At 34.2% G+C, this 72,089-nt stretch overlaps 3 protein-coding genes and 1 pseudogene across 4 annotated transcripts; 3 read left to right on the top strand and 1 right to left on the bottom strand.

The window, feature by feature from the left end:
• Positions 1-13,483: 13,483 nt before the first annotated feature.
• Positions 13,484-14,394, bottom strand: LOC115992383 (calcium-binding protein KRP1-like). The gene has a single exon (XM_031116567.1). It carries the CDS (start codon positions 14,124-14,126, stop codon positions 13,785-13,787), a length of 342 nt encoding a protein of 113 aa, XP_030972427.1. The 5' UTR covers positions 14,127-14,394; the 3' UTR covers positions 13,484-13,784.
• Positions 14,395-27,986: 13,592 nt separating this feature from the next.
• Positions 27,987-28,671, top strand: LOC115991244 (G-type lectin S-receptor-like serine/threonine-protein kinase At1g11300). The gene is made up of 3 exons (XM_031114970.1): positions 27,987-28,191; positions 28,389-28,497; positions 28,617-28,671. The coding sequence occupies exons 1-3, from the start codon at positions 27,987-27,989 to the stop codon at positions 28,669-28,671; spliced, it is 369 nt and encodes a 122-aa protein (XP_030970830.1).
• Positions 28,672-34,031: 5,360 nt separating this feature from the next.
• On the top strand, positions 34,032-38,263 carry LOC115991242 (annotated as a pseudogene).
• Positions 38,264-49,361: 11,098 nt separating this feature from the next.
• LOC115989643 (G-type lectin S-receptor-like serine/threonine-protein kinase At1g11330) lies at positions 49,362-52,810 on the top strand. Of its 2 annotated transcripts, XM_031113440.1 has the most exons (7): positions 49,362-50,731; positions 50,923-51,030; positions 51,113-51,306; positions 51,385-51,595; positions 51,870-52,107; positions 52,198-52,348; positions 52,444-52,810. In XM_031113440.1, the coding sequence occupies exons 1-7, from the start codon at positions 49,459-49,461 to the stop codon at positions 52,750-52,752; spliced, it is 2,484 nt and encodes an 827-aa protein (XP_030969300.1). In that variant the 5' UTR covers positions 49,362-49,458; the 3' UTR covers positions 52,753-52,810. The 2 variants fall into 2 exon arrangements, with proteins under 2 accessions (XP_030969300.1, XP_030969301.1); XM_031113441.1 differs by lacking the exon at positions 52,198-52,348 and having other exon boundaries at positions 52,444-52,533.
• The last annotated feature ends 19,279 nt before the right edge of the window (positions 52,811-72,089 follow it).

Below are 72,089 nucleotides of genomic sequence, written 5' to 3'. Positions count from 1 at the left end.
GGAAGATGATTTTTCTTCTTCATCTGATTCTTGTTATCAATCTGCTGATGATTCTTCTGATTCTCCTAATATCAAAATTGGTTGTAGAGATTCTTGTTGCAATGTTGTTAATACTCTCACCAAGACTGAAGAAGATGAAAAACTGTTAATTCAACTAATTCATCAAATTCAAAACCCTGAACTCCAGAAAGAATATTTGGATAAATTTAAGAAAAATTTGATAAGAAATGAAACTGGTAAGAAACCAAAATCTACTATAAGTTTTGAAGAAACTTTGGAAAGATTTAATAAAAAGAAATCTAAAGAATTAACTGTTACTGATCTCCATAATGAAATTCATATTGTTAAACAAGAGATGAATGAATTAAAACATGAATTTAAAAGCATGAAAAGTGATAACAATAATCTCAACCAAGAATTGACAATGTTAAAACTTGATAACGATCTTAATAAATCCAGTAACGAACAAAATGAGCACAGTGATGGAGATGAATCCAGTCAACAAGCTCTTCTTTCTGATAAAGGTACTCCTGATACTTTCACTGATCCCCAACTTGCTTTTGTTAATAAATTACTTCCTCCAAAATGGTTTACAAAAGTTAAAATTGTTGTTTCTTCTGATTATCATTTCAATGTTATTGCTATGATTGATTCCGGTGCAGATATGAACTGTATCCAAGAAGGATTAATTCCCTCAAAATATTTTGAGAAATCTACTGAAAGATTGGTTTCTGCTAATGGTTCTCAAATGAAAATTAAGTATGAATTGAATAATGCTCAGGTGTGCCATGATAATGTTTGTTTCAAGATTCCTTCTGTTCTTGTCAAAAACATGACTGATAAAGTGATTCTTGGTCTGCCATTTATTAACGCTTTGTATCTCTTTCTTGTTGAACATGATGGAATTACTACTGATCCGTTTGGACAGAAAGTAAAATTCAAATCTGCTTCAAAGTTTGAAATTGATATTGATAGTCTGACTTACAAAAAAGACTCTCCCATGAATGAACTTGTTAAAGAACTAATGATGAATTCTTACCAATATTTCTCTGATGATTTTAAAGGTAATTTTCACAATACCAAAATGTTAAATACTATTCATTATCCTAACATTATCGATGATTCTTTGCAGGAATCGGATAATGATGCGTGGATAAATACCATTAATAAGTGGGATAATAATAATAATATTCATATTTATACCACTAGTAAGTGGATCATTATGGAAAAGAAGAACAAGGGAAAGGCTCCTACACAGGACTTTTCTCAATGTGCAATGCATGAAGGCGCATCTTCTAGGGTAAAACCTAGTGGATCAACATCCCTTCAAGGAGATGTCCCGGCAACGGTGACATATTCCAATGGTGATATGTTAATTGCTTTACAAGAAGTTTTGTCAAAAAATTTGCAATTTCACAATGGAACCTGCTTAGAATTACCAAATTCTATTAAACTCATCCTTGATAACCTTCAATTTGCTTTTATTGGAAACCACCATGATCTTTTCCAAAACACTCTCAGAAACCTTGAAATCCATCTTGTTAACCTTATTGCTCAAAATGAAGCTTATGTGAGCCACCCAGCTAACCCTATTTCAGAAAATAATCTTGCTTTAGGAAATGACTTTGTTTCAAAAAATGAGGCTTTTCAAAGCCATCCTGTTAACCACCCAAATATCAAAGATGGACCCAATACTGGTCAACTCTTTGGCAAAGAGGACATCCATTCAATGGATAAAAAGACTATTATGGGCACTGATTACGCAAGATTGAGTCTTAAGACCCAATCTTTGTTGAAAAGTGTTATTGCCAACTTGCCAACAGACATACAATCTCGTATTCTGGAAAGCAAGGCTATGTTTAAGTCTTCTGACTTATGGTCCGGGCATTTCAAGATACTTGTTACAACTGTTATTCCTGATCCTGCTAATTCAGATGATGTTGGTGATATTCTTCAACAAGCTGATTGGAAAGAACACTTTGGGAGTAGTTTCAGAGTGTATGAAAAGAAACACCCATTTCCCGGCCTTCTGGTCAATTATGATGATGGTTCAGATGATGATAAGAGGGGTCCTAATTGGCTCTCTCAAATGTTTGAGTATGGCTTTATTAGACTCATAAGACTAACAAGCCATGACCAAACTAGCCAGCTCCCACAAATCATTCAGACTGCTATTAAACAATTTGAAAGTCCTTTTGTTTCGATCAGATGCTGGAGCACTTTGCCTCAATGGGAAAGAAATAACTGGATGAATGTCCAGCCCTCAAAACATCTGATTCTCATTAATGGATACACGCTCCAAGGGCAATGGTATGAAGGAGACTCTTATTTATCCTTCAAAAATCCTTGGGCTCTCGCAGACTGCTGGAGTAATTATTTTACGAATCAAATTCGTGAAGTTGCTCAAAATTTATGGAAGAATTATCACTTTATGGGGAATTCAGGTAGAATTTCTGTTTTTGGTCCAAGACCCTATGCTAATGCCATTCCTCATTTGCGGATAGCAGATCACTATAATCCAAGAAGTTTTCTCACTCCAGGAAAAACTCCAGAGTTTGAGCCACTTCTATACTGTGGATTTTGTAACCAATATGTTCTCTATCATGAGCATGAATGTAATGATGATCCTCCATGGGAACCTTACGATGACTACCCATCAGATGCTACTTCCACTGATTAATGAGTTTATTCCTGAGGTGGCTACTGTTAAAGAGACTGGTGATACTTTATTTGTCTGGCTTGCACAATAGCCAAGATAAAATATTGCTCTTCACAAATATGTTGCGGAAAATCCGGTACTGGTTCATAATACTCCGGATTTTGCGGAAGATTTTGATTCTCTTATTTGTCTAGCCTGCACAATGGCCAATGCTCCAATATTTACTACTGTTAGAAGCTGGTTTTCCACTATTATGATGCTTCCAAAAGATGTTCACGTGAAGACAACAAAATGCATGCCTATTACTTCTTTTTGTTAGTCTTTTTCTTATTGGCTTCTTTTGTCTCTAAAGGACTCCAATGATGAAGCCTTGTTCCTGCACTTATAGGGCACTACGGAGGATTCCCTAAATCCTCACAAGATTGGGTCAAAAAAGGAGAGATTCCAAATTTTACTATTCACCTGTCACTATTCATCTGTCACTATTCACTGGTACTGTTCATCCGTTACTGTTCATGACACTGTTCACTCCGAATTTTGCCTATTTAAGGGGGGTTGTCCCTTATGTTTTAAGGCTTCTCAAGCATAGTTAGAAGCATAGTTTTAGTTCTGATTTCTCTTCCCTTAGAACTAGCCTTCTTAGAGAGAGAACCCACTTGCTTCCACTACTACTTGCTTCCACTACTACTATTGTTCTACTACTACCTTGTTCATCCTTGCTTTGTAATCCTACAAACCTTGTAACTAGGACTAGTTCAAGCTTTGTAATTCACTACTACTACTGTAAGTGTTTATCCTACTTTCAATAAGAAGTATTTTCAGTTCTATGTTCATTACTTTACTTGTTGCTACCACCACCTTGGACGGATTACCGCCATACCAGATGGTTCTAAATTGCTTTCATTTATTTTGAACTATTATTTTGATCTATACTGCTTGGCTGGTTCTACCGCCTTATTATTGTTCTTACATTCAAGTTACTTACTTCCAACCTATTTCCATTTACAATATTACTGTGCTTCCACTCACACTCTTCAGCAGCGTGTCCCCTTCCCCCTTGATCTATACCATTCTCAAACATTTTGTTGGTACTCCATCCAATATTTCATCCCGTGTTTCTGATTATTTGAATAATTTGAGTTGCCCAACTATGTCTGATTACAGATGGTACCAAGATGTTTTTACTTCCAGGGTGATGCTCCGGAAAGATTGCCATAAACCTTATTGGAAAGAAAAGTTTATTGACGGTCTGCCTCCAATCTTTGCTCATAAGGTAAAACAAGAATTAATGGGTAAAAATGATTCTATTGATTATGATAATTTAACTTATGGTGATATTTTCAGTACTATTAAAAAACTTGGTATTAATATGTGCAATGATGAAAAATTGTTAAAACACCAATTAAAGAATAAAAGAAAAGCTAAATATGAAATGGGAAATTTCTGTGAACAATATGGTTTACCTCCTATTGCTCCTTCTAAGCAAAAAGGTAAAAAACATGATAAAAGCCATAAAAAATACAGAAATAACTTTGTTAAACCTAATGATTTCTATGCTAAAAAGAAAAATGTTTCTAAAAAATATGTTAAACAGAGATCGGGTAAAGGTAAATGCTTTAACTGTGGTAAACCTGGACACTTTAGCAAAGATTGTAAAGAAAAACCTGGTAAATTGAAAAACAAGTTCAACATGTTAAACATTGATGATAATGTGCAAGAAGAGTTATTCAAAATCCTCGAATCAAACAACACGTCTGATTCTTTGGAAGATGATTTTTCTTCTTCATCTGATTCTTGTTATCAATCTGCTGATGATTCTTCTGATTCTCCTAATATCAAAATTGGTTGTAGAGATTCTTGTTGCAATGTTGTTAATACTCTCACCAAGACTGAAGAAGATGAAAAACTGTTAATTCAACTAATTCATCAAATTCAAAACCCTGAACTCCAGAAAGAATATTTGGATAAATTTAAGAAAAATTTGATAAGAAATGAAACTGGTAAGAAACCAAAATCTACTATAAGTTTTGAAGAAACTTTGGAAAGATTTAATAAAAAGAAATCTAAAGAATTAACTGTTACTGATCTCCATAATGAAATTCATATTGTTAAACAAGAGATGAATGAATTAAAACATGAATTTAAAAGCATGAAAAGTGATAACAATAATCTCAACCAAGAATTGACAATGTTAAAACTTGATAACGATCTTAATAAATCCAGTAACGAACAAAATGAGCACAGTGATGGAGATGAATCCAGTCAACAAGCTCTTCTTTCTGATAAAGGTACTCCTGATACTTTCACTGATCCCCAACTTGCTTTTGTTAATAAATTACTTCCTCCAAAATGGTTTACAAAAGTTAAAATTGTTGTTTCTTCTGATTATCATTTCAATGTTATTGCTATGATTGATTCCGGTGCAGATATGAACTGTATCCAAGAAGGATTAATTCCCTCAAAATATTTTGAGAAATCTACTGAAAGATTGGTTTCTGCTAATGGTTCTCAAATGAAAATTAAGTATGAATTGAATAATGCTCAGGTGTGCCATGATAATGTTTGTTTCAAGATTCCTTCTGTTCTTGTCAAAAACATGACTGATAAAGTGATTCTTGGTCTGCCATTTATTAACGCTTTGTATCTCTTTCTTGTTGAACATGATGGAATTACTACTGATCCGTTTGGACAGAAAGTAAAATTCAAATCTGCTTCAAAGTTTGAAATTGATATTGATAGTCTGACTTACAAAAAAGACTCTCCCATGAATGAACTTGTTAAAGAACTAATGATGAATTCTTACCAATATTTCTCTGATGATTTTAAAGGTAATTTTCACAATACCAAAATGTTAAATACTATTCATTATCCTAACATTATCGATGATTCTTTGCAGGAATCGGATAATGATGCGTGGATAAATACCATTAATAAGTGGGATAATAATAATAATATTCATATTTATACCACTAGTAAGTGGATCATTATGGAAAAGAAGAACAAGGGAAAGGCTCCTACACAGGACTTTTCTCAATGTGCAATGCATGAAGGCGCATCTTCTAGGGTAAAACCTAGTGGATCAACATCCCTTCAAGGAGATGTCCCGGCAACGGTGACATATTCCAATGGTGATATGTTAATTGCTTTACAAGAAGTTTTGTCAAAAAATTTGCAATTTCACAATGGAACCTGCTTAGAATTACCAAATTCTATTAAACTCATCCTTGATAACCTTCAATTTGCTTTTATTGGAAACCACCATGATCTTTTCCAAAACACTCTCAGAAACCTTGAAATCCATCTTGTTAACCTTATTGCTCAAAATGAAGCTTATGTGAGCCACCCAGCTAACCCTATTTCAGAAAATAATCTTGCTTTAGGAAATGACTTTGTTTCAAAAAATGAGGCTTTTCAAAGCCATCCTGTTAACCACCCAAATATCAAAGATGGACCCAATACTGGTCAACTCTTTGGCAAAGAGGACATCCATTCAATGGATAAAAAGACTATTATGGGCACTGATTACGCAAGATTGAGTCTTAAGACCCAATCTTTGTTGAAAAGTGTTATTGCCAACTTGCCAACAGACATACAATCTCGTATTCTGGAAAGCAAGGCTATGTTTAAGTCTTCTGACTTATGGTCCGGGCATTTCAAGATACTTGTTACAACTGTTATTCCTGATCCTGCTAATTCAGATGATGTTGGTGATATTCTTCAACAAGCTGATTGGAAAGAACACTTTGGGAGTAGTTTCAGAGTGTATGAAAAGAAACACCCATTTCCCGGCCTTCTGGTCAATTATGATGATGGTTCAGATGATGATAAGAGGGGTCCTAATTGGCTCTCTCAAATGTTTGAGTATGGCTTTATTAGACTCATAAGACTAACAAGCCATGACCAAACTAGCCAGCTCCCACAAATCATTCAGACTGCTATTAAACAATTTGAAAGTCCTTTTGTTTCGATCAGATGCTGGAGCACTTTGCCTCAATGGGAAAGAAATAACTGGATGAATGTCCAGCCCTCAAAACATCTGATTCTCATTAATGGATACACGCTCCAAGGGCAATGGTATGAAGGAGACTCTTATTTATCCTTCAAAAATCCTTGGGCTCTCGCAGACTGCTGGAGTAATTATTTTACGAATCAAATTCGTGAAGTTGCTCAAAATTTATGGAAGAATTATCACTTTATGGGGAATTCAGGTAGAATTTCTGTTTTTGGTCCAAGACCCTATGCTAATGCCATTCCTCATTTGCGGATAGCAGATCACTATAATCCAAGAAGTTTTCTCACTCCAGGAAAAACTCCAGAGTTTGAGCCACTTCTATACTGTGGATTTTGTAACCAATATGTTCTCTATCATGAGCATGAATGTAATGATGATCCTCCATGGGAACCTTACGATGACTACCCATCAGATGCTACTTCCACTGATTAATGAGTTTATTCCTGAGGTGGCTACTGTTAAAGAGACTGGTGATACTTTATTTGTCTGGCTTGCACAATAGCCAAGATAAAATATTGCTCTTCACAAATATGTTGCGGAAAATCCGGTACTGGTTCATAATACTCCGGATTTTGCGGAAGATTTTGATTCTCTTATTTGTCTAGCCTGCACAATGGCCAATGCTCCAATATTTACTACTGTTAGAAGCTGGTTTTCCACTATTATGATGCTTCCAAAAGATGTTCACGTGAAGACAACAAAATGCATGCCTATTACTTCTTTTTGTTAGTCTTTTTCTTATTGGCTTCTTTTGTCTCTAAAGGACTCCAATGATGAAGCCTTGTTCCTGCACTTATAGGGCACTACGGAGGATTCCCTAAATCCTCACAAGATTGGGTCAAAAAAGGAGAGATTCCAAATTTTACTATTCACCTGTCACTATTCATCTGTCACTATTCACTGGTACTGTTCATCCGTTACTGTTCATGACACTGTTCACTCCGAATTTTGCCTATTTAAGGGGGGTTGTCCCTTATGTTTTAAGGCTTCTCAAGCATAGTTAGAAGCATAGTTTTAGTTCTGATTTCTCTTCCCTTAGAACTAGCCTTCTTAGAGAGAGAACCCACTTGCTTCCACTACTACTTGCTTCCACTACTACTATTGTTCTACTACTACCTTGTTCATCCTTGCTTTGTAATCCTACAAACCTTGTAACTAGGACTAGTTCAAGCTTTGTAATTCACTACTACTACTGTAAGTGTTTATCCTACTTTCAATAAGAAGTATTTTCAGTTCTATGTTCATTACTTTACTTGTTGCTACCACCACCTTGGACGGATTACCGCCATACCGGATGGTTCTAAATTGCTTTCATTTATTTTGAACTATTATTTTGATCTATACTGCTTGGCTGGTTCTACCGCCTTATTATTGTTCTTACATTCAAGTTACTTACTTCCAACCTATTTCCATTTACAATATTACTGTGCTTCCACTCACACTCTTCAGCAGCGTGTCCCCTTCCCCCTTTAATATATATATATATATATATACCACACACATTCTTGCCATTGGTTGTAATAACATGGCTTTTATAATTTTTGTTGCACTTCTACTTGCTTTAGAAAATTGTGATCCATCATCAATAAATACACTTCTTCCTGGAAATAATATTTTCTCAAAAGATTGTCTTACTAAAGTTTGTCTTTGTTAGAAAAAATAAAAGAACTCAAATTGGATGCTAGTAGATCTGTATCAAAACTTACTATAAATATATGTATATACTTTCCTGCCATTGGTTGTAACAGTAACATGGCTTTAGAAATAATATTAATATTACACTCCTTCCAATAGCATTTTTGAAATAATATTTTCTCAAAACATTGTCTTATCTATGTCCATCTTTTTTATAACAAAGTACTCAAATTGGATGATATATCTGTATCGAGCTTTTCTATGATATGAGACTAGCTAGATTCAAACGGCTGTGATCAATTGACAGCCTTTTGAATTTGGCATTGTTTTAAATTTCAACCTAGTAAATGTGGTCTGGCCTTAAAACCTTTGGGCTAGCCTTGGATTCGATTCATGCTATGAATATAGACAGGATGATACCGCAAGCTTGTGGTATGGAAAAACACATGAATGCTTTTTATTTTGTTTTGTTTCATTTTGTTTTTTTGTTTTGTTTTGTTTTGTTTTTTTTAATTTTATTATAGCATGAGTAGACAGTTTAATTATGCTATATTAATTTCTCCATTCCTTAATCTTTCATCTATTTAGGACTTCCACGAGTTTGTGTATATCTAACAAGCTCTCCATCACGTGGGAATTATTGTCTCTATTTAGGCCACAAATAAGTTCTATGTACTAGCTCCCCTTGCCTATGGAGTTATAAATTTTTTTCACCATAAGTCATCGGTCTTCCTTGGCTTCTAACACACCTTCCAAGAACAATGTGTCAACCCTGAACGCTCAATTAATTAATATCAATTAATTAGCATTTATTTTCTTTATAATTTTATTGTTATAATAAGTGAGGATGAAAGATTTGAACTCTAATTCTCAACATAAAAATGTTCGGATTATGCTATTAAATTAGAGGACTCTTGATTCGATTAAAGCGGAGGGTATGGGAATATGTATTTTTGCAGTCTCAACCCCTACACTCCCTGAACTCTTTACTACATGACCATAAAAGACTGATGAAAATGTTTTAACGAAAGTTAAGGCATTAAAAGGGATGGTAGAAATGATACATTTAAGTCCTTTCCTTATGCCCATCAAAAAAAAAAAAAAAAAAGTCCTTTCCTTATGTATGCACTAGTTTTATTTTCTTTTAAATTTAAGTCCTTTTTTTGCCTTAATTTGTAATATCTTTATTTATCAAAAAGAAAAAAAGTTGATGACAGAGGCCACGTGCAGGTAAAGGTTAATTGTGATGTTGCGCTTGGCAAGGACTGAGTCTGCATAGCTGCTGTTTTCTGACATTCCAAATTTCCAATTGTAAAATGTAATTTTGTTAGAGCATTTACAGCCGGTTTTACTATCTCATCTTATTTTACCATCCTAAGAAGTTACTTTATTAATTATACCATACCCTTTTACAATACACCTAACATCTCAAAACTCTATTTTCCTCTTCTACTCATTAAAATAATATATCTTCGTAATAAAATATATTTTTTCTTTTTTTGATTTTTTTCAATTTTCTCCCCCGCATCCCTTCCAGAATCCTCCATTACTTTACTTTTCACCTTCTTCCAGCCTCCTCCTCCAATCCATCATCCATATCAACCCAACTCCTGCACACAACTCCTCCATCATCCATATCAACCCAGATCGGCGAAACAGAAAAGAAAAGAAAAGAAAAGAAAAAAAAAAAAACCATCACGCCTATCACAACGCCACAGCCACCACAACGCCGATCACATATACCAGCAAAACCAAAAAAAAAAAACCAAAAAAAACAAAAAACAAACAAACAAAAAACCATTAACACCCACGCCGATCACAATGCCACAACCACCACAACGCCATAGCCACCACAGCTCCACCGATCTCGCCACCCACCAATCTCTGCCACGCCACAGCCATCACAACACCGATCACATATACCAGCAAACCCAGAAAAAAGAAAAAACAAAACAAAAAACCATTAACACCCACGCTGATCACAACGCCACAGCCACCACAACTCCACTGATCTCGCCACCCACCAATCTCCGCCACGCTACAGCCACCACAATGCCAATCACATATACTAGCAAACCCAGAAGAAGAAGAAAAAAAAAAAAAAAAAACCTACGCCCACGGAACCACCGTCATCAAAACCCACGATCTCCACCGTTGTCAAAACCCACACCTCCAAAGAAACCCACTAGCCTAGCCTCGTCTGAATCACTATTGGACCCATAGGAGCTCCGATTCAAACCCATTGGAGCCATGCTAACCCATCCGATTTCACCGTTAAGGAAGCCACGGGGTCTTGGGTCTGAAGAGAGCAGAGAGTAGATGAGAAAGAGAGAAGGAAGAGAGAGAAAAGAATAGAAATAATGAGAGAGGAGAGAGAAATTTCCGGTTAAAAATGAGGAGAGATGATTAAAAAATTAATTTTTTTTATACTATTCAGCTACAGTACCATCTTACATTTAAGATGGTACTGTAGCTGTATGCCAAAAAAAAATTTAACATTTCCCATATGGCTTTCCAATTACTGAACACATTTTCGGCTTAAATGCCAAATGTACCTTATATTTGGCATTTGGCCCTTCAGCTGCGGATGCTCTTACTGCCTGGGCTTAGTGTAAAATGTGTAATATCCCAATTTCCAGTCCTTCGGCTGTTGAGGCTAGATAAGGCCGTTCAAGGTTCAAGCAGCTCTCATTTTAGCTTGGGCTAAGGGTCTAGACCACTAATTAATATTGGAGGTGACAAGACAAGTGCATATTTAATGGATGCATCATTGGCCGATAGAGACATTGTTTAAAAATGGTAGAGTAAACTGTAAATGGAAGTGGAAGGAATTACCAAAGAAGTAAGTTCGTGTTTAAATAAGCTTGTCCCACATGGAAAAATAACCAAGCTTTTGTGGTGTGTGTCTATATATATATATTATGATAAGTAAAATTTTAGGTATATAAAGTAACACAAAGTCACAAACACCATTAACAAATAAAATAATTGATTGAATTTATGAAGATGTGACTCTAAATACATGCGGGTGACACTTAAATGGATTATGTTTTTTGATTTGGAAATTACAAATGTTTAAAGATATTGACTATAAGTTAAGGGTCATAAATATATTCACTTTATTTTTGTTTTCCTTCATCATTTTTAGTCAAGTCCAATACATTTTTTTTTTTCCACGTAAGAAATTACTTTTGTTTCCCTTCATCATTTTTAGCCAAGCACAATCTTGTAAGAAAATCTCATCGCACAAAACTTCATAATTATTATCTATAGTTGGTGTTTTTGATATATCCTAATAGTGAATTGGTTGTAAGCAGAGAAAAATTATCAATACATACCTAAAATTTGTATTATTTTTATGATTATTGATTCTTGCTCACATGTTATTGATTTATTTTTTGATAGGTATTAGTGGAGGAAAGGGTAGATGTAGGGGTTACCATTCCTGTTCATCAGATTCGTGCTAAGTTGAGCTATGAGTATTATGTTATATGGGTTAACATGAATCCAACCCGTTTAGTAAACGGGTAAGGATTTCTTAACCCTAACACGATTTGTTTATTAAACGAGTATCCCGACACAACATGTTTAACCCAGCATAGCTACTGTTTTATGATATTCCAATTGTAAATGATAAGTTGGTAACTGCCTAGGCCAATCCTTTGGTTGTTGGGGCCTGGGGTTAGCTAAGGCAAGCATATTTTATTTTGTCAACTCAAATACAATCTTGTAAGAAATTCTCTTTGCATGAAACTTTATAATTACTATTTCTAGTTGGTTGTTTTGTTATATCCTGAGAGTGAATTGCTTCTAAGCTGATAGCTAATACCTTTTGACAACAATTATCACCTTAAAGAAAGTATTTTTAACATGCCTAGAAGTCGTATTATTTTATTTATTTATTTTTTTTGAACATTCATTCATGCTCACACATTATTAATTTATTTATTTATGCCTACATTACTGATTTTTGAGTCTGTAAACCACTATCCCTCACTCATGTGAAGCAACCTTTAAAGGCAAGCCCAGGCTAGCTAGAATCACACTCATTGAGTTTTTTGTTGGGCCCAAGCCTGCATGGTTGATGTTGCCTAGAAAAACAACGAAATCTAGCCCATCAAAGTTTTGGACTTAATGGAGAGCCCATAATGACCTAAAATGAGTTTTAGCCCAAACCCCCCTCTAATTTGAGAAACTCTGAAATCACCAAAAGACATATACGACATATTATCAATACGAATCGTTTTTCTTTCAAGCACTTGTTGTACCAAGCCCTTTCTCTTTTGATGAATTTTAAAAAGGCACTGCCATCTTCTTCAGATTTATGAGTAATGAGATTTCTATCTTTGAAAGAAGTATTTAATTTTCAGGAACACTGTCGTTTATTTAATTTGTCACTTGTTCATGACAAAGACAAAAAGTTAGTATATTTGTTTTTTTAAAAAAACAGTTTGCTTTGTTTGCTTTTAATTAATTAATTTATTTTAAATTAAAAAAAAAAATCTGAGATTAAAAGAAAAGCAAAAGACAAAAAGCAAAAGTGATTTTTGCCAAATTTACACAGGTCAATTTCTCATTTATAACTTAAGCATTTGGCCTGGCACCAACTTTGCTGACGTTTGGAACAACTTGGTCACCATGCATGTTATGTGGGTTATCATTTCCATAGTACAATTTAAGTAACATTTTATATCTATAATAAAAGACATGGTGGTTTGATTTATGGCTTCCCAAATCACTTTAAGAGACGAATTGCTCAAACCATTGTACGTTTGAGAAACTTTATTAACACAACAAAATATATCTTACGGTATTTTTGTTTTTAATTTTTATAGATGATCATAATTTAATATTATTTTATTTTAACTTACAAAAGATTGTCACTTCAACTATTATGAAAATATTGTAATAATTTATTATGTTCTTAACATAACTCTTATGTATTTACCAGCGTTTATGGGCTATTGGTTGTCAAATTATTCACTTAAAAAGGTGAGATAAAATTTGGTTTAAAATTATTTGTTTAAAGTTAGTAATGTCAAACCTTTAAGCAAATAAGTTAGCCAAAAAGACTTATGCCATATTTATATGATGATCATAGGGTCACAGTTGACGTAACGTGCTAATCAAGTTTTCAAACCAGAATTTAAATAGATAGACCAATATATAAAGCTACATTGGAGAGAAAAATAATTTTATTGAATTGACAGAATGGCCATCAAAAAGAGAAAGATATTCATTAGAAGAACACACATGGAGACCACATTTTTTGTTCTTTTTTTGAGGAAAGAAGAAGAGGGGTGGGTTTCAAAGCTAGAGATTCTACATTTCACTAACAATAGCTTCCTCAATACAAAACAACCCAACCCGACCAGGACAACAATAAGAAAAGACAAGATGCCCTAGAACAAGTACAACAAATCAACAATAACTAATTAAATTCTTGGTGCAATTCTTCAAAGGAAACGAATAAAATATTTAAAATTCACTAACAATGGCTTCCTCCAATAATTCGCTTGAGCTTTCCATCAATCCAGGGCTCAACCTAAACATGAGAGTACAAAATTCCATCTCATTCAAAGCCCCGTCCCCATCCAAATCTCCTTCTCTAAGCATACACATTAGCTCCTCATCACTCATGCCTTGCAATCCCAACAAAGCTGAGTTCCTCTTCAAGCTCTGAAATGTGATCACACCCTTCTCTTCATCCATCAACAACCGAAACCCATTGTCTAGCTCCTTCATAAACCCTTCAGCTCCCAATTTCTCCACCATGGCTGGAAAGAAATCTTCAAACACAACCCCATTTCGTGACCCCATTGATGATCAAGCTAGTATACACGTAAAAAAAATCAAAGACCCTTTTGTGTACAATACGTTTTTGATTGCTTGAAGCTTGGTTTGTATGGAAAGGTTACTAGGTTGGGGGTCAATATATATACATAGGGGATCAATGAAAGAATTCAAGAAGAAGATCTAAAAAGAATTAAAAAGGAAATTGAAAGGAAGTGTTGGAGGAAAGAGGTCGCTGAGGATGACAACAAAGGTACAGATAAGACTGAGTTTTTGTTTCGTGAAAAGAGGTTATATTACCGGCATTTTGCTCTGTATAAATCTCCTTCCTCGAAGTTGCATGGAAAGGTACCTGTTGGTCATGGCAAGCATTTTCCTACAAAATATATATATAACACATTAATGTAACTTGGTTTGGGGATGTCTTTTTTTACAAAAGTGCCATCCTACCCCCAACCAAAAAAAAAAAAAAAAAAACGGATAAACTTTTTTTAATTGTATTATTTTTGAGTCAGCAGCAAATGTCTAATCAGAAGCCACTCATTGGGGTTTGGACACGTAATTTGAATTTTTTTTAAAAGCCGAGTTAGAACACACAATGAAGTTTTAGGGTCTGTATGGATCTTATTTATTAAAATTGAGAACTTATTAATGAAAACACTATAATAAGATAATTTTAAATGTGTGAATAGTACCATGAGATCTAAATTTACTTAAAAATTTATATTTTGCTAAGTTTGGTGATCCATGAACAATGTCGTGGGATCCACTATTTTTAGCAAAAAGTACAAAATTTTCATCCCAACGCTTCGCAAACGCATGGCAAACGCATGCTTAATATGACAAGGAACAATAATGCCAATTATTAGGAAAAGAAAAAGTAATCTTACCTGGTCTTCCCATAATTTTAGATACACGGAATGGATTGGCATGATTTATAACAATAATTATAAGAAAGAGATATTCTGTTGAAAAAAAAGGTTTCATACTGTTAAACCTTACCTCAATTTTTTTAAACTAATTGTTTGTTTTGGTTTTCTTAATTTAGAAGGAAAATACATTTGTTTTTCTAATCAAAGAAGTAATTAAGTTTTTTTTTGGTCTATAAAAAGGATAAGTATTGCTTTTAAGGATTCAGCAACTTTGACTCAAGTTGATGTTCACTTGGATGAGAAATAATGTAGTAGATTCTTTTGATAATGATAATTTGATGGTTGCTTGCAAAAATTTGAACTTTAGAGGTTTGTGTTGGTTGGCTGTTAGATATACTCGAAAATATTAATAAAATTGCACGGCTATTAACTGACAATCTTGTATTTAGACTTTAACAAAATTAGAAATTCATGATATTTTTTACACTAAAAAATCTTTGATTGTGCAAATTGGGATTTGGGCTAGTCTTCTTTTTATTGTAAGATTTAAAAAGCATATAGTTCATATTATTTATTATTAATAATATCAAACATATAGCATAATATAGGAATAATAAGGGTGCATTTGTATAAGCTATTACAAAATAGTGTTTTGAGTTTAAAATAATGTTTGTAAATATTTTATGAAAAGTTTTTATTGTGAAATGGTGTTTGGGATTTTACAAACACACTTCTCTTAGGTCCCCAAATTGCCTAACCAAACATAATCTAATAAAATCTTAATTCCAAAATTAAATTCTACTTTGCAAGTCATGCCTTCCTTTGATAACGACAAAAACTCTGGCAGGGTCTATTTCTCTGCGAGTAATGCCTCCCTTTGATAACGACAAAAACTAACGGTCTAAAATAACCTGATCTCAAAGCCAGCAAATTCCAAGGGGGGTGTTGATTGTTGAAAACTTGGAAATCATGCATGCATAAAAATCAGGAATTAATAGACGCATGGTCATAGTCATAATCATAGGCATATTTACCCAAAACAAAAATACACTTATATTTCATTTTCATCATCGATAGCTTTAAATGCTTTAGTGTCCATTTACTTAATGAATGCTGATCAAAGGGTACGGGCAACATGGGTATTTTGATTTGGTTAGGAGCCTACCGCGATGTTTCGATGAAGATGGGGATTGTTCAGGAGCTATTAAATTTAGCACCCCCCGATTTCCAATGACCCATGACACATGTATCTATACGAATATATGGACCTACTATTTGGTCCATCCAAGTGTAACTTTTTGCTTGTGATGGGTTTCTCTTTTTTTTTTGGCCAAATTGTGACAGGTCAATTCAAATCCACATTATTCATCTGCTTGATAAATTTCAAATTGAGGTAGTCAATTCAATGTACCACCACCAAGGTAAGTGACAATGGGATAATGCTCATTTCAGCTTTGGAGGAAGTCACATAGAAACTAGAAAGTGGGGGAGGAAGGGGAGGTCTTGGCCCCCTAAAATTTTAAAATTTTCATAATATAGAGTATTTTTTGAACTTTTTATAGGTTGTGGCCAAAAATTTTCGTCGGTTCTCTCAAAAGATTATTGTGGAGCATAATTTTGATAGGACATATATAGAGTTTTCTATTGTATATTATTTGCGCATGTGATGCATGGTAAAAACTTGGTAAATAAATTAATCTAATCCAAATGTGCATTTGTAAAAACAGTTTGAAGGTGTAGCATCACCTTGGTGATCAAAATACAATAATTAGAAACATCGATAGTGATGTATAGTGACAACCCTAGGATAGGTCTAAAGGTGATTTAGAGAACTTTAATCAATTTGGGGAATAGTTAAAGTGATTGAGAAGGAATGCTAGCAGAGGTAGAATATATAGAGATTTCAAAAGACTCAAATCTCGGATCTTGATAACAAGTTTGGGGATTATGATTGGATTCCACTTTTTGCCATTCAACTCCACTTGCTTGGTGGGTCAATAATTGATCTATTGACCTATTTAAAAATAAAAAATAAAAAGTAAAAAAATCTAAAGATTAAATAATGTAATATGACAAAAAGCATTGTAGCTCAACTCCATTAATTTTTACCTAAACAACGTAGTTTACCTTAATTTATTTAAGATGAAATTATCATGACATTTCCAATACAAAAATCCGTGCCTTCTAGCCCCTGATTCTTGTCAAAAGTCAGATTGACAAGGGAAGTCATGTTAGGGGAGATAAATCCAAGGCATAAGAGATATATTTCCCACCTTCTTAGCTAGTTCATCAACCTCATTCAAGAGTTGGAATTTCAACCCTGGGCCTGGCCAAAGGATGAGCAAAATATTTTATTGTCTGTGACGTAGGCATCCAAGGACGGGGTTGCAAGGCATCTCGAGGCATGCTCTCTTAAAAAATTATTAGTTAATAATTTTGCATACAATAGGATTATGAGATATGAGTAATTGTAGTATTAAAATAAAATTAACATTTTAATTTTGGTTTTATACTAACACATGTGCATGTATTTGCGTATGTATGTGCTTTGAGTTTATTTTGATTGGTATATCAATAACCCTTGGAATCCATTGCTTGATGGATAAATCCCATGGTGAACCATGAGGCTAAGTTATGACTGAATCCCTTGCTTATGTCTTCCTACTCTTTGAGTTGAGGAAAAAAACAAAGGAAAGAAAATTTTCACCTGAAGGTTGAACTGAGTTTTAAATCTCACTTTCTTTTATCAAGTACCTTCTTTGAAGCCTTTTTCTTTTTTATTATATATTATTTTTATTGATAAGTTATACAAGTATTTAGTATATCTTGAACCTATCTCATCCGCTATTATACTATAAAAGGGTAAGTTATACAAGTGTATAGTTTTATCTATGAGTTTTAATTAAATTGAAACTCATAGATAAAACAAGAAAATCAAGATATCCAAGCAAATAATATTACTCAAATGGAATCATTAAAAAAAAAGATATTACTTAATTGAGTTCCTTATTTTTATTCATGTGATTTATATCCTTTCATCTAAAAATATAATTCACTACTAATTTAAGATCTTGGTTAATTAGTTGATAACTTTATACAAAACAATGATGCTACTAAGATTAGAATTGATATAAATTATGAGATGTTATGAAAAAAAAAGTTACACAACATAATGTAACTGTCTTATTTTTTAAAACCCTATCTTATAGTCTTGCATGATTCCATTGAAATCTGATTACAATTTATTTACTTTTTATTATTTTAACAATCAATTTATTTGATATGTAATAAAAATTTTAAAGATACACCCAAATACACAACATACTTCAAATGTTACATTATGATTAGAGTACATTAATTCATTTTCTTAGCAAGTACTCATAATTATCTCAACTTTTATATATAAATTTTGTAATCCAATCACAAATTAACATTCAACTATATTATAAAATTGATTGTATCGGCATGCACACTTATACATAAGTTTTTTCATGTTCCCAAGCAAAAATATTTTTGTACTGTTTAAGCTTAATTGGTGTTGTATGCTTAAAAACGACACTAAAAATCTTGACTGGCTCCTCCTAAAAGCATGATGTGAACCATATGTCAGCTTTTTCTTTTGACTGCTATGAAATTGCTGATTTAGACTTATGGTTTGGATGTACTGTCAATAGTAATTTCAGCACTTATGGAAAGCATATTTCAATCCAAGAAACTGACCATCAAAAGGAGTTACCACTACAGACAGGAAACTTTGTGCAAGCCACAAACGGACGGCTTCCTTCAGCTTCTATATCACTTTGTGTCTTTGGGTTACCACTTTCCTAGAAAACTCCCTGCATATTCATAGATAGATTAGTGCATAGCATAGAAAGAGACTTGATGTACTCATGTATAGTCAAAGGTTGAGTCAAATTCAGACTTTTGTAGCTTTTTTTTTTTTTTGGTTGAAAGAAACTTATTTCACTAATTAAGAGTTATTTTACCAAAATTTTACATTAATTCATCCATGATTTCACATAGGGTTTTTTTATTCTTATACTTGTAAGTTTCATCATTTTTTTTTAGCGCTTTGTAGCTTAGTCACATCATTTTAGGAGCTACAGTTTAAATCCTCACTCTTCTTATTTATCCTAGCTATCAAATTATATAAAAAAATCATTAATTTTACAAATTATATGTTACCAAAGGATTTTTATGATTTTTTTAAACATGCATAATTATGTTCACAATGTAGTTAAACTAATGAAACTACTTGTGACCATCTCTTACCTTAATATGTTATTTGTAAGAAATTGATGTTTGTTTGACAATGACTACCTTTCACTGGCCCAAGTGGTACCTAGTCATGCTAGTGACTTTCAACTCAAGGGTTCTATCCCTTGCATAAACACTTACCCAGCCCAAAAAAAAAAAAAAAAAAAAAAAAAAAAGAGACTACCTTTCACCATAAAGTTATTTGGGTATTAATTTTCTTCTTATTTCTTGACACTAATAATTGCTAATTGGCTAGGTGTATAAGAAAGAATTTAGATCATATTATTTTCATTGACATTTTGTTCTTAAAATAAATTGTGTAAAAGTACAATCATAATAAGAGAAGGTGAAACTCTAAAATTTTTTAGATAGACTAGTGATGAAAATAAGTTGAGATTTTAAACTAAAATTAATAGGCCTATGTAATTCATGTCAATGTGTGTTCCAAATACTTTTTTTTTTTTTTTAATTTCTTGTGGGCTTTTTTTTGGGGGGGGGGTATTATTTTGCCATGCATTTTGGTTAATTTTTCATATTAAACTTTGTTTCTTTGAGAAACAATGGGTGCATTATCAAGAAATTCCCAACACAATCCACTAACAGAGAATTGCTTCAAAGACTATTATACCTTCTTAACTTTGCATTCAAGTCTTACCTTGTGTTTTGATTGGAGAGGAGGAGAGAGGAATAGAGGAAAAAGGTGGGGAGAGATTTAAATCTTTGTTTGGAATATATATATTTTTGGGAAAAATCTTTGAGGGATTTGGAGGGGCGGGGGAATTTAGAGGAGATAGATTTTACTTATATTAAAAAAATTTATATTGTCAATTTTGCTCTTATAATATCAATTTATATTTACCTTAAAAAAATTGAACAAAAATAAATATAATTACCAATTTGTATGATATTTTTTCATTTCCTCTCTTCCCATTTTAATTTTTATGACATCCAAAAAGGAAGGGATATTCTCTAATTTCTTAATTTTTAACAAGGTCAAAACAAGGGGAAGGGGGATAATCATTTTCTTCCTCTTTCCTTTCCTTTCATCCAATAATCTCTACTCTTCTCTTCCACCAAACTTTTGAACATGTTGTCAATAGAATCTTGCATCGACCTACAACGAGATTGCTAATTAAAAATGAATAATGTTAGAGATGCAAATTTTTTTACAAAAAATTTTACAAACTACTAATGTGATGAGTGATTATTGATAAATAAAAAAGTGATGAAAAATGGGGATAATCATTTTCTTCCTCTTTCCTTTTGTTTCATCCAATAATCTCTACTCTTATCTCCCACCAAATTTCCAAACTTGTTGTCAATGGAATCTTGCATCGCCCTACAATGAGATTGCTAATCAAAAAAGAGTAATGTTAGAGATACACATTTTTTTTACAATTTTTTTTTTTATAAAAAGTGAAAAAGTGATGATAAATGATAATGGTGGGTCTAGATGAAAACCGGTAAGAAGTTGGCTACATTAACAGTTTGTAACAATTTTATAAAATAGTTTGTGATTGTAACATTACTTATTAAGAATGCATCTTTTGAGCCGACTTCTTTCTTTCATTCACCTTCTTTAATTGGGTTTGATTCCTTTTCTCTTGACTATTTTGAATATTTGGTTCACAAAACATGCACTCTTTTTGCTAATCACGACTAAAATTTTCTTGGATAACAAAAAATGCAAGGGAATTTTTCCACCTAGATATCCGTACTGTTCTTGCTCCAAAAATATCGGTTTTGTTCGCCTGGTCCCCTCTTCCCGTCATCTAGCGAAGCTTAACATGGTGGCTGCAAGGACAGCCCAGCCCAGCCAGGGCCTTCAGGACCACCATGGAAATTAACTGGTTGATAGGTTTTTCCTTAAAATTGGGTAATACTTACAAAGTGTTACAGCAAAGTTTTGTGCTTCAAGGGAAGGAGTATAACACTATAACTGGCTTGGCAGGTGCGTTTAGACATATATTTTGTTTGAAACAAATTCAGTTCTGGTTTTTTCTTTGTTAACAACTCGCAGTTAATGTCTTTCCTCCATGGTTTTTTGTGTTGGTGTCTGATTGCTGGAAGATTTTGCGGCAGAACTAGCGGGTTAAACAGTGTCATATGATATCTACTAGGAAGCTAATGGATGCACGGATTTTTTGGCTACGACTAGTGCTTGCATTTCGTTTTCCCTTTCCATAGGAAAAACGGGGGAAAAAAATGGAAACTCCAGATGGAAGATATCATGATTTTTAAACAGAATTTGGATCTTGAAGTCTAATTTAAGTTTCCTCAAAAAATAACTAGGTGTTTGAAATTCTAGTCAAACAATGCCACAAACACAAAATTTCACATTTATCATAACAGTTAAGCTGACAGGTTTTTATTGGTTTTTATTTGGATTCATCATTGACAACATTTTTTTACCTAGTACTAAACAATTTGCAATACTAATCAGGTTTGAACTTTTTTGTGTTTGTAGACTTTCTCATTCAAGGTAACAAGTAATTTTTAGGTACTCCAAGAGTACGAAGAATGGTACTCCCTCCTCCAACATTCATGATGTGATTTACTCATTAAATTTATGATGTGGCCTATTATGAAAGTGAGAGGAGGGAGCACCATTTCTCTGTACTCCTGGAATACTTATGATGTTTTCCTAGATAATAATGATAATAATTACACATTCTTTTAGTAGTCGTGTGCTGATTGGGCTTACTTATTATTGTATCTATAAAAAATTAAAATTTGAAAAATTGTGCACAAATAAATTAACTATATATATAAAAAATCCAAGCCAAACACAATTTTGTGTTGTTTGTGCTTGTTTCTATTCCTTTTTCTTTTTCTTCTTTCTCCCTAATTAAATGTGGTAAAATAATGTCTTAATCCACGACCCTAATTAATACCACTTTCTTACGTATTTCAATTGGCTCATCTAAAAATTACTTAAATGCTATTATGTGCTGGAAATATGCAAAAAGATTTTCCATAAAATTGTTAACAACCCCAATTAAAATAGAATCAGATTGAAATATAATTTTAATGTTGAAATTAATTAAAATTATGAATAAACACAAAGATTTCAGGAGTATTGCAAGAGTGTTCTCATTGTCGCATTTACATATGAAGAAGAATGGTGATGTTTCTTAACATGATGGAGTTGTTGTAAAATTATTGTCTAACAACTAGGGCAAAAGCATGTTAAGATGAAGGAACTCTAAAAAACAATGGATATCAATCTAGATCATGTGCAAAGAAAAATGTAGACTACTTTTATTATCACAAGAAAGCATACCACTAATAATAATGCAAAGATTTGAAACAACACCAGGGATAGGAAGAATGAATAGAAGCCCTTAGAACCAGTTAGTTATTATTGGCTTACTAATTCGATATATATGTGCTTATAAAGATTTATATATGTTATTAACAGTGGTGGAGCCAGGATTTCAATTTAGGAGGGCAAGATTAAAAGAGAAAAGATTGAAAGTAAAATTATTCTAAAAAATAGCAATTCAATATTAATAACAAATAAATAAGCAATTATATGCTAATGTAATTTTCATTTGTCACACACAATCTAATACAAATGTAAACTTTAATTTACTTTTTTATACTTAGTTTAATTTACTTAAATGCCCTCAATGTAAATAGTTAATTAATGATAATCAAATTGAGAAATTAACTTGAATGCATACAGTTTAATTATATAATTTGATGATTTCTTCAAAGAAATTGAAAAAATAAATCAATACAATAGTGTTAAGAATATGAGAATATGCCTACAAAGTTGTATACGTGTCTCATTGTCAGGAATGCTTTTAAAAAACTAAGTAAAATTCAATTTTCTTCTTTAATTCTTCTAAGTAGTTAAAATTTTGGATTATAACAAAAATTCAAAATTTGAAATTGTGAAGAGAAGGAAGAGAAAAATTAGTAGATGCTCTAAGTTTTCCTTTAACAATTAGTCTAGAGTCACCATTTTTTTTTTCTTTTCACAATCATTGAGCTGACAATTTGTAAATGTAGACAATAAAATAATGTCAATGATAAACCAAAATGAAAATAAATAACATCTCCAAAGTTGTGGAATTTGTTGCAGAAAATATTTTGTTTAGCATTGCTCGCTTTTCAGCGGTGTACTTCTACTAACATGTATAAAGGCATGGGAGAGTTTTTTAATTTTTTAAAAATTTGTGGGACTAGCACTTGCTATTCAATCTTGATTTTAGAGTCCATGACTTACCGTGAGGAGAATACTAGTTTTTTGTTTTTGAGAAGCTTTCTGTCAGTGGATGGTGCATACTACTTTCAACTATAACTAGTCGCTAACCCGTGCGATGCACGGGATAGTTAAACAAAATTTATACACATTCACTTTTATTGGTACAATCATTTGAAAATAATTCTAACTAATACCCAAATGTAAGAGACACATTGACTTACTATTTAAAGTAGCCTTCTGAAGAATTTACACATATTGTGCAACTGAGCCTTAATTTCTCATCAACAATAAAAACATGGAAATTCAAAACATGGAAAGAAAATAAAAATTACAACAATTAATTCCATTATCTTTCATGCTATACTTTGTAGTTGTACGGAATTATGTCAACTCAATTTAAGTAGTTGTAATAAATTTTATTAGAGATATGAACATATTGGATTTCTCAAACAATTACCGGTATTGCAATAAAATGATTTATTATTGAAAATAAGAAACAAAGAAAATCTATCTATAGCTTAAGAAACACAATATAATAAAATTAAAGAGATAAAATTTTCGGAGGACAAAATATTATAGATAATTTTAGAAACAGATTATACACTTAAAAGGGTTAGTAATTTATAGCACTTACCCCCCACTAGTAGTATACAGATACCAAGTGCGGTCGTCGTAACCCTTTGAAAGAACCTTCCCCAATTGGACCCTATCAAAAAAAAAAAAAAAACACCCAATTAACAAAATTGATCCAAAAGGGTCTAAAAAGCACACAAAATCAATTCAAAAAACAAAAATATGAGACAAAGTAATTACTTTCCGCTGCCAATGAAATCGTCTTTTGTATTGCTGTTCCAAACTGCAACACTTATCTCTCTAAGGCCTTCAATTAACGAAAACACAAACTTTTCTTAGAATACCGAAGTATTATGACCATCTATACACACACACACACAAAACAAAATCAGCATAACTCACTATAACTCTATAGAAGCCTCAAAAATATAAAGAGAAATTAAAGGGGTTGGATTTGATATTTACATTTGGAGAGAGAGAGTTTGCAGAAATTGTGGCTTTATATTTCTTAACTTGAGAGAGGGGTAAGGTTGTTAGGGTTTTGAGGTGTTATAATGTTTTTATTTTTATTTTTTATTTTTTAAATATTGTGCTGACGTGGAAAATTGTGGTCTGTGGCTTTATATTTCTTAACTTGAGAGAGGGGTAAGGTTGCTAGGGTTTTGAGGTGTTATAATGTTTTTATTTTTATTTTTTATTTTTTAAATATTGTGCTGACGTAGAAAATTGTGGTGCCAGCAGAGGCTTCGGTTTTATATATATATATATATATATATATATAGATAAGAGTATATTATACATGATTTTTTTGGCGAGCTCAAGTGGGGCGACTGCCCCCTCTCGCCCCCCCCCCCCGGCTCCGCCCATGGTTATTAATGTGATGTGTGTGCTTAATCCTTAAGTTAGTCTATCTCCTAGTAACTCTTCTAATCACGTCCATATGAACTCTTGGTTGTCAAATTAAGGTTCATTCACGTGCATGGGAATAAGAGGGAGTTGCCATGTGAATTTGAGACCAATAAGGAGTTCAGATCGATTGGCACTTCGACTATTGTTAATTAGTTAATTAGATAATTTGCATTTTTTTTTTTTTTTTTTTTGGGTACGTTCGTAATAGATATGTTCCATCTACACGCTGCATGGGAATGTTAAATGCAACCATTTCTCATGTGTAATTTCTCAAGAAATTTTTTTTTTTTTACGTTGCATTAGTCAATTTCTCTCCACAAGCAGACTTTTTGAAATTTTAATTAAAAGTTTACTATTTTTATGAAAAAAAAAATGAAAGGATCTATTAATCTAAGAATGAAACTATATTTTATTTCGGGTATGTGATGCAAGTTAAATGAGTACATATTAGAATTTTGAACGGTTTGCATGACAAACAGGATTCAACATGAAATTTTCAAAATATTTCTATAAAATGCACTTTGTTCACATTTTGAACAAATACCCAAGAAATCATCTCAAATAAAGTGAGATAGAAAACTAATCTATCATGACATCTGCTGAGTCCCAATTTAGTCTTATCTGAATTAAAAAAATAAACTAACAGTTTTAATCAATCTGTGTATGTTTCAAGGTTAAGAAAATCTTTTTCTTTGCACTCATATATAGACACTGCGCTTTCTTTTTTTAATTTTAAATTTATCCTTCCTCTTGTGGGCTTGTACAATATCATTGCCTTCTCCTAATTCTATTTAAAACTAAGAGACCAAAACTATGCTAACAATGACACGCCCAAACAATTGGGCCTTTACCATGTGGGTTGGACCGAGGGTGCCAGTGCAATGTGCACCCCACAACATCAAATTTTGTGCATTTAGGCTGCGTTTGAATCGGCTTCAAACCAATTTCAGAAATCAATTTCCGGAAAATGCGTGCGTTTGGCTGTCACGGAAAACATTATTTTCCGGAAAATGATTTCCTGTTGACCGAAATTTTCAGTTTGACCACGGAAATGAATTTCTGCCTTCATTTTCACTTCAAAGGATTTCCGGAGAGAGAGAGAGAGAGAGAGAGAGAGAGAGAGAGAGAGAGAGAGAGAGAGAGCGCGCGCGCGAGAGGAGAAGACCAGTCCGAGCTCCAGTCCGAGCCGATCTCCAGTCCGAGCTCCAGTCCACGTGCGCGGACCAGTCCGACGACGACGATCGACGCTTCGCGAGATCGCGCCATCGCGAGATCGCAACGTTGATCGCGATCTCGCGACGGCGAGACCGCGACGTTGGTCGCGATCTCGCGACGGCGAGACCGCGACGTTGATCGCGATCTCGCGACGGCGAGACCGCGACGTTGATCGCGATCTCGCGACGGCGAGATCGCGATTTTTCTGGGTTGTGGCTTGTGTTTTTCTGGGTTTGTGTTTTCCTCCTTCTTTTCCAAACACCAGAAAATATTTTCCGAAAAATTTTTTGAAATACAACCAAACACACAAAAATATTTTCCTTTTCCGGAAAATATGTATTTTCCGGAAAATGTTTTACGGCAACCAAACACAGCCTTAATGATTCTTTACGGCTTTTATTCTTTTGAATCAGCCTTTTTATATCAATTTTGCACATCAACTTTTATATTCAGATGCTGATAATACATGCCAAAAAAAAGTCTGGATGCATTCTTCTTTGGATAGTTAATTTTGATGCCATTTCTTATAATACAAATGCGTTACAATGTTAAATTTTCTACATAAATGTCAGTGTATTATATGGGAGTAATGATAGTTTTTTGTGTAGGAATTACCGTTATACTATTTTGAGACATGTGAAGTTTGAACGTGATACTTCAATTAATCTGACTTTTCCAATTCTCTTATAACTTCACCGCTAGAACTTCTATTTTCATATTTTGACTCTGTTTGAATACTGCTTATTTTGTTGAAACAGAAAACTTATTGCTGAAAGTACTGTAAATAAAGTAAAAGTTAGTTGAAATAGTGTAGCAGGATCCATGAATAGTACCAAAAAGTACAGTAAAACCCATAAATAGTAACAAAAATAAGCTGTATAGTAAAAAAATTTTAATTTTTCATTGGTATCTAAACACACACTTCATGTCCTTTCATCCTGTGAGTTTCTCTTAATACTTTTGTTTAAATTCATTAGATCCTCACAAGGAAAAACTGTTGAATTGGAGAAAATGTTTCAACATTATTAAAGGAATTGGTTGAGGTCTACTCTAGCTTTATAGAGATTCTAGATTAAGAATTATTCACAGAAATCTAAAGGCAACTAACATCTTGTTGGATAAAGAGTTAAATCCACTATTTCACCCCTATTTTCTCTTGTCAACTAAACAATGGAGAAATAAGTTTTTGAGCACAATCAAATCTAACTTGATTAAGATTTAGTCAGTTGTAGGCCAATCTAAGAATTAAGTCCAAATTAAAGTGATTAACCAATTAACATAAGAATACAGAAATCAAAACTAAGCATGGATAATCAAATAAAATGAATAGCCCACAGAAATCAAAACTACAATAACACAGCCATAACACATGGATGTGCTATTGAAGAGGAAAACTCAAGAATTGGACGGAAAAACCCCTTTGTGGTCTTACTGCCGAAACCAATCTACTAGAATAGATAGTTGCAGTGCATAATATCTATGTACTCAAGCCCTCTAAGCTTTTACTTGCAGCCGACTTCGCAATTCCTTTCTCTACTCTACCATCTGGATTTGTGACTGAGCTCTAATTGCAACTTCAAGCCACCATGGCTAATTTTGGGTTGCTCCAATGATTCGTAAGGCACTAATCAACACTCACAAATCTTGAGATAATGAAGAATATGATGGTATCAATCTCCACAGAATTCACCAATTTGCAGTTGCTTCCTGGGATTCGAGCCAAAGAATATCAAAGAATGGAATTGAGGCAATTGGACTAGTAGAAGTGTTAGGAGGACTCCGTTGCAGTGTGAGAGGGTGAACACTGGTGGTGAAGGAGACAAAAAAGATGGGTTTTTGAAACAGAAGATGATGAAAGTGACAGACTTTGTAGATTGGTCAATTGCTTTCCAAAACAAATGCAGAGAGCAGTGCTTGGAGAATTGTTCTTGTATAGCATATGCATATGAAACTGGCATTGGTTGTATGTCTTGGATTGATAAACAAATTGATACAAAGCAATTGTCCAGTTCTGGAGTTGAACTTTACATTCATTTGGCCTACTCAGAACTTGGTAAGTTGTTTATTTTTTTATGCTTTTATGTGAAAATTACACTTCAAATTATCCACTAATGGTCTAGTTTAATACCATATGAAACTTAGTCCTATAACTTCAACCGAACACCATTTAAAAGACTCTTGATTTAACACCATTTTGTAGTCTATTTTGTTTGAACAAGTATTATTCTTTTGTTTTTCCCTGATTTACAGATAAAGTGGGAGATGTGAAAAAAAAACTGTCACAATCACTAATTTACAGGAACAATTTTCCTTTCCATCTGGACTTATTTACTGTGGAGGTGGATGGCAAAGCAAAAAGGTAATATTCCCACCTAAATTAGCACAGTGGACTAGTAAATGTTGCCATATATTACATTACTCACTACTATAGTGGAGATTAGCAAGTATAACGAAAGTGAAGATCTTATTGTTCAACAGAGAAGAAGCACAACCAAAATTTCTTAGTGACAACCTGGACCAAGTTAAAGGCTAGGACCTACCATTATTCAATTTTGAGAAGCTAGCAAGTGCAACGAACAACTTCCATCTATCTAACAAGCTTGGGCAAGGTGGATTTGGTCCCTTATACAGGGTAATGGTTGCCCTACTAGATGTTTCTTGTCTAATAATTTGAATGTCTAGTTAACCATTAGATGTTTGTTTATAGGGAAAATTGTCAGATGGACAAGAGATTGCAGTAAAAAGACTTTCTAAAACTTCTGGACAAGGGTAACAAGAATTTATGAATGGTGTGGAGTTAATTTTAAACTTCAACATTGGAATCTTGTTAGGCTCCTTGGTTGCAATATTAAAGGAGAAGAAAAGATGTTGATCTATGAATTCATGCTGAACAAAACTCTAGATGCATTCCTCTTTGGTAAGTTAATTTTGATGACCTTTCTTATAATACATTTGCGTTACAGGTAAATTTTCTGCTTATGAATATCAGTGTATGAGTAGTGATTGTTGCACACACTGTGTACGTACACACCTTGGGCAACAGGAATTACTGTTATAGTATTATGAGACATTTGAGTTTTTTTTGTCATACTTCAATTGAAACAGACTTTTCCAATTCTCTTATAACTTCACCCCTAGAACTTCTTTTTCAAATTTTATGTTCTTTCACCTTGTGAGTTTCTCATAATGATTTTGTTTTAATTCATTAGATCCTCACAAGGGAAAACTATTAGATTGGAGAAAACGTTTCAACATTATTGAAGGAATTGGTCGAGGTCTACTTTACCTTCATAGGGATTCTAGATTAAGGATTTTTAATCGAGATTTAAAGGCAAGTTACATCTTAATGGATAAAGAGCTAAATCCAAAAATATCAGATTTTGGAACTGCCAGAATTTTTGGAAATAATGAAGACTAGTTCAATACTAATAAGGTTGTTGGAACATAGTAAGTACCTTTCGTTTGGGTCAATTCAACTAGAAACTAGTACTAATAAGTGGAAGAAGAAACTCTAGCTTTTATGGTCATGAGCAGTCCATGAGCCTTTTAGGATTTGACAATTTGTAAGTCATCCTTATCTCATGAGCCTTTCAATTTTATTCAAGTATAATTGTCAATTTGTATGATATTTTATCATTTCCTCTCTTCCCATTTTAATTTTATGACATCCAAAAAGGGAGGGATATTCTCCAATTTCTTTATTTTTAAGGAGGTCAAAACTAGAGAAATGGGGATAAGTATTTTCCTCCTCTTTCCTCTCTTTTCATATGATAATCTCTAATCTTCTCTCCTTCCAAACTTCCAAACATATTGTCAATGGAATCGTGCATTGACCTACAATGAGATTGCATTGAATCTGGTATTACATTTTGCTTCTTTGAACTGATTTCTTTCTTTCATTCACCTTCTTAATTGGGTTTGTTTCCTTTTCTCTTGACTACTGGGAATATTTGGTTCACAAAACATGCACTCTTTTTGCTCATCACGACTTATATTTTCTTGGATAAAAAAACATGCAAGGGAATTTTTCCACTTAGATATCCGTACAGTTCTTGCTCCAAAAATATCAGTTTTGATAGCCTGGTCCCCTCTTCCGGTCATCTAGCAAAGCTTAACATGGTACCTGCAAGGGAAACCCAGTCAGGGCCTTCAGGACCACCATGGAAACTGGTTGACAGGTTTTTCCTTAAAATTGGGTAATACTTACAAAGTGTTACAGCAGAGTTTTGTGCATCAAGGAAAGGAGTATAACACTGTAACTGGCTTGGCAGGTGTATTTAGACATTTTTTGTTTGAAACAAATTGAGTTCTGGTTTTTTCTCCATGATTTTCTGTGTAAGTGTCTGATTCTAGGAAGATTTTGTGCCTGGACTAGAGGGTTGAGCAATCTCATATGATATCTACTAGTAAGCTAATGGATGCACAGATTTTTTTGGCTACGAAGAGTGGGGAACACCGGAACAAGATGAAATCCAAGTGCTTGTATTTTGTTTTCCCTAGTTTGTTTGTACTGCACAGAGGATTTCTTGTATTCCTCTTTTGTGGGATGCATTGAGCTTGCCCCACCTTATGCTGTAGCATGTATGTAAGCTAATAAATGTAATTAATGGGGAAAAAATGTAAACCCGAGATGGAAGATATCATGATTGTTAAACAGAACTTGGATCTTGAAGCCTGATTTAAGTTTACTCAAGAAATAACTAGGTGTTTGAAAGTCTAGGCAAGGAATGCCAAGAACACACAAAATTTCACATCTATCGTAACAATTGAGTTAACAAGCTTTTATTGGTTCTTATTCGGATTTATCATTGAAAACATTTTTTTTTTAACCTATTACTAAACAATTTGCCATATCAATTGGGTTTGAACTTTTTTTTGTGTTTGTAGATTTTCTCATTCTAGATAACAATGATAATAGGTACACATGTTTTTAGTAGTAGTGTGCTGTTTGGGCTTGCTTATTATTGTATCTATAGAAAATGAAAATTTGAAAAATTGTGTTTAAATAAATTAACTATAGATCTGTTTGGATTGAACTTATTATTGTTAAAACTGAAAACTGAAAACTGAAAATTGAAAATACTGTAGCAAAATAATTTTTAAATGTGTGAATAGTACCGTGAGACCCTTTTTTAATGAAAAAGTTGAGATTTGTGGATTCCATAAATAGTACACGAGACCCATTGACAGTGTAATTGCAGACAAATGTGTGGACGTTGAAAGTGGTGTGGGTACCGTGCACAGTGCACGGGACCCACTAGTAGCTGTGGGACCCACTGGCAGCTGTGTTCATGTGCTTTTGGGTAAAAGGAAAAAAAATAAAATAAAATAAAAAAGGCAAACACAAATGCAGGATTCATCTCAATCCAAACCGCACCTATATAAAAAAAAAAGCCAAACCAAACACAATTTAGTGTTTTTTGTGCTTGTTTCTACTGCTTTTTATTTATATTCTTTCTCTCTAATTAAATGTGGTAAAATAATGTCTCAAATCCATGACCCTAATATCATTTTCTTCCGTATTTCACTTGGCTCATCTTAAAATTTCCTAAATGCTATCACGTGCTTGAAATATTGAAAATATTTTTCATAAAATAGTTAACAACCCCAATTAAAAATAGAATCGGATTAAAATAGAATTTTAGAGTCCGTTTGAGAATAGTTTATTTAGTTGAAGCTGAAAACTTTTTGCTGAAAATACTATAGATAAAGTTAAAAACTAGTTGAAATAGTATAGTGAGACTAATAAATAGTACTAAAAAGTGTAATTAGATTTATGAATAGTAGCAAAAATAAGCTAGTAAAAAAAACTATATTTTTCAGCTAATGCCAAACGCAACCTTAATGTTGAAATTGATTAAAATTATGACATAGATTTCAGGAGTATTGCAAGTGCTCTCATTGTTGCATGTAAATATGAAGAAGAGTGGCAATGATTCTTAAGCTGATGAACTTGTTGTAAAATTAGAGTCTAACAACTAAGGCAAAAGCATGTTAAGATGAAGGAACTTTTAAAAAAATGGATATCAATCTAGATCTATGCTAAGAAAAATGTAGACTACTTTTATTATCACAAGAAAGCATACCACTAATGATAATGCAAAGATTTGAAACAACACCTGGGATAGGAAGAATGAAAAGAAGCTCTTAGAATTAGTTAGTCAATATTATTTGGCTTACTAATTCGATATATATATATATATATATATATATGTGTGTTCATAAAGATTAATATATGTTATTAATGTGATGTGTGTGTTTTAAAATACTTAGTATTCTCAAAAGAAAAAACAGTGGGTTAATCCCATATTGGAAAATGAGTGAGTTAAAGAGGTTTAAAACCTGTGCTGTATATTCAAGAGTTAGAGTATTCTGGATATACATCACTGTCACTCTTGATTGTTCTTGTCTTTGGTGTACGTTCCTAATAGATATGTTCCATCTACATGCTGCATTGTTAAATGCAACAATTTCTCATGTGTAATTTCTTAAGAAATTAAAAAAAAGTAAGAAGTTTTATGTCGCATTAGCCAATTTCTTCACAAGCAGACTTTTTGAAATTTTAATTAAAAATTTATTATTTTATATGAAAAAAAAAAAAAAAAAAATGAAAGGACCTATTCTATGACATGTGGGTGATATCTAAGAATGAAACTATATTTTATTTTGGGTATGTGATGCAAGTTGAATGACTACATACTAGAATTTTAAAGGGTATGCATGAAAAACACGATTCAACATGAAATTTATTCACATTTTGAGCAAATACCCAAAAAAACCTCTCAAATAAATTGGGATAGAAAACTAATCTATGTTGACATCTGTTGGGTCCCAATCTAGTTTTAAGGTGAATTAAAAAAAATAAATTAATAGTTTTAATCAATCTGTACATGTTTTGCGATTAAAGAAAATCTTTTCTTTTCTTTTTTGCCATCGAATAGACACTGTACTAATTTTTTTTTTTTAATTTAAATTTATCCTTCCTCTTGTGGGCTTGTACTACCATTGCCTTCTCGGCTTCTCCTAATTCTATTTGAAACAAGAGGCCCAAAGTACGCTAACAATGACACGCCCAAACATTTGGGCCTTTACCATGTAGTCTGGAGCGATGGTGCCAGTGCAATGTTCACAGTGCACCCAACAACATCAAATTCTGTCCATTTAATGGTTCAGAACTTTTACGGCTTTTATTTTATTTTATTTTTTTTAAGAGAATCCGGCTTTTATTTTTTTGAATTTGCTTTTATATATCTATTTCGCACAGCCACTTTTATATTTTAAATACGAACACTTTTTTTTTCTGCTTTTCAAAATGGGTATATTAATTTTAGCATTAATTGTGGAAATGTGTATGAAATGGTGGATATAAAGGAGTGCAAAAAAATATTTAGTCTAAATATTTAGTGAAAAAATATTTAGTCTAACTTTTACGAAATGGTGGAAATATTTTGGCTAACTTTTATGAAATGTTGGATATAAATGATTCTTATTATGGAAAATCTAATAACAAAAATAATGTCAAAATAAGAAGAAAATAATTCAACTGCCTTCCTAGAGATGGATCATGGAAGCTTCCATGCATGGAGCCATTGTGTTGTTTGATGCTGAAATGTTGAATTGTTGAGAAGAAAGTTTGTGAGTTTTTTCACAAGCCTTTATAGTGATCTTGTGTGTGAATGCAATCCAGTGGGTGTCTAATTTCAATATATTTTGCTACAAACACGAGCAAGTTGACAAATGAATATTGTTTCACATTTGAGTCACTATGGGCTGCTTTGACTTTGAGTAATAGAAAGTTCAACCATGCAGCTCTTTAAGAAAAGAATGAAAAGAAGCAATGACTGAATGATGCTCCTGGCATCTAAAATCTTCATTCTCAGCATTGAAAAAGTTATGGGACGTGTTCGAAATACAAGTATGTCCGTTTTATTGTCTTGCTATGTTGCGTTTGTTTAGAATTTGGTTCTGCCACAGACACCATCACAGCTTCTCAGCCCATCAAAGACCCTGACTATATAACCTCCAATGGGAGTGCTTTCAACCTGGGATTTTTCAGCCCAGAAAATTCTACCAATCGATATGTTGGAATATGGCATAAAAGCATTTCTGTATTTACAGTTGTATGGGTAGCTAACAGACAGCAACTTCTTAGAGCATCCACAGCAGCTGTGGCATAATTTATGCCATTTTGCCACACTAAAGGCTTACTTTATTATTTTACCACATCATTTTATAACATTCCATTTATCAAATGTTTTATTATTCAATTTTATATATTAAAATAATATTTATTACACATTAAAATAATATTTACAACTCATCAAATACAATCAACAGCCACCACACTGCTGCCAACAACCAACAGCCACCACCACACAACCACCATCTTCATCCACAACCCAAAACACAATTCAAAATGAACCCATAGCCCATCAACACCAAATCGGAAGCCCCACCACCTCAACCACAAACCCCGACAAACCCACCGCCTCCACATCCTCACCCACACCCACTTCCAAACCCAAAACCTTCATAATCCAAGTCAACCCAGACTCCAAACCCACCATCTTCATCGCCGTCATCATCATTGCTGTCAACCTAGACTCCGACCTCGTCATCACTGTCATTGACATCGACATTACTCCCAACCATAAAAGCTTCAACGACCAACACAACAGACCCATACCCACCCATCGCCGACCCATCCAACGGAACCCATAGCCTAGCCCATCCGAACTGAATCCAGCCAACACTATCTGAACCCACAGATCACTGTCTAAATCCACCCATTGCCCAACCCACCCATCAAACCACAGCCAAAAAAAAAAAAAAAAAAAACCAGAAAAACCATTGCAAGAGAGAGATCTGCGTGGAAGTGATCGTCAACGTTGGTGTCGGCGTGGAAGAGCATTGAGGGTTGGGGTTTGAGAGGAGAAGATTGGGGTGAGAGAAAGGAGAGGATTAGGGTTTGAGGGTGAGAATGACAGAGAGATGAGAGAGAAAGAGGAATAAAAAATAATAATAAAAGCATATGCCACATATGTTCGTACTGTGGAAAATTTGTGAGGATACTGTAGCATGTTACAAATTTTATAAGATTTGGAACATCTGATAAAAGGGGGTTTTTGGTGTTTAGTGTGCCAAATATTTGGCATTTGGCACATTTAGCACATCTAGTGCGGATGCTCTTAGGGATTCTTCTGGGGTTCTTACTATATCTGAGGACTTCTTGTGGTACTAAATGGACAAAAGGAGGTAATTTGGTTAGCGAATGTTACAAACTCTACTCCCAATTCAAGTGCCCAGCTTTTGGATTCAGGGCTTGCAAGAAAACACTACAGGGACAATCATATGGGTGAGTTTCGAATATCCTTCAGATACATTCTTGCCAAAGATGAAGCTTAGTGCTAATGTAAGAACGGGTAAGAAAGTGCAGATTACATCTTGGAAAAGTCCTTCTGATCCATCCATTGGAATCTTCTCTATCAGTATTCAACCTCTTGGTCTTCCTCAAGTGTTCATTTGGAACGATGGTAGCCCATATTGGTGTAGTGGTCCATGGAACAGTCGGATCTTCATTGGAATTCTGGATATGGATTCTGTATATCTTTACGAATTCAGTTTTGTAAATGAACAAGATGGAAATTTTTATTTGACTTTTGATTTTGTAGACAAGACTATCCCATCTATTTATGCCTTGAATTCACAAGGGAATCTAGTGCAAAAAGATTGGTATAATGGGAGTGAGGATACTGGGTGGTTAGCTTTGCAGACTGAGTGTGATGTTTATGGCAAGTGTGGGGCATTTGGAACCTGTAATCCAAAGAATTCACCAATTTGCAGCTGCTTCCAGGGTTTCGAGCAAAATAATACAGAAGAATGGAATCGAGGAAATTGGACTAGTGGATGTGTTAGGAGGACACTGTTGCAGTGTGAGAGAGTGAACACTGGTGTTGAAGAAGGCAAAAAAGATGGCTTTTTGAAATTGAATATGATGAAAGTGCCAGACATTGCAGTTTGGTCAAGTGCTTTTGAAAACAACTGCAGGGAGCAATGCTTGGAGAATTGTTCTTGTATAGCATACGCATATGACACTGGTATTGGCTGTATGTCTTGAACAAATAAACTAATTGATACACAGCAATTCTCCAGTTCTAGAGTCGATCTTTACATTCGTGTGGCCTACTCAGAACTTGGTAAGTTGTTTTTGTTTTATATTTTTATGTGAAAATTAGGCTTCAAATTATCCATAAATGTTCCAGTTGCTAGGTTACTTTGTCTTTTAACTTCAACCAAGTAAATCAGTGTAAAAAGACTCTTTATTTAACACCGTTTTGCAGTCTATTTTTTTTTTTTTTTTTTTAACTATTATTATACTCCCCCCCCCCCCTGATTTATAGGTAAAGAAGGAGATGAGAAAAAAATTGTAACAATCACAGTGATCACAGGAACAATTTTCCTTTCCATCTGCTCTTATTTATTGTGGAGGTAGATGGCAAAACAAAAAGGTAATATTCCCACTTAAATTAGCTCAGTGGACTAGTAAATGTTGCTATATAATTCATTACTGACTACTATAGTGGACATTAGCAAGGAAAAAGAAAGCAATGGAGATCTTATTATTCAATAGAGAAGAAGCACAACCAAAATTTCATAGTGACAACCTGGACCAAGTTAAAGTCTAGGAGCTACTACTATTCAATTTTGAGGAACTGGCTAGTGCAACAAACAACTTCCACCTTTCTAACAAGCTTGGGGAGGGTGGATTTGGACCCATATACAGGGTAATGGTTACTCTACTAGAGGTTTCTTGTCTAATAATTTGAATGTCTAGTCAACTTTTTGATGTTTGTTTAAGGGGAAATTGTCGGATGGACAAGAGATTGCAGTAAAAAGACTTTCTAAAGCCTCTGGACAAGGGTCACAAGAATTTATGAATGAGGTGGCGGTAATTTCTAAACTTCAACATCGGAATCTTGTTAGGCTCCTTGGTTGCTGTGTTGATGGAGAAGAAAAGATGTTGGCCTATGAATACATGCCAAACAAAAGTTTGGATGCATTCCTCTTTGGTTAGTTAATTTTGATGCCTATTCGTATAATACAAATGTGTTACAATGTTAAATTTTCTACATATAAATGTCAATGTATTATACTAGGAGTAATAAAAGTTTTTTGCATAGGAATTACTGTTATACTATATTGAAACATTTGAACAATGTTCTCTATTGTGATACTTCAATTAAATAGACTTTTGCAGTTCTCTTATAACTTCACCACTAGAACTTCTATTATCATATTTCATGTCCTTTCATCTTGTGAGTTTCTCTTAATGCTTTTGTTTAAATTCATTAGATCCTCATAAGGAAAAACTGTTGGATTGGAGAAAACGTTTCAACATTATTGAAGGAATTGGTCGAGCTCTACTTTACCTTCATAGAGATTCTAGATTAAGGATTATTCACAGAGATCTAAAGGCAAGTAACATCTTGTTGGATAAAGAGCTAAATCCAAAAATATCAGATTTTGGAATGGCCAGGATTTTTGGGAATAATGAAGACCAGGCCAATACTAACAGGGTCGTCAGAACATAGTAAGTACCTTTCATTTTAGTCAGTTCATTTAGATACTAGTAATACTATTTGATGGCAAGATTTTGATGTGTTTTGTTGTTAAAAATTTAGTGGCTATATGTCTCCTGAATATGCAATGAAAGGGCAATTTTCAGAAAAATCAGATGTTTTTAGCTTTAGGGTGTTGTTACTAGAGATACTAAGTGGGAGAAGAAACCCTAGCTTTTATCATGATGAGCAATCCATGAGCCTTTTAGGATTTGTAAGTCATCCTTATCTCATTGCCATATTTTTTAAAACCTCAAATAGTTTTCATTACCGATGCTAAGGATTTCAATCTTGTTTTGATGTTTCCAAGCATGGAAATTGTGGAATGCAAACAACATTATAGCCTTAATAGGCCCAATGATATATGAACCATATTGTGAAATGGAGATGTTGAGATGCATACATGTCGGCTTGTTATGTGTGCAAGAATTTGCCAAAGATAGGCCTATTATATCTGTTGTTATTTCCATGCTTAAAAGTGAGATTGTTGATCTTTCTCGGTCTTGAATTTTTTATTTTATTTTTATTTTTTGATGAAACTCGCTCTTGAGTTGGAACCGGTTGAATCCGTGGCTTAGGATAAATTGTCTTCCAAAGCTGCCAAGTTGAACAAATCCAATGGTCCCAAGAAAGAAGAAGAAAAAAATAATAATAATAATAAAAACACCTAATGCTCTAGAAGACTAGAACAACAATGAGACATTATTTTATTGAATGATTGAACGCTACATTGTTGTTGTTGTTGTTGTTTTTTTTTTTTTTTTTTATTTATTTATTCTTTAAATGTCTCTATATGGCCGTTTTGAGTAAGCAAGTTGATTGATGGGCATGTGGGTATTTTAATTTTATTCATTTGAAAATAAGATTGAGTAAATTCCTTTTAATCTTTAAAAATTTGGAAATGTTTCATTTAAGCCTTAAAACTTTCAAATTGTTCCATTCAAACCTCAAATTTCTGAGAATATCTCATTTTAACCATATTGTTTCATATATTTTTATCTTTTTTTATTTTTAGAGAGAGATTCAACTTATGGCGTCCACTCATAATGATAGCTCTTTATCATCAGACTAAGACACCAATCAGTTTTTGGTGTAGGAGTTTTTGGTGTAGGCGAGGATTGAACCCCAGATCTCTTATACAACCACTAGAGACTTTACCAGTTGAGCTAACTGGAACCCATTTCATATACTTTTATCTAAACCTTAAAGTTACTGGGTAAATTTCATTTAAAACTCAAAGTCATTGAATACAATTAGTAACGTAATGTTTATCAGTGTTAAGTGTTAACTGAATAAATGTGATAGAAACTTTTTATTTATTTATTTATTTTTTATACAAGATAGAAATTCTACTCTAGCCTAATTTAAGTGTATATGTGCATAAAGTTTCCTCCTAGAAACTTGAATCCTGGCCCTTGCACCCCATAAGTATTTATATTTGTGGAGTGACCACCGCACCAAAGGTGCGTGGTGGTATGGTGTGGTAGAAACTTTATGAAACATGTTAAAAACTTTGAGGTTTTTATTATTATTTTTTTTTAGAGCAGAAATGATAGTAGACTTTATTTATGATAAATCACGCTGTAAGATGGGGAAGAGGAAGGAGGGTCATTCTTTTAACCATACAATGACCTCCTCCTCTTTTGCAGTACTAACCAAAGTTAAGGTAGCACGATTACATCGTAAATGTATAATACGAAAAGAAATAAAAGCAAAACTATCCTTAAAAAGATTGATGTCTTCGAGTATCCAAGCAACCTCAAGAGAACAAATTCTATCTGAAATCAGCAGGTACATCAATTTAGCAAAATTGCATTCAACATACAACTCGAAGAAACAGATGCTTTGACAAAACAACTGAGCCATTCTCATCACTGAAGCCACTGTGCAAATAGGATTCAAGTTCTTTTGTTGTCAACAACATGTTGTTGCTAAGACTTCTCCCTTGCAATTCCGAATAAGCAGTCCAACCCCCATAGATGAGCTGTTCCTTGATTGTGAAATGGCCAGGTTCAATTTATGAATTGAATCTAAGGGAGGTGGCTGCCATTTTGGGAAAAGACAAGTTGGAGCTTTGGTGTTTCTTTGTTGAACTTCCACATACTCTAGCCTATATAATTCAGTCCATGACCATAGATCCATAGAGGATGGACTTTTATTCACGAAAATTAACTTGTTTTTGCAATTCCATATTAGCCAACATGCCGTGTAAAGGGTGTCAAAATCTAGTTGAGATAACTTCTTGAGAGCAACCTGTTGATGCTCGGCCTTGAAACAGAGCGGAGAACGAATTGTCGTCATGGGCCTTCGTTCAACCACCAGTAGTGGCGACGCTCTTGTGCACGTGGGCCTCGTTGGAGGGCGCCCTCTCTAATGATGGGTGTGCGCGTGTGTAAGAGTGTGGGGCGTGATTTGCGCAGGGCTTCGGGCGCTCTCTCTCTCTCTCGATGAAGGAAGGTAGGTCTACCTTTGGCGTTATGGCAGGAATCTGGGCCAAGTTTTAAGGGATTACCAAAGGTAAGTGGAGTCATCACCAATCATTAGGTTTTTCTAAGGTGTGATTGGTCAAGTGTTTCTAGTTGATTTTATTACCAATCCTAGGCTAAGAAAAAGGGCATTTTTCCTAATCTAATATGGATGGCAAAAAAATCTTGATTCTTAGGTCCGGAAGCATGGTTACGTGTGGGGAAGGTGTTAGGCACCCCACAATGCTTGTCCAAGGATAGTCCTTTATTTTGATAAAACCTTAATTTTCGAAAATTGGCAGGCTTTTAGGGCTTTGCATGCATAGGGACTTTGAGGTTTGGCTTTTGAATTGGCGTGGTCCCAATCTATGCTTTCCTAAGGCATTCGGACAAAATGCCAAATTTCCACGGCAAAAATCAGGCAACATGTCACCTTACTTTTGCAGTAGAAATTAGGCATTGCTTTGCCTTAGGTGACAAGGATTGTGACAAACACACCAGAAGGGACGAGTAGATATATATATATATACATACATCATGCACAATGCAAGCACATATAGCAGAAAAGTAAATGCCTACATCCCTAGAGCATGGCCTAAAATATAAGTGCGGGAAAATAAACAGGGGTCGCCACACTCTAAAGATGAGGATGAGTGGTACACGACATGATATACCTAATATAACCCATCTAAGAAAGAAAAGGAGGAGGAAGGAAGGGGTTTTAAAAGAGTACAAAACCAAATGGGAAAGGCTAGACCTCCTAAATCTACTGAACATAGCCGCTTACCGGCATGCTCACATCCTCGCCCTTTTTGCTTGCGCTAGGGAAACTGTGCCTTAGCTCCATGCGTCCTCACTCCATGTGTGTACATACAAAGGCAAAGACAAGAAACTTGCAGATAAGTAATAGAAGGAAAAGATACAAAGAGCACATGACAGAGGTATAAAGCAGATAAGCATGATAGACATGCAAGCAAAGAAACAAGGAAGCAAGCAAACAAGCGAGAAAGGAGACAAGCAAGAAAGCAAACAAAAGGTGGTGTCCGCAAGGGACAAATGTTGGTTTGGATCTAATGTCCATAGCCTCATTGTGTTGAAGTATGGAAGACACACTAGCAAGCAAGACTCATGCATGGACATGTAAGCAAGCGTGTAAAGATACATATAAAGCCAAGGGGTGGCACAAACAAGCATGGTATGCACATCATGGCATGGAGTGGAAACGGGGAAAGGTATGCACGAAGCAATCGGCATCATGGTGATGCATCCCAAGTGTTTACACCCAAACAAGACCTTGTGGGCGTCGGATGTAACCACATAACCACAAACCCGCTAAGGGCGTCAAGCATGGGAAAGCCTAGAACTAAAGAGGCTAACACAAGCATAAAGCATAGAAGCAAGCAAGCAAGCATAGACATGCAAATAGGGGTGATCCAAACCCTTTTATGTGGGCCTTGGTGTATGAACGATGACAAAGACCATATGGTCTAGATTAGGTCCTAACCATTAGACCAAAACATAAGAAAGAAAGACAAAGCGACAAAAGGGCTACAATAGCACATGGCATGACAAACAAGGTCTAGGCCTAAGCATACAAACATAGTATGGAGTGTACAAGCACATGGATGAAAGCATAAATCTTGTAGAGAACCTAGATCTGAGCACACAAGCATGCGAAAACATAGATCTAGACATATAGGCATAGAAAAATGTATGTAAACATGTAGAAACTTAGCACATAGACATGGAAGAACATGGATCCAAGCATACAAGCATGTGAAGACAAGGATCTAACCATATAACATGTAAATAAACACGTAGACACATAGATCCAAGCAAGGCATAGCCAACAACATCATACAAGCATGTGAGCATGTAACCTTAACATCAACCTAGAACAAAAGGAGGAACAAAGCAGAGGAAAACATCGCATAAGGGTATAAAGCATGTGGATCTAAACATATAAGCATGTAAGGATGTAAATCTAAGCATGAAACATGGAAAAAAGCATAAAAGGCATGGAGATTTAGGCTAGAAACACAAATAAAGCAAGTAACATGCTAGGAAAGCAATAAATCATGTTATGAAAGCATAAAAGCAAAATAAATACCAGAAAAAAGAATTTAAAAGGTTAGGGGGTGTGGATAGTAGCTAAAAAGCTACATCCACACCCCTAAACCCCAAATCCCAAAGTGTAAAACCAAGGAGAAGAAGATTGGGTATAAGAACAATACCTTGGGTTTTTGGTGAAGAGAAGAATCAAGAGGCTTTGATGTGTTTTTTGTATTTGGAAGAGAGGAAAAATGTGTAAAAGACATTCAGATAGAGAGCAGAACTGACAGAGACCCTTTTTTTTTTTTTTTTTTTTTTTTTTTTTTTTTTGAGTCTAAAGGGTGCTTAGGGCCTTTTATAGCCTCGACACGATTTTCGAGGCGACAGCCCTTCAAAGGCTGCCCCCTTCAAACAGTATTTGATTGGGTTGATCTTGAAACCCCTAAAAGGATCTTGACTTCTTGTTTTTGAAAAGGTATGGAACTTGAAAATCCAAGGGTTGGATCAAAAGTTATGGCTCCTGGAAGTTAGCGGTGCATCGATTGGTACGTTATCCCGGTTCTCATGATATCTCGGCCTTTTTAACTTCAATTTCGACCCATGAATAGTATTTGGAATGAGAATTTGATAATCTTCACAATGGCATTGGTTTCAACCCATTATGGCGACTAAATCAAAATTAGGGTTTTTGGGCCCACCCGAGATCAACTTCGGGTCAAACTCGGTCAAAGTGGCCAAAAATCTCCAAGAAGCTTGGGTTTGATGTAAAACTATGAAAAGTATTGTTTTGTGAGAGTTTTGGCCTCGTTTGACCTTTGGTCAAACCTAGGGTTGACTTGGGGCATTTTGGTCATTTGAGCTGAAAAATGCACATTGGATGCTCCAATGTTTGAACGGGTTGCGCCACATCTTTCTAGATGTTCTTGCGGCCCCATGGAAAGAAAATAATATTTTTGGATTTTTTGGGATCTGGCACGCAAATTGAGGGCGGACAAAATATGGTATCAACACAACCTCTAAAGCATCAATGAAGCTAATGTGTTGTGGTAACTTGGAGCAGCTGGTTACTAGCTAGAGTTTGGAGGTCTCAAGTAGATGTAGGCTTTTGGGCATGGAGGATTCATAGCGTCCTAATGTATTGCAACTATCTTGCCTAGTGAAGATTTCTGACAAATGGTCGGGGGGAGAGGTTTTACTCACGAGGCTTGGGTTTTCCTATTCCTAAATAGTTCTTGGTGTTCAGTGTGGTTTGATTGGTTTCCTCTTTATTTCCTTTGCTTTACTATATTACCATGCTTTGTGTAGAGTAGTTTAGTTTGCTTGGAAATTGGTTAAATCATTTACACTTACTATATTATCTAGTCTAGTTTACACGTGCTAGGAGTAATTTAGCATATTTCAAAATGCATTATAATGTTAAATTTTTTGCAGATAAATGTTAGTGTATTATACCATGAGCAATGATAATTTTCTGCATAGGAATTACGGTTATACTATTTTGAGACATTTTAACAATGTTCTTTGTTGTGATACTTGAATTGAAACAGACTTTTCGAATTCTCTTATAACTTCACCACTAGAACTTCTACTTTCAAACTTCATGTTCTTTTATCTTGTGAGTTTCTCTTAATTCTTTTGTTTAAATTCATTAGATCCTCACAAAGAAAAACTGTTGGATTGAAGAAACGTTTCAACATTATTGAAGGAATTGGTCCTTGTATACATTACCTTCATAGAGATTCTAGATTAAAGATTATTCACAGAGATCTAAAGGCAAGTAACGTCTTGTTGGACAAAGAGCTAAATCTAAAAATATCAGATTTGGAATGGCCAGGATTTTTGGTAATAATGAAGACTAGGCCAATACTAATAGGGTCATCGAAACATAGTAAGTACCTTTTGTTTTGGTCAATTCAATTAGACATCTATATATTATAATAATAATAATAATAATAATAATAATAATAATAATAGGTGAAGTTGAGAGAATTTCAAATTAGAGTTCCAATTTTGCGTCATGCGTGCTAAATTATTTATTCTTAAAGAGTTTTATTTCTTAATTTTAGAATCAAACGTGAGACCACATCTTAAATATTCATCCAAGTGAGTTATTAAGTAAAAAAAACCAAAGAGTCTATAATAAATGAATCGTAATAAAAAAAAAAAAAAGTGCTTCACAATAATTAAAAAAAATATGGACAATTTACATTTTATACCTAATAATATATCCTTACAAAATTTTTTAAAGAGTTAATAAAATATAAAAATGACTATGAATATTATTTAAATTATATATATAGGAATTATATTATGCATCTTATTGTATATCTTTAAGTGTATTTATGCATATGCATGGAGCTACAAGCTAGTTAATAATAATATTTGATGACAAGATTTTGATGTGTTTTATTGTTAAAAATTTAGATGCTATATGTCTCCTAAATATGCAATGGAAGGGCGATTTTCAGAAAAATTGGATGTTTTCAGCTTTGGGGTGTTGTTACTTGAGATACTAAGTGGAAGAAGAAACTGTAGCTTTTATCATGATGAGCTGTCTATGAGCCTTTTAGGATTTCTATGTCATCCTTATCTCATTGCCTTATTTTTTAAAACCTCCAATAGTTTTCAGTATTGATGCTAAGAATTTCAATCATGTTGTGGAATGCAGACAACATTATAGCCTTAATAGACCCAATGATATATGAACCATGCTTTGAAATGGAGATGTTGAGATGCATTCATGTCGACCTGTTATGTGTGCAAAAATTTGCCAAAGATAGGTTTATTGTATCTGTTGTTACTTCCATGCTTAAAAGTGAGATTGTTGATCTCTCTCGTCCAAAGCAGCCGGCATTTACTGAAAGGTAGATTGCCTTAGATCCTTTTTTTTTTTTTTTTTTTTGGGTTAACGATGTTACTATTACAATGGTTTAAGGTCGATAGCTAGTATGTGTTCATGGCAAGTGACATAATTGGTTATATATTTATGGCTTTTTATTATTATTTATTTTGGCCATTAATCTATCCTCTTAAATCCTGCAATCACCCTATGTTTACCTAAGCCGAGCTTCTCTGTTCGAATTGGTTTCAAAGCTATTCTCTGTGTTATCCAATCTCGCCTCAGGTTCTGTTCCCTTTCTCCACATATTTTCTGTGTGTATTTTTTAGTTGAATTTTTGATTGAGATTCTTTGTATTTTTGGGATTTTCCTTGTTAATTAATTAATTTATTTTTCAAGTTCTTAAAATACTAAAGTAGACTTGTTTTGAAAAAAAAAATAAAAATTTAAATGAAAATAGACTAAAGTTTAGAGATATTTATTCTTTAAAATTTTTAGTCTTTTTTCTTTTTTTAGTCTTTAAATTAGTCTTTTTTTTTTTTTTTTTCATTTTTTAGTCTTTAAATTTTTTATTTTAGGACAAAAAGGGGTTAGCAACCAAGCTCTGATACAAAAATTGTTGGCTGCAAGTTCTTAATTATATGGCTGTGAGGAGAATTTTAGTGTTTTCCTTTTGTAGAGATGTTACTGTAATGCTAGATATGAAGGAAAAGCAAAGCATTGCTGCATAACCATTTCATTGTAATTTTTATTCACTGATTCTTTTTTTTTTTTGGATGTTACCTACTTCATTTTACCACTCACATTTATATATAGATGTGTTAGGAGTTTGGATGACTACAAGCTTCAAGAATATATTACAGAAGTTTGCTTGATTTCTCATTAATTGACACTTATCCACGAGTTGTCCACTTGCTTGCTTGTTCAGTTTTTCTGCTACTGGATTCTTCATTTGTTGACTCCTAGATGAAACTTAGGGACCCACTTTGACAATTGCAAATTACATTTTAACAAAATCTCCAATGGGAGTGCTTTCAAACTGGGATTCTTCAGCCCCATAAATTCTACCAGTTGATTCATCGGAATATGGTATAATAACGTATTTGTTTGCACAGTCATATGGGTATCTAACAGAGAGAAAGTGAGAAACCCCTCAAGGATTCTTCTAGGGTTCTTACTATATCTGATGATGGCAATCTTATAATATTAAATGGACAAAAGGTGATTCTTTGGTCATCGAATGTTACAAGCCCTGTTGTTTATTCAAGTTCCCAGCTTTTAGATTGAACCTCGTCTTGCAAGCAGAGCTGGCACAATGTATTTTGGGCCTAAGGCAATAATTTTGAGGGGGGCTTTTTTTTTTTAATTGAAATATTAAAATTTTTTTTTCTGTTGATATATATATATATATATATATATATATTTTTCACTAAATTAGTTTTATTTGTTAACAAATAACAACTAGTGTTAATGTGGACCCACACAAGAGTATACAAGTAAATTTTTTAGTTATTTATAAAGAATCAAAGAAATTCTCAAAAAAAGAAAAGAAAGAAGAATGGTGAAATTTATTTAAAAAAATTAAAGCCCTAGGAGTGTAAGTATAGACGTAGTTCCATAATTACTAAAAATAATAAAATAAAATAAATTTATGGTCCTATGCTACTCCCCGTCCCAATTAATCTGTTAAATGAATGAATGAATGAAAATGAGTGTACTTATGTGCTGTGTTAGAATGTAAAGTAATTACAAAGAATAAAATGTTTCTCAAAAAAAAAAAAAAAAAGAGAATAAAAAAAAGAAAAAGTAAAACAAAATAGCTTGAATTATGAGAAAGTTCAAGAAAGAAACAAAGGTTCTAGAGAAGTAACAAACCTAAGGATCCAACTCGAACGAGAAGAAGAAGGTTTGAAGCGCAGCAGCTATAACTTTAAAAAACAATTCCTTTTTCATGCTTTAATTTTAATAGAGAGTGGGGCGAAATTTCCAGCAATTAATACAAGAAAAATTGAGGTTTGTAATTGAATATGTATATATTTTTTGTTTTAAGACTTTAGTTGTTTGGTTGAGAGAGAGAATGTGTGCTTTTTTGGCTTCTCTGTGTGGGAGTTAATGAATTATACACTGGAAAACACCCATGGAGAAGATGAAAGGTTACACATCAAACCAAAAATTTATTTGTTCTAGTTTTTTCTTTGATAAAAAAATTACTTTTTATTTATTGGTTAAAATTTGGGGCTTAATTAATACTTTCAGGAAAGAGATATCCTAGTGGGTAGAAGTAATGTTACAGAACATGATATTTTTCACAACAATTGAGTTAGTAGATTTTGGTTTTTATTGGGGTCACTACTAACATTATTTTGTCATCTAATGTTTTAGGACTTAAAATTTTTGATTGGTTAAAATTTGGGGCCTTTTTTGCTTGGGGGCCTTAGGCGATCGCCTCACTTGCTTAGTATATTGGACCGGCACTGCTTGCAAGAAGATACAACAGGGAGAATCATATGGGAGAGTTTCCAACTTTCTATTGATACATTCTTGCCCATCATGAAAATTAGTGCTAACACAAGAACAGGTAAGAAAGTTGGGTTGACATCATGTAAAAGCCATTTTGATCCATCTGTTGAAAGCTTCTCTGCCAGTACTAATCTTGTTGGTCTTCCTCAATCATTCATTTGGAAAGACAATAGCCCATGTTGGCGCAGTGGTACATGGAACACTTGGATCTTCATTGGAATACCAAACATGGCTTCTGTATTTCAAGATAGATTTAGTTCGATAAATGATAAAGCAGGAACTTACTATTTATCTTTTTCTTATGGAAATTATACTTTACCACCCTAAACTATATACTAGATTAATCATTATACTTTGCACCTTAAACTATCTGTAGACACACTTTACACCATAAACTATCACACTTTGCACCTTAGTGTTACTTTGGCTATTAAGTTTGATGGAATCCTACTGCACATGACAAGCATATGCTTCTTGCTTAGGTAGAACAAACTTAAAAGAGCAAAACACCCTTTTTCAAAATCAATTAAAACAAAAGCCAATTTTTTCTACATCTTTCTTTGTCTCGTGTGTGTGCTAGCCTCCCCCCAAATTCAGATTCTTATAAATCATAAATCCCCAATTCAAAAATTTCTTCTGCTCCACAATCGCTCCATCGTCCCTCCACCACCGAGGCAACCTAAACGTTATGCATGAAGAACACAATTCAACATGAAATTTTCAAAATATTTCTACAAAATGCACTTTTTTCACATTTTGAACAAATACCCAAGAATTCTCTAAAATAAATTGAGATAGAAACCTAATATATCATGACATCTGACGATCCAAATCTAGTCTCATATGAATTAAGAAAATTGATTAATAATTTTAATCAATCTGTATATGTCTCACGATTAAAGATTTTTTTTTTTGGCTCTCACATAAACACTGCACATTTTTTTTCTTATTTTTTTGCCTTCCTCTTGGCAGCTTGAACTATATCATTGCCTTCTCCTAATTATACTTGAAATATGAGACCAAATCTAAGCTAAAAATGACTCGCCCAAACAATTGGGCCTTCACCATGTGGGCTGGACCAATGGTGTCAGTGCAATGTGCAATGACACGCCCCAACAACATCAAATTTTGTCCGCTTAATGATTCTTAACTTTTACCGCTTTTATTCTTTTGCATCCACTTTTTTATATCTATATTTTCACATCCATTTTTATATTTTAAATGGGGATTTTTTTTCCCTGTTTTTTGAAATGTGTACATTTTTGCATCAATTGTGGACATGTGAATGAAATAATGGATATGAAGGAGTGTGATAGAATATTTAGCGTAACTTTTATGATTTATTTTCATTTCAGCTAAATGATACTTATTATGGAAAATCTAATAATAAAAATAATGTGAAAATAACAGGAAAATAATTCAACTAACTTCCTAGAGATGGAATTCGATCATTACCTGCATGTACGGTTCCAGGTTCCTCATGACTTTCATGGAGCCATTGTGTTGTTTGATGCTGAAAAGTTTAGAAGTATGTGAGTTTTTCCAGAAGCCCATGATAGTGATCTTCTGTGTGAATGCAACCCATTAGGTATCTAATTTCAAAATATCATGCTACAAACAAGAGCAAGTTGGCAAATGAATAAATGGCCCAGAATTTGCCGATCTAAATATTTCACATTTTAGTCAATATGGGCTGCGTTGAATAATGGAAATTCCAATTATGCAGCTCTTAAAGAGATATTTCTGTGCAAGAAAAGTATGAAAAGAAGCAATGACTTAATTATGCTCCTGGCATCTAAATTTTCATTCATAGCATTGAACAAGTTATGGGACGTGTTCAAAATACAAGCATGTCAGTTCTTCTAGTCTTGCTATGTTGCATTTGTTTAGAATTTGGGTCTGCCACAAACACCATCACAGCTTCTAGACCCATCAAAGACCCTGACTTTATAATCTCCAATAATGGGAGTGCTTTCAAACTGGGATTCTTCAACCCAAAAAATTCTACCAATCGATACGTCGGAATATGGTATAATAACATTTCTGCATTCACAGTTGTATGGGTAGCTAACAGAGAGGAACCTCTTAGGGATTCTAATGGGGTTCTTACAATATCTGAGGACGGAGTTCTTGTGGTACTAAATGGAGAAAAGGAGGTAATTTGGTCAGCGAATGTTACAAACTCTGCTCCCAATTCAAGTGCCAAGCTTTTGGATTCAGGGAATCTTGTCTTGGAAGAAAACACTACAGGGACAAAGAAATGGGAGAGTTTCCAATATCCTTCTGATACGATCTTGCCAACGATGAAGCTTAGTGCTAATGTAAGAACAGGTAAGAATGTCCAGATTACATCTTGGTTAAGCCCTTCTGATCCATCTATTGGAAGCTTCTCTTGTGGTATTCAACCTCGTAGTCCTCCTCAAGTATTCATATGGAACAACGGTAGCCCATATTGGCGCAGTGGTCCGTGGAACAATCGGATCTTCATTGGAATACCGGATATGAATTCTGTATATCTTGATGGATTCAAATATGGAGATGATCCAGATGGATGTTTTTATATAACTTTTGATTTTGTAGATGAGTCTTACTTGTCAAATTTTGCCTTGGATTCAAAAGGGAATCTAGTGCAAAAATATAATGGGGTAGAGGATATCGGGTGGTCAGCTTTGCACACTGAGTGTGATGTTTATGGAAAGTGTGGGGCATTCGGAACATGTAATCCAAATAATTCTCCTATTTGCAGATGCTTCAAGGGTTTTGAGCCAAATAATACAGAAGAATGGAATCGAGGCAATTGGACTAGTGGATGTGTTAGGAGCACACCGTTGCAGTGTGAGAGGGTGAACACTGGTGGTGAAGAAGGCAAAAGGGATGGGTTTTTGAAATTGAAGATGATGAAAGTGCCAGACTTTGCAGATTGGTCAAGTGCTTTTGAAAACAAATGCGAAGAGCAATGCTTGGAAAATTGTTCTTGCATGGCATATGCATTTGAAACTGGCGTTGGTTGTATGTCTTGGACTGAAAAACTAATCGATACACAGCAATTCTCCATTTCAGGAGTTGATCTTTATATTCGTGTGGCCTACTCAGAACTTGGTAAGTTGTATTTGTTTTATTCTTTTATGTGAAAATTATGCTTCAAATTAGGTTAGTTTTATAACTTCAACCCAACTCCCCCCCTGCTCCCCATGATAATGAAATTAGTGTTAAAAGACTTTATTTAAGACTGTTTTGTAGCATATTTTGTTCGAACAAGTATTATACTTTTTTTTTGCCCTCATTTACAGATAAAGTGGGAGATGTGAAAAAAATTGTCACAATCACAGTGATCACAGGAACAATTATCCTTTTCATCTGCACCTATTTACTGTGGAGGTGGATGGCAAATCAAAAAGGTAATATTCCCAATTAAATTAGCTCGGTTGACTAGTAATTGTTTCTATATATTTCATTACTCACTACTATACTGGACATTAGCAAGGAAAAAGAAAGTGATGGAGATCTTGATGTTCAATAGAGAAGGAGCACAACCAAAATTTCATAGTGACAACCTGGACCAAGTTAAACTGCAGGAGCTACCGCTATTCAATTTTGAGAAGTTGGCAAGTGCAACTAAAAACTTTCATCTATCTAACAAACTTGGGCAGGGTGGATTTGGTCCTGTATATTGGGTAATGATCGCTCTACTAGAGGTTTCTTGTCTAATAATAATTTGAATGTCTAGTTAACTATTTGATGTTTGTTTATAGGGACAATTGTCAGATGGGCAAGAGATTGCAGTAAAAAGACTTTCTAAAGCCTCTGGACAAGGGTTACAAGAATTTATGAATGAGGTGGTGGTAATTTCTAAACTTCAACATCGGAATCTTGTTAGGATCTTTGGTTGCTGTGTTGAAGGAGAAGAAAAGATGTTGATCTATGAATACATGCCAAACAAAAGTCTGGATGCATTCCTCTTTGGTTAGTCCTTTTTTATAATAGAAATGCGTTACAATATTAAATTTTCTGCAATATAAATGTCAGTGTATTGTACTATTGAGTAGTGATAATTTTCTGCATAATAGTTACCGTTACACTATTTTGAGACATTTGAAGAATGTTCTCTGTTGTGGTACTTCAATTGAAACAGACTTTTCCAATTCTTTGTAGCTTCACCACTAGAACTACTTTTTTCATACTTTATGTTCTCTCATCTTGTGAGTTTCTCTTTAATGCTTTTGTATAAATTCATTAGATCCTCACAAGGAAAAACTGTTGGATTGGAGAAAACGTGTCAACATTATTGAAGGAATTGGTCGAGGTCTACTTTATCTTCATAGAGATTCTAGATTAAGGATTATTCACAGAGATCTAAAGGCAAGTAACATCTTGTTGGATAAAGAGCTAAATCCAAAAATATCAGATTTTGGAATGGCCAAGATTTTTGGGAATAATGAAGACCAGGCCAATACTAACAAGGTTGTTGGAACATAGTAAGTACCATTCATTTTGGTCAATTCAATTAGATACTAGTAATAAAATTTGATGACAAGATTTTGATGTGTTTTATTATTAAAATTTAGTGGCTATATGTCTCCTGAATATGCAATGGAAGGAAGATTTTCTGAAAAATCGGATGTCTTTAGTTTTGGGGTGTTGTTACTAGAGATTCTAAGTGGTAAAAGAAACTCTAGCTTTTATCATGATGAGCAGTCCATGAGCCTTTTAGGATTTGTAAGTCTTCCTAATCGCATTGCCTTATTTTTGAAAACCTCTAATAGTTTTCAGTACTGATGCTAAGAATTTTAATCCTGTTTTCATGTTTCCAGGCATGGAAATTGTGGAATGCAGACAACATCATAGCCTTAATAGACCCAATGATATATGAACCATGCTTTGAAATGGAGATGTTGAGATGTATACATGTTGGCTTGTTATGTGTGCAAGAATTTGCCAAAGATAGGCCTATTGTCTCTGTTGTTATTTCCATGCTTAAAAGTGAGATTGTTGATCTTCCTCGTCCAAAGCAGCCGGCATTTACTGAAAGGCAGAATGTCTCAGATACAGATTCATCCACAGGCGGCAAAAAAAAATTCTCTGTTAACGATGTTACTGTTACAATGGTTCAAGGTCGATAGCTAGCATGTGTTCTTGACAATTGACATAATTGGTTATATATTTATGTTGGGATCTTTACACTCTTTACTATTTTTTGTTTTTTTAATTGAATCATCATCAGGAATTCTTTTATTTTATTATTTTTATTATTATTTTGGCCATCAATCTCGCTAGCTTCTCTGTTTGAATTGGTTTCAAAGCTATTCTCTCTGTTTTTTAATCTCACCTCAGGTTCTATTCCCTTTCTCCACATATTTTTGTGTTTATTTTTTAGTTGAATTTTGGACTGAGATTCTCTGTATTTTTTGGGATTTTCTTTGTTAATTAATTAATTTATTTTTCAAGTTCTTAAAATACTAAAGTAGAGTCAGTAGACTTGCTTTTTTTAAAAAAAAAAAAAATGGAAAAAAGACTAAAATTTAGAGATATTGATTGAGATGGGTTGGAATTTAAAACGAGGCAAAATAGATGGGTGATTTGTACTGGTTAACTAACCGAAATGGAATTTTCTGATCGTTCCGGGCAGAACATAGTGGAATTGATAACATTGATATCCCAACCCCAAATGCCTATCTTGAACTCCAATATGAGTTATTTTAAACATCCTAACGTAAGGATTACACTGTCAATATCCCATGGACTTTGTTCATGGGTCTGATATGGTAGAAATCAGTGGCAAAAATAGGAACGACAGTCAACGCTAAAGTGTTGTTTCTGGGTCTAATATGGCAGAAAGCAACTACAAAAACAGATGAGAGAGAGAGAGAGAACCACAACCAAAAACCAAATTGGGGGATGGGGAGCAACAACTAATGGGTGTTTTAAGAGTTTATTTTAAGGGGTATTGTGTAGGTAACAAAATGGATATTATAGGATTTTTTTATAAGGAATATCTATTATTCAGAATAGCAATCTACGTAAAGAAAACACAACCAAATAACAAAACAATCACTCTCAAAACAAATAAAATAAAAAATAACAAAACAATAATTTCTAAAGAAAATATTTTATAAAAAAAAAACAATTCCTAAAAAATAGCTATTACATTACAATGTTTTTCAAATCTATCCTAAACCTTTTTGAAAATTATTTATTTAAAAAAAATTTGTCTATAAAATGTGAGGTTTAAAAAGTTAGACTTTGAAAAGATATAGTTTCAAAATGGGATGTCAAATAACTTCCAAATTAGAGAACCCATTGTTCTTATTGAGCATGCTCATGAATTGGAACCAGTTGGATCCGTGGCCGAGGTTAAATTGGCTTCCAGAGCCACCAAGGTGAACAAATCCAATGGGCCCAAGGAAAAAAAAAAAAAAAACCCAATACTCTAGAAAAACAATGAGATATTATTTTGTTAAATGATTGAAATTTTAAAATCTCTCGATTTGGCCCTTTTGAGCCTGCAAATTGATTTATGGGCATGTGGGTATTTTAATTTATTCAGTTGAAAAATAAGATTGAGTAAATTTCTTTTTAAACCTTAAAAATTTGGAAATGTTTCATTTAAACCATGACTTTCAAATTGTAATATTTAAACTTCAAATTTTCTTAAAACATCTTATTTAAACTATATAGTTTCATATACTTTTATTTAAACTTAAGAATTTTTGGGTAAATTTCATTTAAAACTCAAAGTCATTTAAATCAATTAGTCACATAATAGAAATTTTATGAAACGCTTTAGAAACTTTAAGGTTTAAAATGAAACATTTTGAAAATTTAAGTTTTAAATGAAATATACTAAAAATATTAAGTTTTAAAAAAATAATATGTAATGTTGGCCCAACCATTAAGGCAACTAGCTAATGTCCCATGTGATGCACGGGCACGATATAAATTTATTTTAAAATATTATACAAGAAATTATCTTTATGACTATGCAACATAAGCTCCTCCTTTATTGATTATTTCCTTACATGGTTAAGATTGTTAGGACATATGTGGAACTTGTTAGAACATATGTTCTATAAATTGGCTAATCCTTTGACAAGATGCACTTTACTTGTAATTGGGTAGATCTAGGATGGGTTTAGTACTTCAAGGAACAAGAGTTCAAGTCTAGTATTAAAGCCATGCAAAATTGTCCAAGAAACAAGTGAAGAAGTGCTATTCATTAAAGCTCAACAGATATCTCAACAGATTCATATCTATCGAGATTTAATGATGAATCTCGACAGCTACTCGACAGAAACAGTATCTATCGAGAATTACGAAATTCAGATTTTCAGATTTGATTTCACGCATATCCAAGTGTATTTGTGTAGGGTTTCTTTTCTCACAACTCTAGACATATATAAGGATTATTTTAAAGGTGTCACACAAGGAATCAGAGCATCTCCTCATGCATTGTGTGACTGGAGACAAAAGTTGGGCTACTGTGTCTTTCCGCCAAGGGTTTTGTAACCAAGGAGTTTCTTGATCTTCATCATTTGGATGAACTGAAGAATTTTGCCACCAACAAATTTCTCAAGTTGGTGTGTTAGTCATGTACTTGGATCCGTGCATCGATTGGTTAGTCAAGTACTGGAAGCCGTGCATTGAAAGGAAAGATTGTTACTACATTACAAGTCCAATTGGGTATTAGGGTAAGGGTTCAATTGTAGGTTGGTATAAGGTACTGAGATTCCTTTACTTGTAATCGCTTGTTTTGATAATAGTGGATTCTTGAGAGTTGTGACCTTAAATTCATCCGGTGGGGTTTTGCTTTGGTAGTTTTCCCCATTTGTAAACAAATCACCTATGTCAAATTCTATTTTTTGTTGCATTTAACTTAGTTGGTGATTTGTTTGTGCTACCACGCTTATTGCATATAATTGAATCTAATTAATTTCTCTTAGTTAAATTAATTGATTAAGTTACCAAGGGGTTCAATACATTTTTAGTCTATCAAGTGGTATCAAAGCGGGCACACTCTGATTAGGGTTAATCTTTGCTGTGTGATCCATTGACCCCTATTTGTCATGGATAGAGGACAATTTCTAATTATACCTCATTTATTTGATGATACTAACTATGCAAACTGAAAAGTACGCATGAGAGCTTTCTTACAGTCTTTAGATGAGAAGGTATGACAAGTTGTGGAGATTGGCTGGACTAAGCCAAAGGAAGCGCTGGCTGATTGGGACGATGCCAAGATCAAAGTGGCAAACTTCAATAAAAGAGTATTGAATGCTTTATTCAGTAAGGTCAGCAATGAGAAGTTCAAGATGAGAAGGTGTGACAAGTTGTGGAGATTGGCTCGATTAAGCCAAAGAAAGCGCTGGCTGATTGGGACGATGCCAAGATCAAAGTGGCAAACTTCAATAGAAGAGTATTGAATGCTTTATTCAATGCGGTCACCAATGAGGAGTTCAAGAAAATATCCTCTACTGAAACTACTAAGAAAGCATAGACCATCCTCCAGACAACTAGGAAGGGACTAAGGCTGTCAAGGACTCAAAACTTCAAAGGCTTACTATGAGCTTTGAAGAGATTAAGATGGAGAAGGATGAGTTGTTTGATGAGTTATATGCCAAGCTAAAGGACATAGTCAACTCAGCCTTTAATTTTGAAGAAACCATTCTCAAACCCAAGGTTGTAAGAAAGGTGCTAAGGTCTTTGCTCGAGAGATTTCATTCCAAGATCACTGCCATTGAAGAATCAAAGGATATTGATTCTATTCCTTTAATGGAGTTGGTTGGCAACTTGCAAACTTATGAATTAGGTTTGACTAGACTCGGTAAAGGAAGCAAGGGAAAAAGCATGGCACTGAAGGCCAAGAGAAATGAGACTGATGAGACTTCAGATGATGCAGATTCCATTATGAAGTCCTACATCATAAGGCAATTAAAGAAGTTCATGAAGAATGCCAATGTGAAAGGCTTCTACAAGGATCGTAGGCAGTCTAGTTCCTCTCAATTCAAGAGTCAAGATAGAGGAAAGAAGGATGCTAAGGATGGCGGTCAGTACACTGTTCCCTTCGGACCAAAGTGCTTCGGATGTCAAGGTTTTGGACACATGAAACAAGAATGTCCAACATATCTCAAGGCAATTGGGAAAAGCAAGGCTCTTGCTGCTACCTTGAGTGACACCGAGCTTGAGGATGAGTCAGATGACAATAACGATGAGGGAATTTCAAATGCCTTCACTACCACAGTGAATCCTACTAAAGGGATTGTCTAAGAGGTAGATGAAGAAGAGAACTTAGTGGAGTCTAAGTTTGAGAAAATGGATGAACAAGATGACATCCATATTGCCTATGCTAAGTTGTACAAGTTTTCCGAGAAGTATGAGAAACTTTATAGGCTAGCCACCAAGAAGCTGAGTGATGTGGAACTAGACCGAGAGGAGCTCTTTACAAAGGTTGATGAAGCAAATCAAACCATTGGAGCTTTGTAGTTTGAGAACAATTTCTTGGCTGAAATGACCAAGAAACTTGAAGAGGAGCTGGTCCAAGTTAGAGCTCGATTGGAGAGGACTTCCAGTGCAAAGCTTAATGAGATGTTGAGTTCCTAGAAATCTGCTTCTGATAGAACCGGTTTGGGGTATGATTTCTCTTTTCCTAATATTGCCTCTTCTAGTAGAACTGTTTTTGTCTCACTTGCTAATAATGTTAATTCTGATAACATTGAATGTAAAACTGAACTAGCCAGTGAGAACATAGATAAGGGTAAATCTATTCTAGGAGTACCCCCTAGGATAGAGAAGAAAGAGACTAGAAAGCCTAGGACTAAGAAGGTTAATAACAAAAAGTCTCAACTGAAGAAGTGCAACTCTGTCATCATTGTGGAGCTTCAGAGCATACTCGTCCAAATTGCTACAAGTGGTTAGCCACTCAACAAAGCAATAGGATGCTCTCGTCCGGAAACCCAAATCAGTTTCCATCCTCTTTGGCCCTTCTTGGAGATCTTCTAAAGGCCCTCATGTTCCTTCCAAAACTAAAGTTTGGAATGAAAAAAGGCTCTAATTGATTCAGTCAATTATTCTCTCTCCCCCCCTTCTTATGGTTATGCATTACTTGTGTGTTTTGCTTTCCTGTGTTTGAGTCAATCTAGTTTTATGCTTTACTTTGTTTAACATGTTTTTGTTTGTTTGTTTGTTTGTTTTTTTCTTTTTTTTTTTTCATAAAAATATTTTTATTTAAAAAAAAATCAGAAAAATACAAAAATAGTGTATGTTTTGTGTACATTGGTATTTGTGTACCTTGGATAGCCATTGAAACAAAGTCTTCTTAATTTTGTATCTCTTGTAACTTAGATGAGTATCTTAATGCACAACAAAGCAAGTGAGATTTGTGGCTCGTGTTTTTGGCAAGTACAATTAAGTTTGTCTCTTTTATACTTAATACTCATATCACTCTTTTGGCGGGAAGGACTAAAAAATCCTAAGAGAAAGGTATAAATAACCATCTCACCACTAAAGCCTACCAATCATGTATAACATTTGTGTGCTTTGGCATAGCAAAATTGTGATGTTTTTGGCTTACATAATTGGGTATTTCTTCTCTCTCTATATATGCCAATGCATGATATGTTCAAAACGAAAATATGCAAAGAAATACAAAAGCCAAAAGAATCAAAATGCTTTTAAATATGGTTGCAAGCGTGTTTCTAGGAGATGTGGGAGTTATAGGATGTAGCTCAAAGGTGATAGTTCCCATCAAGCAGTTATGATTGTGTGTGAGTGTATTTGATTCTCTCATATCTCAAATTGTCATAACATGAGAAACTTGTGCAATCTTGCTATGGTTTTCACACACAACATGCAAAAATTCTTTGCTACTTTTGATACATGTGCAGGTACAATGTGATTTGGCCATCACAAGGAATACATGTTTTAATGTATATTCACTAAACTGTCTTGACTTGTTTTTGAAATATAAAATTGGTTAGACTTGTTTAGTGTGTGTGCGTGTTTTGGACCATGAATGCTTTGCATTTTCTTGTTGAGAGATGTTTTTGAAAGCTTAACATGTTGACTGGATTTTTGTTTGAGTAGCTGGCTTGTGTGCATCCATTTTTATGTGTTTTTCCTCTCTTTGAAAAACTACTTTTTATCAAGCTCGACAGATCCTCGACAGCTTCTTATCTAATGAGCCTCTTGGACTTCTTTTCTTGATAGATCTTATCGCATATTCGATCCATCGACCTATCTGGAATTTGTCTCGATAGCTTCTTGACAGATTCTCGATCCATCGAGAAAGTTTCTGTCTGGCCGATAGATTCTTGACAGAATCTTGATCCATCGAGGTGATTTTGCTGTCAATAGATTCTCGATAGCACCTCGACAGATTCATATCTGTCGAGATTTAGTGCTCGACAGATCCTGGATCCATCAAGATGTGATTTCTATTTAAGGGTTAGCGCGAAATCAAATTTCATTTTTCTCTCTACAGAAATTCTTTTCTCTCCTTCCAAACACTCTTCCCTCACTCCAAACTCCTTACCCAATTGGATTTCGGACTAGGTCTTGCTTTTCTTCTTTGGTAAGGGTCCTTAATTTATCATTCTTCATGCATTTTTCCTAGGTTATTGGGGTTTTTAAAAATTTTTGAGTTTTTTTGTGAAATTTTTGGGTTGGGTGTTGCTTATTTGATGCTATATGATCATGCATTGCATTTCATTTGGATTTTCACAATGTTTCATGAATTTAGATTTGTGTTTTTTTGTTGAAAAATTGTCAATTGATAGGTTTGGATTAGGTTGAACCCATGATGCAATTTTTTTTTGCACGTCACATGTTCATGTATTTTTCATGCACACGTACCTTTTCTTTTCTATCCATTTGTTCTGGGTCGTGATTGCATTTCTATTTCTATTTCTTCTCCCTCTCTCTCTTCGGATAGTCTACGTATGGCACCCAAGTGTAAATCCACTCCGTCTCGAAACCCTCTTTGTTTTGGGACATCTTCTTCTGATTCTACTCCTACTCACGTTCGGTTCCGTAATGAGAAGCCCATAAGGACTTCTTGGAGAACTTTTCTAAACGTGGCATTCATCTGGAACGCCACGTGATTCTATCGGATTTTTCCAATATTGTTCTACCTAGTGTCATTCACACTCAGGGATAGGAATCTGTGTGTGAGATACCCTTGAGTTGTCCTATCGTGATCATTTAGGAGTTTTACTCCAATATGCATGGTATTGATACCTCTGTGCCTCGGTTTGCTACGCATGTTAGAGGTACACGTATCATAGTCACTTCGGATCTTGTATCCGAGATACTACACGTTTTGCGGGTAGCGCATCCTGACTCCCTCGCTTATTAGTGTTAGAGGACTATGTCCAAAGACGAGCTTATATCTCACTTTTGTGAGAGACCTTCCATATGGAGTGGTCGTCAAAACATCTCATGCTTGGACTTCGCAAAAGGTCCGAGATTCCTAAACATGGTGATGACATTTGTTCTCCATCCACTGTCTCACTATAACTCCATTACATAGTCTCGTGCTCAGTTTTTGCTATCCCTCCTTGAGGACCTCTATATAGACTTTCCTTCTCACTTCACTCTTTCTCTAATCGATGTCTATAGAGATATGGTGACCCGTGATATGCTCATTTTTCCTTCAACTATCAGGAAAATTCTTCACCATCTTTCTATCCCTCTTCTTGATTCTTCCTTCTATCCTATCATGGGTGCCATCAGTGCAACGTTTGTTTGACGGAGCGAGGCCCAACTTCAACCGAAGCGGCCATAGACAGAGATGACAGATCCTCTAGCTTCCACCACTCCATCCACCTCTACTCCTTCTTCTTCAGCGGGTGGTGTGACTCTTGAGGCCATCATGGCGTAGCTTGAGTGCATGGATGCTCGCCTTGACACTCTCAGTGATGAGTTGTGTCAGGTGAACACCCCTGTTAGCTGTATCGCTCGACGGCAGGCTCAGATGGGTGGCTTTGTCGCTTTTCCCTCTCCTTCACCCGAGGCTTTGGCGGATGAGGATGCTGATGATGGTAATAGTGATGATGATGAGGATGAGGATGCTATCTCTTCCAATGATGACGAGACGACCTCCTAGTGATGACTTACCCTTTGTCATTCATGACAAAAAGAGGGAGTAGTTTTGGGATGAGAGTAGTCATGTATTTAGGTGGAGAGTTAGCATAAGAATTTTTTTTTGTTAGGGGGAGTGGCTTTTTTTTTTTTTTTTTTAGGGATGTAGTGAGGATTTTATGTACTTTTCTTTTCTTTATCTTTAGTTACATTATCCTTTTGTACACCAGTCTTGTGACCATTTATTGATAATATACTTTGTACTTATTTCTCATTTATATATATGATGATGTATGTTGTCTCTCACCTATCTCTCCATGTGTTGTTTCTTTTCTTTCTTTATACATATGTTTCTTTATGTATGCAATCTTTTATTTCTATTTCACACTAATATACCTTGATGAATTTTGTTTAAAGTGTTTCAGAGAGATAAATTGTCAAAATCGTATCATGCCATGAACTCTCTTCTTGCAAAGTTTTTCAAGAGTTTGTGATAGGATTAGATTTTGTTGTATTCAACAAGTATTTATGAGTTTAGTGATTTAAGACTTCTTTCATACTTCATTTTCTTGTTGTGGTTTTGTCACAGATTGCCAAAGGGGGAGATTGTTAGGACATATGTGGTTAGAACATACGTTATGTAAATTGGCTAATCTTTTGACAAAACGCACTTTACTTGTAATTGGATAGATCTAGGATGGATTTAGTGCTTTAAGGAACAAGAGTTCAAGTCTAGTATTAAAGCCATGCAAAACTATCCAAGAAACAAGTGAAGAAGTGTTGTTTATTGAAACTCGATAGATATCTCGACATATTCATATCTATTGAGATTTAATGACGAATCTTGACAGCTGCTCGACAGAAACGATATTTATCGAGAATTACGAAATTCAGATTTCTATAACTGAATTCACGCATATCCAAGTGTATTTGTGTAGGGTTTCTTTTCTCACAACCCTATACATATATAAGGATTATTTTAAAGCCATCACATAAGGAATCAGAGCACCCCTTCATGCATTGTGTGACCAGAGACAAAAGTTGACCTAGTTTATCATATTCTTTGAAAAAGCTATTTCGTAGTTGCGCCAAGGGTTTTGTAACCAAGAAACTTCTTAATCTTCATCATTTGGATGAACTGAAGAACTTTGCAGCCAACAACTTTCTCAAATTGGTGTGTTAGTTATGTACTTGGATCCGTGCATCGATTGAATAGTCAAGTACTGGGAGCCGTGCATTGAAAGGAGAGATTGTCACTACATTACAAGTCCAATTGGGTATTGGGGTAAGGGTTCAACTGTAGGTTGGTATAAGGTACTAGGATTCCTTTACTTATAACCACTTGTTTTGATAATAGTGGATTCTTGGGAGTGGTGACCTTAAATTCACCCGGTGGAGTTTTGCCTCGGTAGTTTTCCCCATTTGTAAACAAATCACCTTTGTCAAATTTATTTTCCACTGCATTTGACTTAGTTGGTAATTTGTTTGTGCTACCATGCTTATTAGGGAATTCTAGGATTTTGCCCTTATTTTTTATAAAATCTAGCAATATGTCTCTGTTTTGAAACTCAATTGGTTTAAAATCGAGTTATGCCAAATGAAACTTAAAAAAAAATATAAAAAATTTGTGGAACTCGAGAAACGGTGCACCATATGGATTTTTAAAGTTTAAACTCTATACGTGGTTGCTTTTAAAGTGGTCTTTTTTCCTAATGTGGCAGCACCTCTTTAATTACAAGAAAAAGCTTATGCTATTATATATAGTATATGATATATATATAAATATATATATATATATATATATATATATATTGGTGATGATTAGGCCACTGCTTAAGACCCCCGAATAGAAGAAGACCCCTTTAATAATCAATAAAATGTTATACTTATATAATGGACATTTTAATTAAAGGCCCTCTCTCTCCCTCTCTCTCTCAAAGAAGCAATTTGAAAAATTTTCTAATCATCTCTCTAGGTTTTTTTGTGTAATGGGAACAAGAGATATTGATTGGGAATGAATGAATTGTTGTTTCAATCCTTGAGCATTTTGCAAGAATGAACTTCTCATGAGTTGCCCTTGAATTGCTCTGTAAGGTTGAATTTTATCAACCATCTTGTTGGCTATATTCCGTGCCAAATTTGCTTGTATTTTAGCAATTAGTAACCCTGTATTTAGGTGGGAATCATGTAAGGGTAGTGTGTGAGAGAGTGTGAAGAAATGCTCAAGATTGTGCAAAGAAGCAGGAACTCACGACTGGATCTCGAGGGTAGCTCGTGTCTTGCAAGCCGCCAGAAGTTACACACGTGCCAAGCATGCAGAGAAGCTAAACCATCATGCCAGTTGTAGCACTGTAGGACAAAATTTCCAGTCTAGCCATTCAGTTACCTTGCGGCTGTAACTCGCGGCTCAGTCAAGTCGCGAGGCCAAGCTGCCAACCAGCTTTGTTTTGAAAAACTGACTCTTCGCATTCCACTCTCACCCTAGTATATATACCCCTTATACCTACGAAATGTAGAGAGCTTCCAGAGAGAATTTTGAGAGACAAACCCTAGAAAAAAAACAAGATTGACTCATCCCTAATCTTCACATAGAGACTCTTCAAATTCCTCTACTCTCACCCTTTCCATTGTTACATCCTTGAGAGGTACATTACCAAAACCTTTTCTCACCATACCCACATCTGTGAGAAGGCCATTTGGTGCTTGGGAAATAGTTAGGAAGGGACCAATTTCATTTTGGTTGATGCTATGGGCTATAGCGGAATCCGGTAAGCTAAAGAAGAAAGAGGTTCGACGTAACCTCGTTGGAGTAGGAGCTTGGAGAGCTTAGGTACACTGGGTAGATTAGGCTTGGAGGGTCTTACGCTGTTTATGTATCCCAACTTGATTCTTTAGTGGATTATTTACCACTTAGAGGGCGGCGGAGAGGTTTTAAGCCAAGGGCTTTGGTTTCCTCTTCGATAACACATCGCTGTGTTGTCCTTGTGTTTGCATCTTTCTTCCCTTAATCCTTGCCATTTAATTTCTGCTGTGGATGTGATTTTATTTGGTTGAGATTGTTTATCAATTCTGTTATATGCTTATGTTCATATTCCGCACATTAATTGTTTGATAATAAGCTTGAATTGATAATTTGGAAATTGGGGGTCTAAACATTCATAGTGTTTTATACACTTATTGAACTTTCATGCTCATTACAAAGGCTGCTTCTTTTTTTGCCGTGTGTCATTTGCGGAACAAGCCACAAAATGCTCTTCACAATAACAGTTACCAAGCTCAAGTACATCTACCCCTTACAAATAAATCCCGCAAGATAAAATAGATGAAAGAATTGCATGAGATTATTAAAATTGGCACAAAATTTAGTCAACACAATGCATACTTTAACACATATGACACGTATGATATCTAAGAATGAAACCAGAGTTTATTTTGAGTATGTGATGCAAGTTAAATGAATACATGCTAGAACTTTAAACAGTATGCCTGAAAAGCGCGGTTCAACATGTAACTTTTGGGAAATTTTCTATGATATTCACTTAATTAGGGAAAATCTAATAATAAAATAAAGTAAAATTACAAGAAAAAAATTCAAGTAATTACCTAGAGATGGAAGTCATTACCTGCATGTACGGCTCCTCCTGACTTTCATGGAACAATTATGTTACTGTTGTGTTGTTTGATGCTGAAATGTTGGATTGTTTAGAAGTGAAAACTCACAAAACACTTATGAATGTTTAGATCCCCAAATACAAATTTTCCAAAGCAAGCTTATATTCAAACAATATATGTGCAGAATATGAAATATAAGCAATACCCAAATATGCAAACTACTCTAAGCCATATTTTAATCACAACTCGGCAGTAATTAAAAGCAAAGAGTAAGGGAAAGAGAGACGCAAACACAAGATAACACTGGCACGTGTTATCGAAGAGGAAACCGAAGAACTCAACGAAAAACCTCTCTGCCGCCGTCAAAGCGATAAATGATCCACTAAAAAATCAGTTGGGATACATGAATAGCAATAGACCCTTCAAGCCTAATCTATTCGATGCACCTAAGCTCTCCAAGCTTCTTGCTCCAACAAGGTTACGCCAAATCGTGTCTTCTCTAGCTTACCGAATCTCACAATTAGCCCAATGCATCAACCAATATGAATTGGTTCTCTCTTGAACTGCTTCCCAAACACCAATAACCTTCTTACTATTCTGAATTTGATGAGGTAAGGATTTGGTTTATTATCCTCTCATGGGTATGACAATAGAGAGGGTGAGAATAGAGGAATTTGGAGAATCAAATGTATAAGATTGTGGATGAATCAATCTTGTTTTTCTTTAGGGTTTCTCTCTCAAAATTCTCTCTGGAAACTCTTAACATTTCATGGGTATAAGGGTATTTATAGTAGGATATGAGATGGAATGTGAAAAGTCAGTTTTCTGCAAAACAAGGTGCACTGGTGACTCACTTCACGACTGGGATGAGTCACGAGTTCCGATCGCCAGTTACCAGACTGGCCAGACTGTACTTTTTGTCTTGTAGTGATCCAACTGTTCTGACCCTTCAACTTCCTGCATGCTTCACACGAGTGCTATATTTTGGCGGGTCGCCACTCGCGAGTTAGTCGCTAGTTACTCTTTGTTGCACACACTTGATCAAATCTTCACACTCTCTCACATGCAACCCTTACATTATTCACACCTAAATATAAGGTTTCTAAATGCTAAATTACAAGCAAATTTGGCATGGAATATAGCCAATACATAGTTGAATAAATTCAACTTTACAAGAAGAAACTAGATGATGTTCCGCGCGATGGGTGGATACTTTACAATTTTATTTAAAATCACTTTTATAATACTTATTTTGTTGTATAATATTTATATTTGCCCATGATATTATTGAATACTTTGAAACTTGATATTCATATTTTATTTTTAAAAAAAATTGTATTACACTATAAGACTATAACATGCAATAATATTTACTGTTAAAAGTAGAATTATTTTTTAAACCGATTAACTGATTTTGAAATCTATAAATAAGTATTTAAAGAATAAAATATTTTTTTCTTAAAATTACATAAATTTACGCAACCTTCCAAGCACTTCCTTAATTAACTACTCTATTCTCACAACCAAATATAGAGACTCCAATCTCAAATTCTCAATTCATCATCTCAATGAAATTAAAGAAATCATTTGTGAGTATTAACATAAAGAGAACGTTATTAAACAAAGATAAATTGGCTAAAAACACATTCATTTATCAAAATTTAATTGCCTTTAGTTGAGTTTTTGTATCCTTAAAAAAAATGGAAAACACTTTGAAGTCTTCATGATTTTTATTTTTATCACTATGGGCCATACCACACAAAATAGCAATAAAAAACTTACAAATAAACCTATAAATTATGAGTACTAAAACAAAAAAAAAAATAGCTAACTTCATTAATAATTAATTAGAATTTTTTTTTTTTTTTTTCTTTCTCTTTAGTTCTAAAACAAAATACATTTATAACTTTTCCAAACCAAAATCCCAAACACCCAAAAACTCCGAGCGAATCACAATCTTCACAAAATGCACAATGTCCAACTTCAACATCATAACCTTAAGCTATCTTCACTGAATAAAAAATGCATGCCCATTTCCTTGGTCATAGCTTACTCATACAGGTTAGGATCAAATGATACGATAATGTTAGAGTTATGTAGGTGTCATTGAAAGATTGAAGGTAAATGACATCATTTTTGGTCTAGGTGTACTTGAAATGGAATGGCATGAGGGGTTGTGGGTATGTGTATGTAAAGGAGTAGAAGTGAAAAGGGTGAATGGAAATGTAAAGAGTTTTGTGTGTGAGAGAGATGAAAAGTCTTGAGATATTGAACCAAATGAAACAAATAGTGGTTTTGAAACATTGAATCAAAAGAACAAAAGTAGTCTTGAAATGTTGAATCAAAGGACATAAAGAGTCCCCATTTTTAATTTTTTTTTTTGATATTTGATGTGGCTTAAGAGTATTTCAATTCTATTCAAAGAATGGATCACATGATAGAACCTTATGTTTTCCCACATGAGGTTTCTGTTTTTAAATATATATATTTACGTGAAAATTTTCACAACCCATAATAGTGTTCTTGTGTGTGAATGCAACCCTTGGGTATCTAATTTAAAATTTATAACATTTTAGTCAATAGCGATTGCCTTGAGTAATAGAAAGTCCCAAGTATGCAGCTCTTAAAAAAGCAATGGAACACCACCGCGCACCCTTAGTGCGGTGGTCGCTCTACAAGTATAAATACTTGTGAGGTGTGAGGGGTAAGGTCCGGGGTTCAAGTCTCCAAGAGGGAGTTTCACACACATATACACTTAGATTAGGCTAGAGTAGAAATTCTATCTTATAAATTAAAAAAAAAAAAAAAGAAAAAAAAAAAAAAGAAAAGAGCAGTGGAACAATTATTCTCTTTCCAAATTTTTTGACTCCAACACAGCCAAATCACATTCAAAAAATCAAAATCCCATCTACAGATGTCATCATTTGAGCGACTAATATAATTAAGGACAAAGTTTAGCTACAAAATTGGTTGTAGCCTAATGCTACAACTTTACTCAATAAAATAAACATTACTACATATTTTGAAAATCTAATCGTTGAATTGCATGTTCTTTACGCTCTTAATACACATGTCAAATTTTGTGTCAATTGGATATTATTTTTTATATGATCTATAAACTTATATTTTATACATAATTCATTTAGATCTTTAATTTTCTAGAAATTTTGCCAGTGTGGAGAATATAAGAAGATCATGTAATTCAATGGTAGATTTGTCAAAATTCACCTCCAATAAAAAGATATTGAGTAAGATTGTAGCCTAAGATTACAACCAATTTTGTAACTGAATTTTGCCCTAAAATTAATCTCTTTTTTGCTTCTTCTAAAATTCTAAATAAAATTTATTCTCTTTTACCCAAAAACAAAAAAGTAATCTATTCATAGTTTTTTATTATGTCATTCATTTTGATTTTTGCACTTGACAAAATTAAAATTTATAATTATGACTTTTTTTTTTTAATTGAATGGTTTTATATTGTGTGAAGTTACAATGTGAAAACATAGAAGTTATTTGTTTATTTATAAAATGCTAGATTGGAGAAAATGCACTTGAAAATTGTTTAATTTTATTTAGATATTTTTAGTTAAGGTTGCTAATTCTTACATATACATATTACATACCCTATCTGTAAGGTTGAATTTAATCAACCATCTTGTTGGCTTTATTTCGTGCCAAATTTGCTTGTATTTCAACAATTAGTAACCCTGTATTTAGGTGGAATTGTTGTAAGGGTAATGAGTGAGATAGTGTGATGAAATGCTCAAGAGTGTGCAAGAAAAACAGAGACTCGCGACTGGATCTCGCGGGTGACTCGCGGCTGCAAGCCGTCAGAAGCAGCCCACGTGCTAGGCATGCCAGAAGTTGAAGCGTCATGCTAGTTGGAGCACTACATGACAAACTAGGACAACTGGCCGTTCAGTTATCTCACGGCTGGATCTCACGACTTAGTCAAGCCGCGAGGCCATGCTGCGAGCCAGCCCTGTTTTGAAAAACCTGACTCTTCACATTTCATTCTCACCCTAGTATAAATACCCCTTATACCCATAAAAGAAAGAGAACTTCTAGAGAGAATTTTGAGAGAGAAACCCTAGAGTAAAACAAGATTGATTCATCCACAATCTTCACAAAAGAGACTCTTCAAATTCCTCTACTCTCTTCCTCTCCATTGTTAAATCCTTGAGAGGCTTTTTTACCAAAACCTCTTCTCACCATATCCATTATTGTGAGAGGGCTGTTTGGTGTTCTGGGAAGCAGTTAGGAAGGAACCAATTTATATTGGTTGATGCTATGGTCAAGTAGCGGAATCTGGGAAGCTAGAAAAGAAATAGGTTCGACGCAACCTTGTTGGAGTAAGAAGCTTGGAGGGCTTAGGTACACTGGGTAGATTAGGCTTGGAGGGTCTATTACTGTTCATGTATCCCAACTATATTTTCTAGTGGATTACTTACCGCTTGGAGGGTGGCGGAGAGGTTTTACGCCGAGGGCTTCGGTTTCCTCTTCGATAACACATCATTGTGTTGTCCTTGTGTTTGCATCTTTCTTCCCTTAATCTTTGCCTTTTATTTCTGCTGTGGATGTGATTTTAATTGACTTAGATTGTTTACCAATTCTGTTTATAGTTTGTGTTCATTTTCCACACTCTAGTTGTTTGTCATAAAGCCTGAATTGGTTATTTTGTAATTGGGGGTCTAAACGTTCAAGGGTGTTTTATACACTATTTGAACTTTCACTATTTCTTTGTATTTAATTAATTGAGACTTCATATTGTTCAAGTTCCAATCTGTTGGACTACAATCTAGTTTATGTGAATTAAGATAATCAAAAAAATAATTTTAAACAGTCACAAAAATACTATTAATAAAGATTACTAAACTAAGATATCAAACTTGTTAGTTTATCATGCATATGACATTTAGCACATGTTGATATCCTTAATTAATTAAAATCAAGGAACATCAATTTTGCATGACTTTAGACCAATTAGGGGATTCCCTTAAATCAAATTTATTTCTATATATACCCTAATTAATTTTAAATTTTGTATGGTGAACATTAATTCATCGAATTATGTGTTGAGATCATCTTTATCTGAATAGGTTGTGACTATTGATAATGAGGGAGGAGGATCTGAGAGTTTGAAAATACAAACATGAGATATCATAAATGATATAATTATCATTGAGCTATTACCTAAATCTCTCAATAATTTTATTATTAAGTGAAGTTGCAATAATACCTTTGATAAATTAGATTTATTATCAAGAAATCCAATTTATTAAAAAAAAAAAAAGATTATATTGTTCTATACTTTAAAATTTATTTTATTTTTATCATATTAATTTTATTTATTTATTTATTTTTTTGTTGCAGATGGTATTTATTTTGTTTGTAAATATTTTTGAGGTTTCAATGTTTACTAGAAAATTCTTTTTGAGAAGGTACTAGAAAATATCAATTTGTAAATATTAAGCTGGGAATGTTATATGTCTCTTTTTTTATTTTAAGATTGTAGTTTCTAAAAGCTCAATAGCAAAAGTACTACAGCTTGTTTAGACCCCCAAAATAAAACTTACGGCTTAATTGCTTTTAATCTACTCAACTAAGTGTGGAATGAGAGTAATCAAAGCGCAATTAACCAGAATTACTCTCTAGTGCATGGGCATACATAAGAAACAATTAAATGTAAAGCACAAAGATTAAAGGAAGAGAGATGCAAACACAGATAACATGGTGATGTGTTATTAAAGAGAAAAACTGAAGTACTCGACGTAAAAACCCCTCCACGGCTCTCCAACCCAAAATGATCCACTAGTGAATAAAGTTGGAGTACAAGGATATCAAAAAGACCCTCTAAGCCTAATCTACCCAAAGTACTTGAACCCCTCCAAATTTTAGCTCCCAATGGACTTTACCGAGTCATGTCTTTACTAGTTCTCTAAATCCCGCAATTAGCTCCAATTGCATCCACCAAAGAATGACTTCATCCAATGCTTCTCATAGGCACCAAAACAACTCACAATACTCAGATTGGGTGAACTATGTGTTTGGGCTAAGAACCTTTCAAAGGGTATGGAATTAGAGAGGTAGAAGTAAAGGAAAACTAAGAGAAATGTTTAGAGGGTTGTGGGTGTACAATCTCTAACTCTCAAATGGATTTCTAGAGTTTTCTCTCTAAAATTATCCTTACAATTTTGTGGGTAATGTGGGCTTATATAGTCTGGGTAAAGAAATGATGAAAGCACACAAAACGGGTTGGCAATGCATCTCGTGGGTCATCTTGTGAGTTGGCCAAGATGTGAGCTGCCTTTAGGCACTTGATTCTTTAGCTTCCAGCATGTGCTTCTCACGTGACCTTTTGTAGGTTGTCCACTCGCGAGTCATTTGCAAGCAAGTAACGAGTTGTTCTGTACTTCACAGTTCTTCACCAATTTCACACACTAATCCACTACACTGAATCCCACAAACATACAGGGAAATGATTAAAGAAATACAATCAAATTTGATTCAAAATTAAAGCTAACATAACAAAATTGAAAATCACAACTTTAGAGTTTCTTAGTAGGAGTTGGGTAAATGGATAATAATGGGATAAATTGTTAGGTTAATATTTGAATAATATTATTTACTTGTAATAGATAAAGATGAGTTTCTTTTGAATTTGAATGCTGTATTATTTTGTAACAACTATTTATATGACTTTATGCTAAGGAAAGGCCGTTTAAAGTAAACTTCCTTCAACTCATTATATGGCGGTTGAAAAAACTATCTACGACTACATGTACTTTCAATCACATGACATTTTTTAATAACAAATGTGGTTTATTTGAATAATATAATTGGATAGTCTTATAGATCGTCATGTTAAGGTTTAGGGGTGAAGGAGATCACACTAAACTAATTTAGTGAAAAATCTTGTACAAGTCGCTTTTAATCTCCTATAAGAGAAAAGCTACACTTAGCTAATCATACAGATTCAAGAGAATCCAAGGGTCAAGATAAAATGAAGCATGCTTTTTGAAACATTAAATAAGTAAAAAACGAGTGAGAATAAAAAAAGGAAGAAAGAAATTCGTTCAAGCCAAAATTGGAAAAATCCAGATATGGAAACATCCTACACTATTTCAGTATTTTTGTCATAACTTCTTGCATAGATGTCCGATTGACCTAATTCCTATGTGTTGATACCGTATTTTTTCTGCCTTCGATTTGCGTTTTGGACCCCAAAAAATCCAAAAATGTAATTTTCTCTCCATGGGCGCCACGAGAACATCTAGAATCCTTCCTCCCTCCTTTCTCTTCTAGATGGGTTGTATTAGGTATATCATGCCATGTACCATTCTTCCTCATCTCTAAAGTATGGCGACTGCTGTTTACTTTCCTGCACCTATATTTTGGGCCATACTCTTGGGATGTAGGCATTTATTTTCCTGTTCTGTGTGCTAGCATTCTACATGATGTATGTATATATATACTTGTTCACCCCTTCTGGTGTGATTGTCATAGTCCATGTCATCTAAGGCAAAGCAATGCCTAATTTCCACCGCGAAAGTAAGGTGACATGTTGACGGATTTTCACTGTGGAAATCTGGTATTTGCTTGAATGCCTTAGGAAAGCATAGATTGAGACCACACCCATTCAAAAGACAAACCTCAAAGCCCCATGCATGCAAAGCCCCAAAAGCCAATGTTAAAATCATGTTTTTAACTAACAATATCCAAAATTTAAGGTTTTTCAAAATAAAGGACTATCCTTGGACAGGCGTTGTGGGGT

The sequence above is a fragment of the Quercus lobata genome, chromosome 5, assembly GCF_001633185.2.
Source record: "Quercus lobata isolate SW786 chromosome 5, ValleyOak3.0 Primary Assembly, whole genome shotgun sequence".
Lineage (NCBI taxonomy): Eukaryota > Viridiplantae > Streptophyta > Magnoliopsida > Fagales > Fagaceae > Quercus > Quercus lobata.
This window is presented reverse-complemented; position numbering and strand designations above follow the sequence as displayed.

Coding starts and splice junctions, on each gene's coding strand:
- LOC115992383 (XM_031116567.1), bottom strand. CDS start 14,126: ATGGGGTCACGAAATGGGGTTGTGTTTGAAGATTTCTTTCCAGCCATG.
- LOC115991244 (XM_031114970.1), top strand. CDS start 27,987: ATGATGAAAGTGACAGACTTTGTAGATTGGTCAATTGCTTTCCAAAAC. Junction 28,192..28,388: donor TTTGGCCTACTCAGAACTTG/GTAAGTTGTTTA, acceptor CCTGATTTACAG/ATAAAGTGGGAGATGTGAAA. Junction 28,498..28,616: donor GTGGATGGCAAAGCAAAAAG/GTAATATTCCCA, acceptor ATTGTTCAACAG/AGAAGAAGCACAACCAAAAT.
- LOC115989643 (XM_031113440.1), top strand. CDS start 49,459: ATGGGACGTGTTCAAAATACAAGCATGTCAGTTCTTCTAGTCTTGCTA. Junction 51,031..51,112: donor GTGGATGGCAAATCAAAAAG/GTAATATTCCCA, acceptor ACTGGACATTAG/CAAGGAAAAAGAAAGTGATG. Junction 51,596..51,869: donor TCTGGATGCATTCCTCTTTG/GTTAGTCCTTTT, acceptor TAAATTCATTAG/ATCCTCACAAGGAAAAACTG.